The sequence below is a fragment of the Melanostigma gelatinosum genome (assembly GCF_949748355.1).
Source record: "Melanostigma gelatinosum genome assembly, chromosome: 9".
Classification (NCBI taxonomy): domain Eukaryota; kingdom Metazoa; phylum Chordata; class Actinopteri; order Perciformes; family Zoarcidae; genus Melanostigma; species Melanostigma gelatinosum.
The window spans coordinates 17,829,728-17,900,849 of record NC_136642.1 but is presented as its reverse complement, the minus strand read 5'-3'; the positions used below and the strand labels follow the sequence as shown (position 1 = coordinate 17,900,849).

Genomic DNA, 71,122 nt, shown 5'->3' with positions numbered 1-71,122 from the left:
GGACACGTCAATGGTGAGCAAAGTATTATCTGCATCGTGTTCACTCACACCGTAGTATCACTTCAGCATGGAAGCGGCAACAACCCTTCCAATATATGTTGAAGTATCATCATAGTTGTTTGGCATTACTGTCATACCCGTTTATTATCACAAATCTGAAACTGAACTGCACAAAGCTGAATTCTATCAATAAATAACAGCTCTTTGAGAGCTTCGAGCAGCTCTTAGTTGGTGCTTGTTTACTTCAAGCTGAGTTGACATACCGTGTAACTGAACCGGTCTAATTAGGCTTGGAGAGGAAACGGGGCCAGTTAGCCAAATCCCAATGTCAACATCGAGCCCTATATCGGCCCAATTAACCAGGCACAGATACAACATGGCAGGTCTAATTGGAGAGTTCCTCTGTGATAAATGGTGAATTAATAAAGACGTACTTCATTACGTGTCGCAATGCCACCGATTCACGTGACGAGTTTACGAGTATTCAACAGCTGTCACGCACCAGCTGTTCCAGTGCTCTGTCGTAAACGAAAATCAGTCTAAAACTTAGGGGGGGGGGGGGGGGGGGCATAAACGTGGTTCTTAGCATATAGCATATGCACGAGTGATTAACTGACCCAGTTTAGCGTAGTAGAAGGGGAAGTCTCCCAGGTACGTGGAGTACTGAGGCAGGGTGTAAAGCCCTCCGGGCAGACTGTTCCACATGAGGTTACTCCTGGAGTTGTGCTGCAGGACCCGGTCCTGGATGATCTGCAGAAACAGAGGAGGAGGAGATGATCCACATTTACGTCAATGTGGTCAATAGATTGCAATTGGTAAAATATCAATCAAATGTTCACAATACTTCCCGTGTGACATGTAGAAGAAAAAACAAAAGACCACACGGCTGAGATTGAGTATTCGGATGAGTGTTAACAGTGGTAAGATGTTAGTGGTAAGAGCTTACACGTCTGTTTACTTCAAACTAAACAATAATCACATCAGTCTTCTTCGCTGTTTGAAGGCAGACACTGATCCTCTGGCACTTCTCAAGCAAACAAAACAAAAAGCCTGCAGACTACAAATGAGTGGTTTTCATTATGCCGTCATGCCTTCGCATAGACAAAACATAAATTGAAGAATAGAAGTCAGCGGTAACATCATTTCAGCTGTTCCATAAGCCTGATACAAATTTTGAAGTTTATGTGTTTGTTTAGCTCAATATCACATACAATGCGTCGGTTTCCCCCCCTCCACCAGAGCCCTTAGAACGTGAGAGGATACCACGATGAAACACGGAGCGTTCTCTAAAGCACGGGGTAGTTGTTGGTCATAATCCCAAGCCAAGGCACTGACATCTCACCAGCCTCGTACTGCGGCATGTTTTAAGATACAGAGAGTAAACAGATGGAAGATCAGCTTCTTCGTGGGTGTAACTTTATCCCAGCCCTGCCTTCCTACCTCTTGGGACGAGGCCTCTGTAACACTATCTGAAGGACAGCAGCTAATGGGCTAACAACAGAGGTCCAGTGCCGATAGTGGCTGGTGAACTTAGGGATGCCCAGAAGCATGATTCTGCATTACTCACAGCCAGCCTTAACACATCCTCTCTGTGTTTTTCTGCCTTGCTCCCTTCATCCTTTTACATTGCTCCCTGCTCTCATCTGTGGCTGTTTGTAATTCTAGCCCAACAGCAGTGAGATAACCTGCTACTCAGCAGGAGGAAGACAGATAAATGGAATCCGACAGGAACAAACTACTGACATGATTGATAGCCGAGCCGCAGCAAGAAACAGCCTCAAATAAACACTACGGCAGTTTGACGGTGTATATATATCATCCCTATGGTTTTTAAATCTAGTCTGGAGCGGTTTCATTCTGGGCAATATGTCTGCAACGACACGGTCTGCACTTGTAAGATACAAAGTCAGTGCAAAGTCAATAACTGATGAACAGAACCGAGAGACTCGGAAAAATAAATCAACAATGGATTCACGCCGTATTTGTGTGCAATCAAGAGCAGTTGTTTTCCTACAGCTGAAAATAGCAGAATCACAGCAGTAACATCTGACATTTTCCAAATTACTGGATGCAACACAAACACAACAGATGGTACTGTAGTGAAGCGCAAGAACATCTCACACACAAATAAGTAACATTTCATACAAGCAGGCAAATTGTGTGCACTGTCACCTGATTTGAAGGATGTACATGTATCACAATTTCTACAACAATTTTACAAATATGCAATAAAATTGTAGGTGTGTACCTCCAGTGTGGTCAGTACTATCTTCTCCACAGAGTTGAAATAAGCCTCCCAGAGGAACTGGGTCTGGTGCCTCAGGGACAGGATCTTATCCGGGTGGATGGAGCGCACTGTTGACGGGATCTGTGAAAGAAAGAAATACATATTAGCATATTTACCCAGTGCCGAACCAAAACAAAAGACAGACGTCCTGTAGAAATGCACTGGGGATTGTCATTTTACCAACTACCGGTAAATGCAAGGGTCTGCAGAAAAAGTGCAAGTTCTGCCTCAATAACTATCTCAGCTGTCATATACAGGAAATCAGCCTCCAGGAGCTTTGGTCACAAACATTTTTATCCTGAAGAAAACGATGACTTGTGAATCCTCTGATGTAAAAGGACTTTAGTCTCCACCTCTCGGTTTCTACAGCAGCTGTACGTGCACCTACCTGTAGTAGCAGCCTTTCATCTCCAATCACGGCTGCCGTATTCCAGTCGATGATCTCTGAGAAGGGCAGCTCCCAGCCATTACTCAACATCACTGGCACACAGGCTGCCTGCAAGAGACACACACACACACACACACACACACACACACACACACACACACACACACACACACACACACACACACACACACACACACACACACACACACACACACACACACACACACGTTCGTTAATTTGATCAATTGTCTCAGAAAAGCTGTTCTGCGGAAACTGTGATGCTCATGACCAGTATCGTTGGTAAAAATGAAAACACACACCGGCAAGTAATAATGCAGCAATAAATAAATAAACATAGTTTGTATTTCTACTGGCAACAGTATAAAGACATATGAATGGCATATGGCCTGTGCTCCGCCAGCCCATGTCATCACTGTACAGAAAAACATCTCCATTATCAGGACAGCTGCAGAACCTTGATGACTAGGCAGTGCTGCTTCACAAAAACGATCATGATGTTCACTGGAAAAGAATAACATACTTGAACATTTAACCCCCCCCCCCCCCCCTGCGTCTGAAAGATAAATGAAATTGCACCAAAGTGTGTGTGTGTGTCCATGTTTGTGAAGGTCCATGTGCAAACATTTGTGCATGTTTGTGGCCTAAATGTGCAGCGTGGTGCCTGCAGCGCCCGTCCCTATAATCTGTTAAGCGGGGCACCGTTCACCGATTGGCCTCGGTCGCTCACTACACACGTGCACGTCCCGGCACAAGCGGCGCTCGTCTAATCGCCTCGCTGTCATTAGAGAAGGCAGCAATCTGCTGAAACGCTGCCGTGCTTTCGCTACCTAGCCGCTCTCACTGACCAATCGGCTAGAAGCTCCCGTAGCTCAATCCTCTCCCAGCTCATCACATTACACACAGAACAAACATTCATTCGTGCAACTCACTGCTGTGAGCTTCCTACACTGTGCGTAACGAGAGAATCAAAGCGACTCCAGCCTAATGCTCGTCCTAAAGATCTGCATTGCATCACCTGATGCTGCCAGATTAATCATGTGAAGATCTCCACTCCTGACTATTGCACTGCTTCCCATCTGGCCTGCAGGAATACTCACTTGAGCCAATGTAACTAATGCAGCACCCAAATGTGTGCCTGCTGCCCCCCCCCCCCCGCCCCCTTTCAACTACTGCGCTCCAGCATAAGGCTGAGTGAACAGACACAATAACACCTCCAGGCCGTGGTCCAGCCAACCTCTGCATGTTCCCTCAACTGCTTCATCCATCAGTCCGCTGTCCGACCTCGCCTCGGTCCTGCCGGCTCCCCAGCGGTGCAATTATCTCCCCATTCCAGTCGATAAAGAGGCACTGCCCATCTTCTATTGTAAACTCAAATGTCATCATTCTCTCAAAAATAAAAATCTCTCTCTTCCCGGACTATTTCTCTGCTGTTGTCCCAAGACTAGTGCTTACAGCACTTTGCACAAACATGACTCGCAAACATGACTTTGGTCACTGTGCGACGACAAAAAAGGGCATTTACAATGCTTTTCCACTCTTCTTCGCTGGTGTTAACAAGCATTGCCTAGACACCGTTTAAATCTGCCTCCCAAGTGTCCTGCAGCGTCAATGAGAGGATGGACCATTCAACACAACAGAGGTTTATGTTCAGATACCCGCTCTGATCATAAATAGCAAATACTCACTCGCGGTATAGTCATTTACTTAACGTATGTGTTTTATTATCATTTAGCTACCTGCATTGGGATTTACTGACTAATAACACAACTTTTGTTTTGCAGAATCAATATATTTTAAAGGTTTATATGCCACTAAAATGTGGCATGCCTTGCACCTCCATCGCCAGCAAACGGTAATTCAACAAGAGAAGAGAAAATGTTTTTATTTGTATTTTTAAAAACACAACTACATGAAGCTGTTCATTAAACCCATTCTATAGCTATGGTCTGAGCCTAAAGCACCGTCACTAAAGAAGCTTTAACATATCGGTCCACCTTAAGTGAATAGGCCGATTGAGTGACTGAACCAATAAGATAGACGGGCTCAACGCCATCGGGAATCAGGGACACTGGTTGAAGGCGGTGCCGGGATTAAACAGAGTAAGTGTAATGTTAAAGGAGAGGATATGATGACTCGAGGGTGTGGGTGATGAAACTTAAAGAAATGGAAAAAGCAGGACCAGAATTGAAAAGTAGAAAACATCGAGAGAGAGAGAGGAAAAATGTCCGGAGCAGCAGTGAAGACACTGAGTCAGAGGCAGCTGTATCAACACATTCACACAATGACTGGCAGTGGGTGAGAGAGCTAGTAGCGCAGCACATCACTTTTTCCACTTTCAACTGCTGATTAATGGCTTTGTTGTTTGGTCACCACAGCTTCAGGGCTGACGACGACAAGAGTTCAGCTCAACTTGTGTTTGGTCGTGATGCTCAGCTGCCAAAACCACCCTCACTGATATCGACGCATCAAAACTGAAGCACTTTAAGCACAAGGATCTATGTGGGGCCACCTTTGATTTGGAGTTTAATTGGGTCCAAATATTGCAGCGGTTCCTTCAAAATATGACATATTAATATAAGTACCTGTACGGTTGCACCCACTGAAAAAGAAATCCTATTTTTGAGAATCCCAAAACCCCTCAAAGATAGTTTCTTCTTTGTGGTCTTTACTTTATTCGTTCATATAAAGCAACATGAGAGAAAGAGTAGCAGATTGGTGTGCATCTTCTGAGTCGTCATAACGCACCGACCGTAACATATTCTGATTGACTGACAGCTCAGCCCAGCAATAAGGAGCAACGTCTGCATGCGCGTCACCGACCTGCAAAGCCTCCAAGAAGCGGAAGGAACCCAGCCGCCGTCCTCGAGGTACCAGACAGAACGTGGAGTTGTACAGCATCTCTCTGTAGTCATACCTGTAGGACGACAGCAATGAAGAGAAGGCATCAGGAACAGAGAATGTGTACTCACAGTGTACAGTGTACTAAAAGCAGCAGAGGAGAGAACAGAGAAGGCACCCTCGAACCACGGAATACCTGGAAAGCGTACTTTCAGGAAAAAAAAAAACCTTAACTTTGATCTCGACTCCTCTCGTCTTCCCTCCTCCCCACCCTCCCTCTGTGAACCCCTCGCCCTCTCACCTGCACATCTCAACAGCTCTCCCTCTGTCCAATCTAAGCCTCAGTCAGCACTAGCTTGGATTAAGGAGCTGCTTGGAATTCCTTCGGTGTCAATATTACATGTGTGCATGCGAGAGTGGATCTCTGTGTTGCCTGGAGTGGGTTTCATTAGAGAGGACGGAAAGTTTGCACAGTCTATTTCTCAGTTCGTTACTTGACACTTTTCAATGCTATGCCTCATGTGCATTGATCTGAAACACATTCTAATGAAAAATGTATCCCAAAAAGGTGGCTGGCAAGTATACACTTCTGTATAAACGTGGCTGTTTTTAGTTTTTTCCCCCAATTGCCAAGTCATTAATGGAGCAATAAAGAGAAGCTTTGTCTTAACCCTAATATTTTAGGGACTGCTGCAGGCACTCAAGGCAGCAAACTAAATGTATACTAGTATAAAAGGAATATACACAAAGACACGAGACAGAGTTGATTCCCACGTCGCCATTTTTGAGCAATCTTAAAAATTCCAATACATCCAAATACAGACCCGTCGTTCTTCACCACACGCTGTCATGTTCCACATTGAAATCTGCTGGGTTTAGGTTTTGACAATGAGTGTTTACCGAATGTCGAGCAAAGGATTTTTGAATTCTTGAAATGTGACATCTAACGTTTCTCCTGGTGTATAAGCATCTTTTCATTTGCTCTACTTCTCTGCATGGCCTTAAGAGCACATGATGGAATTCTGTTAGGCACAAATCAAACACAAAGTCGTGTTCTCTTGTTCTTCTACAGTTTATGGGGGTCGAAAATGAGTGTAAAAATATCAACTGCAGTGTTAAATCAACGTTTGGTGATTATGCAATATCTATATCTGGATAATCCCGCTTTAGACTACACGTTTACAGTTAACAGCCACCACGGTGAGTTTAGAGAAGCTCAACAGCCATAAAAAAAAAAAAAAGCATAAAAGCAACAATTAAGCTTGATGCCATCTATAGTAATAAACTGTAATGTATCAGAAATCCATTATCCACGAGCACATATTAGCCGGCTAAAGTAAACACTAAAGGCCGGGCCGCCTCCCAGATGCTGCTCTGATCTGTGCGTTCATTACGAAACAACAATGCGATTCACCAGTTTGACTCCATCATAGCTACGTGACAGGCTATTGTTTAGCATAACAAACAAATAATCCAGCCAGAGGCACAGAATAACTGACCCCCTCTTTTTCCAGGCCTATTAAAACTAAAGTATAGGTCCATATCTGGACCCTGGCTGGCCGTAAACCTCCCATCCATCCCATTTCCTGTCAGTGCAAACTGTCAGAACAGACCAGATGTTCCTCTTCCTGCATACCTCCATTCTCCACTTGTCTTCCAGATGGCTGCCTGTGGGGAGGAGCAGCCTCCCCGGTATGCTACCGCATGTCACTGGAGACGTTAAGGATGAGCGTTCAAAAATATCAGCTCCCGTCTCGGGGTGCATTTTTCTGTTGTTTTTTTTGCCCGTACAGGTGCGGTAGATGTTCCACAGACTGGTCTCATTAGCAAAAAGAAGGCTAGATGTCAGTGAGGAGGAGTTAGTCACACCCTGCATGTCACAGCGATGTCAGTGATCAGCTCTACATGATACGAGGTAAATCCATGCTCGTGCCAGATTCTTCCCCCACCCCCCCCCCCCCCAACATGCAGATGGCTGCTGGTGAGCAGAGCAGTCTCACAGCAGCAGATCCCTCATCACTGAGTAATCACACCTCCCTATTGTGATACAGTGCAGAAATAATAGAATAAACGCTGTAAAAGCTTACTAAAATTAATATTATGGATATTATCAATACCGCAGGACGAATATGGAGATACACTATTGTTCAACAACAGGCTCTGCACCATCATTATCTAATGTAGCATCATTATTGCCCTTGAAAAAAATATTTTCGTGCACATTATCATGAAGAAAATGTCACCATATAATGTAAAAAAAACAAAACAGAACAGGTATCCCCCAAGCATACCAAAATCTATTTAAATGAGTTATCTTGATCATCCTAAAGTGAGATTATTTAAATAATTAAAGCAAGCTGTAAAACAGTGTATCCCACTGTAGAGCTGTGCACAGGAGAGGAGTTCACCCCAACCAACTGTTCGGTGTGAGCACACTGTGGGTATGTTTCTTGACCACGCAGTCGCTCCTGGTTAGAAACTACCATCATGTAGAGATGATAGATCTTTTACATGAACACTGAATGTGTTTGTGAGGGAGAGAGAGAAAGAAAGACAGACACGGAGACAAGTAGAGTCGGGTCCACTTCTGGTTTTTGCCGTTCCGGTCCCAGTGTGTAAGCTTAAAGGAATACTTCACCCACCAAATGACCATTTTGTTTTTCAATATCAATCAGTAAAAACGGCCAAAAACTGATGAAATCCTTCGTGAACTTAAGTAAATTGAGGCCAAATTTAACAACAGCAAAATTATAAAGATCTGTTGACTTCACCACCACATCGCGTATCAATAATCAAACTGTCTATTCTGGGACATATATACATTTTAACAGTGAAATAGTAAACATCACCTTTTGTTTTCTCTACATAAACCTATTAATTCAAGGATCATTCAATAATTGTCGCATAAAAAGGAACTCTGTGTGATTCACTGAAAGAGAAAAACAGGATAACAGGAAGAGAGCTGGGTCAAAAAAAAAGATCAACCAGTCTCCTAGCAACAAGAATGGATGGTGTGAAAAATAAATGCATGTCTCAGTCCGTCAAGAGCCCGGAGAGACTCAGAAGAACAGTCCAAGTGTTTGTCTCTCATCATCTGTGTGGACCACACACATTCACAACACAACTCAATCAGAGGAGGCCTTCAGTCATGAACAGCAGGCTCCCCCCGAACCGGCTCCTTCTTCTACATAAGTGAGCTGAACTGTGTATCAAAATATATGGTATCAGATACCATCATCAATAGTTTAACCTCTTGTGCCTTCATCTGTACCACGATGCACAACATGTCCAAAGAGGGGCCTCAGTAGTGTCGTTGAATTAAACACAATGCTTAGAAATGTTCCTTTGAACAATCCAAAATGATTTCCAGACAGAGAATATGCCAAAGCCTGGATTCTTGTAAATCTACTGCCTCCAGTTCATTGTGCAGCCATCAGTCATCTTGGTCACAGGAAGAATCCTCAACGACTGGGAATACCCCAAAGACGAACTTCAGAGGAGGGAAAATGAAGATGGCAACTCTAGTACCATCTCGGCTCTCTCACCCGTAAAGACGTCTCATCTCATTTTCCGCTTCCTCTTCTCTGTCACGTTTCAGCCGAGCTGACGTTGCCAGGACTGTGAGTTGAAGCCAGAGGAATTCCAGCCTGAAAGGCACCGTGTGAAAGTGACTGTCGTCGGATGAGAAAGGAAAAGACGGAGAAAAAAAACAAAACAGCGGTTGACAATCGCCTGCTGTATCTGAGCCCCACACAGCCAGAGCCACACACACATAAAGCCTCAGTTTGATCACGACACACATCAGAGTGACTTGAATAGCTCGGGACGCTGCCGGACCCTGTCAGACCGGCCGGCTTTCTTTCCCCCTGACAGGACGGCGCACCGAGAGGTGGACATGTGCGACAGGCCCAAAGGGGTGACAGGCCCAAAGGAGGGAGAGCTAGCGTGCTTTGTTCACGCACGCAGACGAGCATCAAATGGAAACAAATAAACCTCCCGTTCCGCAAGACTTGCATTAGACCTCGTATGCAAAAATCATAGATAAGTAGTGGTTTGTGGTTTGAGGCCTCAAGTTCTGCATTTTGGCCAGCACCATTATGGGTTTTGGCTGCGGCCAGCTTGTTTTTTTCTTTTTGCAGCCAGTGAACAGAAGAGGCCATATTTGGACTGCGGACGAGTGACGCAGAGACACCGTGGTAGCGACCTGTCAATCACAAGGAGCCCCGCCCTAAAGCATACCCTGCCTTATGGTCAATTTGCCTCTAAATGGGAACATAATCTACTAAATCAACATCATGCTGTATTGAAGAAGACTTGAAAGGACTTTCATAAAATCAGACTTATTTTTTGCAACCAGAGGAGTCGCCCCCTGATGGCCAGTAGAGAGAATGCAAGTTTAAGGCACTTATGCATTTGGCTTCACTTTTGAGAACCGGAGGTTGCCGCCTCGTAACGATCAACACTCACACGCTGTGTTTTCATAATCACATGACTGTTCCGATCTCCATGACGCGATAAAACGGCTGCTGGAGATGTCGGGTTAATGAGCAGCCCGCACACTCGTGTTCCACGGGGTTCATTAGTCATCAAGATGAATATCAGAAAGGAGACAGACTGGTATTAAAAGAGTGCATCGGGCCTCTGAGGATTGTGGGCACATTCGACCTCAGCAGCGGTTTTATGGGATCTGGTACACTCATCAAAAACAAGAAGCCCCCCCCCCAGAGAATATTAGATTTTTCTCTGCGTGAGTGTGTGAATTAAAATGTCACTGTGATACCGCACAGATACCGCACAGAGGGGAGGGGGTCTCGAGCTCGGCCATAGTTCTACATGACCCCAGGTTAATTCACCTAATTACTCGGCTTTGAATCTTCCATCACACTTCTTTTTCTTGTTCCCCCTCTTATGTATTCATCCATCTTAAGCCCTCTCTTAACCAGCAGAACCAGAAAGCAAAAAAAAACAACCTTTCATCTCTACAAAACATCCCTCCCTCAAAATGGAGTCGTACACCCCCCTCGAGTTAGTTCCAGTAAGCGCAGAACATACTGACCAAAACACACAGATTGATCAACATCCATCCAGAGATGTTGCTGCTTGATTCCCCTGAATCCACCAGGAGTTGGGAGGAAGCGGCCCACATCTCTAATCAGCCATTCATCGGCTTGATGAGGCTGATGAGAGGGATGCTTTGAAGTGTTCTCCGGATGCCAAAATACCACAACAAGGGAGTGTTGGAGATAATGAAATGAACCCGTTAATGGAACAGCCATTAGCGCCGAGAACGTCACGGTTGACTTGTAAAGTCAGGCAACATAAAGATGTCAGTCAGGCACTTCGGGATCAAACTAGTTGGCCTTCAGTGGCCAGGGAGAGACTTGTGAATGAATGCGAAGTGTTGTGCATTTACTTTGAACGTATCGTGTATTTCCAACCAGGACATTGCTTTTGTAGCAAACCCTAAAAAAGGGGAAAAGGGAATTGTCGAGAGCTGACAAACTCACAGATTTCTTGGTCAAAAATCAACAACATGGCTCTGGTAAATGGCACACTAAGGATGAATGAAAGTCCCAGTCAATGTGGCTCATTCAGAACCAAAAGGTGAAGGTTGAGCAGAATAATCGGAGCCGTCCCTGAGCTCGAGAGATAGGGCCTCGCTGCTGCTGCTGCCGCCGCACCGGCTGTTCTGCATGAGAGATAAGTCCGGGTCAGGAATGTCTCTGATCTGGGCCAAGCAGCGACGGATGAAGGGAAGAGATACAAGGATGTGAGGAGGCCGATCGTGATGAAGAGGACAGAGGGATTGAATGACACAGAGGTGGAGAGTGAAGCAGAGGGGGAAAACACAAAACGAGTGATGAATGGATTGCGAACCAGCGGCGGGCGAAAGGGCAGAAACACGAGAATACCGGAGGCCAACGAGGACGGAATACAGACGGGGAGGAAATCAGCAAAATGAGGAACAAAGCTGTGGATGAAATAGATGGTTATATATGAATGCATCAGCATGTGGACCGATATATATTTTTGTTTTTACTAGGGTGAAGACTCCTGTCAGCTCCGAGACAGCCTCCTGCCTTTAATGGCAGAGCAATGTGACAACAGCTGTGACGGGGAGAAGAAGGCTTTGTAATGTCTCTCTAAGTTCAGAATACGGGATGCTGTCAACTGAATTTGCCATCAACGCACCATCAAATGGACTTGTGAGCCGTGTCTGATTTGATCCAATCCATCATGCGCAGAGGCAGGGGGGGGGGGGGGGGGGGGGAGAGAGAGAGAGAGAGAGAGAGAGAGAGAGAGAGAGAGCGAGAGCGAGAGATTTAGATTAAAGCCTGCCTGCTGAGGAGAGCATCTGTGTGGACTGAGAGGCCCGTTTTGAAGCATTTTGTGAGATTTGGTATATCGGATAGCGGTCGTGCGGGGGGAGCGTGAGTAATAAGGGGGGGTCCATATGCCAGTTATGACCAAGGACACCACGAGGGATAATATAAAGCCGAATATCCAAAGGGGGTCAGCTGAGGTCAGTGGAGGTGGATCATCGAAACTGTCCCCGCCAAATGTCACACAACCCTCAGAGGCAAGATACAATGTTAAAGTTCCAGCTCACTGGAAACCATCTTAAAGAGCAACATTTCCCTCAGAAAGAGAAAGTAGTTCCAGTGGAAACGAACGTTGAACACACCGGTGATCAGTAGATATCCAAAGAGACAAATACATTGTTTTTGGAAAGATGTTGCTGCCAAATGTTAGAAAATTTAATTATGTTTGTGAAAAGACAGGGGAGGAGGAAGAAATGGATGAACGGATATCTGGAAACTTAAACTAAAGTGGATGTATAGACACCACTAGAGGTAAGTGAGGTCCTCTTATTTGTGGTGAACAAACGCTTAAAATTATTTATTTTTTTAAACACAAGAGAAAGAGAGAAAATGGGAGTTCATCCAACCTGCTGATGACGGAAAGCCTCAAATGCACTGGGAGAAGAATGGCTATAGGCCCAAAGCTACGATGAAGTAATGAAGTGGTGAAAGGAGCGACTTCATTCTGCTGCCGAGAGAGTAAATGAGCGTCTCGCCAAGTCAAGCCGCTAAAAAACCAAGTGTAAACAGTCTTTTCTCTCTCAAGAGGCAGAAGATGATTACCTCACAATTAAGAGACCACAGAGGAGAGAAGCCCCATTGCCTCAGTGACGGAAAGAGAGATTACAGGGTGGCGGCGGTACTAATGATGATGGGGAAGGGATGAAAAAAATTAAAACACTGCAGTTTATCCCAGAGGATACACAAAATTGCAGGAACTATCGGAAATGTGTGACACTTGGCTAAATACAAACGCTTGGCTTGTACGACACGTGAATGGCGTTTACGACCTGGACTGGCATCTCTGGAAGTCGTTCTCACGAAGGCTTGTATTGAATGGAGGGTCTGAGGCAGCCGAGTTCCTCTGCATCCTCTCAGACACAGACCGGTCCAGAGCAACGCTTCACCATCTGGTAATGAATTCCACGGCCAGCAGTGCTCGCTGCTGCGGGCAGGTAATTAGTTTGAACAGCGGGAAAGATCAAAGACAAACACTTCCTGGCCTGCCCTCAGGCTGTGACCTCACAAGGGGAAGTCACAGATTTCACCGTGTGAGAGAGGGAACCAAACTGTGTTGAGCTTAGTCAACACAATGAGAGTCCAAGTCAGTTCAGTTTGAATCAGCAGCAACTTTTCCTTTTGATAAAACAGCTTTGAGTCTCTGGCATGATTCACCTGTTCAGCTATTCTGTTGCTGTTCTCGACTTCATTTGGTGAATTCAACATTAATGTCTAAATGGTCACTTAATCAGTTAAAGACTGCAACAAAGAAGTTGAATAAGGCCCTGATTTCATGGAAGAGTTGAGACTATCACATACTGAGGGTTATCTTCATGCGTGCCGGAGCTTCCCTTCTACTCAAAGAGCAGATTAAAGCCCTTATCTGACAAAGTGGAGTCCAAAGAGGACAGCAAGAGATAGCATATCACACAGTGTGTGTGTGTGTATGTGTGCCACTTTTATCTGATGATCCAAGCCAGTACCCAGCCACGCCCCACAACATGGTGGTTGGTAATTTCTGTGTGGTTACACGAACACAGCCCAACATGGTCCCCGACGGTGACGCAGCTCCAGAGTCCCTTCGAGAAAACTCGAGGACAACCAACTCATCAGAGTCAGCTCCTCTACAGAAATAGGGGCTATGTATTATTGTCCTGTAATCCCTCTCCTCCATTCCAAAAAGTTATACGTGGGCTTGGCAGGTCTGTTCTCCACACTGACTGAGGGATTAACAGCCCATAGGATTTGGATGGCCTTGATTTTAAAGTGCCGCTTAATTTTGCATGTAGCTCTCACAACATACTTAATTGTACATGAGGGATAATTGAAAAAGCACCCCCCCCCCCCACCGTTATGCCGAGCAAACAACTTATCGGAGTGTTTGAAAGCACTGTAAATGTGCCTCGTGTGTCGTCTGCCTCGCCCTCTCTTGTTGTCTTTACCGAGCAAATGACAACGGGTTAAAGACTCCAACACACACCTTTGTCAAGCAGTGCCATTTGTAGTTACTCAGAAAAGTTAGGCAGCTAAATAAACAATATATATACATATATATATACAAATATACATATATATATATACAAATATACATATATATACAAATATACATATATATACAAATATACATATATTGCTCAGTTATCTGCTTTCCTGCGTTTGTTTCCATAGGTATCACTTAACACTAAATGTTATTGCTGGACCCTCGTGTACACGGTCACCGTGTGTTGGTATCTAAAGGTCTTCACTTTCATACAGAAACTGGCCAAACAACACACATGAAACAGTATTTAAAACACTGACCATTCCCAAAATGATCGTGCGGTCGTGTAAATGTCGGCACAGTGCAAACATATAATCTGTGTGGAGAGGTTTGTGGTTCACCAGCCTCTTTCACTGCATCATTCAGGGCCAACGGTTTAGTGGCCGAGCGGAGTTACAAAAGGACAGCGACTGGAGAAGCCTTCCAGAAAAAAGGGGATCTGTTCATAAACTGAAGACACGGAATTAACCACTGCATCGCAGACCTTAAAGAGCCCTGATGCACCGAGCCTGTTGGGCCCCACAGGTGTGTCATTATGGGATTCTGACCAAACAGGGCCTGAAGTTTTAGGAATGTGTACGGTGAGCAAATAAGTAGCGGAGGCAGTCGATGAAAGAGCTTTCTGACTAGCTATTCAGCCTTTTATGAATCAGACATTTCACCCTTTTAGTGCGATCGTATTTCATGTTCTGCCTCGCCCTCTCTTGTTGTCTTCACCGAGCAAATGACAACAGGTTAAAGACTCCAACACACACACACACACCTTTGTCAAGCAGTGCCATTTGCAGTTACTCAGAAAAGTTAGGCAGCTAAATAAACAATATAGGGCATATGAAGAAACTCAGAGATCAACCCCCCCGATTATCATTTTGCCCAAGCTCTGTAAAGCCTGCATCAGGTTGGCCGGCAGCCCTCTGCCAGGGCCTTTGGCCAATACTGAGGATTAAAACCCTGCAAGTCTATAAATACACCTAGCGGACCAGCGGCAGCACCCAGCCAGCTACTGCACTCACCTCGCACTGCTGGGTGGCTGGCATGCCTTTTCCTCCTCTCATGCTTTTTAGTCCGGGAGCCAAAGCCTGATTTTTTGATGAACCTTGTTTTGTCGGATAAAGTTTTTTTTTTTTCTGTTTCTTGTAGCTTAGGGGTACCTCTTCAAAATCCAGGAGGGTGCTCGGTGATATCCCTTGAGCATTTTGAGATATTAACCCTTTCATGGCCAAATCACTAAAATCACACAAAAACCAAGATTCATGACATTTCATGCAATATATTGAAGTAACAAATCAAATTAGCTTTTTCTAGTGTTTATTCATACAAAGGGTGATGTAAAAATGTCTTGCACTACAAATCTATGAATATTAACCCTTTCAGGCCATGCCAGCAAAACCGTTTTGGTAGCAGGAGTTATTTTCAACATTACACAACTTGAATGAAACTTTAGTGACTTCCTTTTTTTTTTACAATGTTTATTTTGATTTTAGAAATTTAAGACATAACAAGACAATAAGGACAAAATACAATACCAATACCAAACAGAATAACACTCAAAAACAACAGCAGTAACTTCCTGGTTAGGACACATCTTGCAGTCTGGTATTAGGATCTTGAGCATCCTACCATGAAACATGCACAGAACATTGTGCATGGCAAACCATGCTCTTTACAGCTGCATTTCTTGGAGTTGCAAGGGGTGTTACTCTTGCAGCCACATCGGATCATCTTTAGAATATAGTCTGGCACAAGTTTGGTGTCCTCTGGTAGGTGGGTTGGAATTAGTGACCTGTTGCATTTGTCTTTCTTCCATCCAAATTCCTCCGGGTTCTGTACTATTGACTGATTCATATTGAGGTTTCGCCACAGGTATGCTTGGAAGTGGGCCCTCTTAACATTTTCAACGAATGCTTCCTTTGTTGGAGGTAGAGCAGCTAGATTAGGTGCAGACATGTGGCCTTTCCCATTCTTTTTTCCCCAGACAAGTAGCCTTGTGTGCGACATGTCTGTGCTCTCTGTTACGCCATAACAGGCTGAGATAAAGGCAGTGGCTTGATTAAGGACTTGCTGGAATGGTGCATCCAAATTGCCAATGGCCGATAGGTCGTAACCAGCTTTCAGGGCTTTGATGACAGAGCCTTTCCCCACCCCGTAGTAAGACGCTACAGTGTCACATCCCGAAATGGCATGGGCTGGTAAAAGATGTTCAACAATTTGTGTCTGCTTGGCCAGTGTTGACTTGATGTCCACTATTACTCTTTCCTTTCGTGGGGATTCCATGATGAGGGGTACATCCAGCCTTGCCTCATGGTAATGGTGAAGGAGTAGGACAAACACATCTGTATCATCTGAAACCACAGTGATTTGATGGGCTTCTCCAGCACACCTCAGGACCTGTTGGACAATGATGGTGTCAGCTTCTTCTTGTTGTTTCTACAAGTAGTGGCCGGCCCTGGGAGTGACCGAAAAGAGAGAAATCTTTGTCGACAGTCAGCATGGTACCGGGCATCTGCAGCATGTAGGTCACTAATTGCCCCCTGAAGACGGTGTTGGACACTTTCCGCAACATCATCATTTCGTTTTCCACAAACTTCTAAGAGAGACTTTTTGGTTTCCACTTCTCTGAATAGGTATGCAGCCCTCCATCTGGAGGGGTTCTTCTTGTCGACATTAAGATTGCAAAACTCACCACAGAAAACACAGTGCTTTTGAAAATCAAAACATTCAGCTGACCCTCCTGACCGTGAGCGCCTGGTCACCTTGCAAGGAACATTTGATTCAGTTTCTCCGGGCCTCTGACGTTTGTGCCGTTCAATGTAAGTCTTTGAGGTGTAACTTGAAACACAACTTTTATGGCATTTCAATGTGGTTTCATTGTTGTTATCTAATGCTTCTTGAAGCTCAAAGTGTTTTTCATCCCCATATATCTTACTACACTGGATAATGTTTGTTATTCTGACTGGTCCTGAAGATATCAATGGTTCCGTCTTCGCTTGGCAGTTGAACTTCCAAGTGAAGTAACACTCCTCAGGCACTGGATCCATAACCAACTCTGTAAATAAAATGTTAAAATTTGTTAATATATAAAAAAGGGTTTATACATTTCCCTGTGTGATTTTCACTAAAATGTTGTCTCGATCAGCAGACTTACTCAATTGAACAGCTTGTTATTCTCTTCGCAGGTGAACCTCCAACAGAACACTTCTGAATCCATAACCAATCTCACTGCCAGCTTTTACAGTGTTTTTACCTTGTTTTTTGATGGCAGCTGTTGTAAGCAGTGACCAGTTGTAAACAAAAAATGGTCTTAAACGAAGCACATGGCTGTCTTGTAATTGGAAAAAAACAAAAATGTGACAATACAGGCATACACAGACACAATGCACTCACTATATGAATTAACTGAGTGTTTTTAGCTTGTAATAATCACTGTAGGCAACAAATTATATGCATTTAAATCAAGTATATTGCATGAAATATCATAAATCTAGTTTTTGCATGATTTTGGGCAAGAAGGGGTTAATATCTGAAAATGCTCAAGGGATATCACCGAGCACCCTCTTGTATTTTGAATACGTATCCCTAAGCTACAAGAAACAGCAAAGAAAAAAACTTTATCCGACAAAACAAGGTTCGACCCCACGGCTCCCGGACTATTTACTTTGTCCCTCCGCCTTGCTACTTGTGTTCCTACCCCCCCTCCCCCTCCCACTCTCAGTTCATCTCCCACTCTTCTGTGTCTCTCTCTCTCATCGCTCACTCTATCCATCTTGTACTCTCTCGCTTGGCAGGGCCTCTTGATTGGCAACAAGCTGTGAGAGGGCTTTCAGTTGGAGGTTTTAAAATTGCATCTGACTGGCCTCCTGCTGGAACTTTTCTTCTCTCCTTTGGCTGCATCACAGACTTGTGTACACACAGCGGCTGAGTGCAGATGTCTGAGGGAGTGTAGTGGAGAGGGAAGCAAAAAAAAAAGTTGACTCTACCTACCGGCTGGAAAAAAAGCAGTGTGACATCCGTTAAAAAAATTCACTCGAGCCGATGTAAAAATCATTAATCACAGGACATTTATTCTTGCAAGAAGGAGACAGAGTTGATTCACATACAGAATATGCATCAAGGCTGCTCCAAGATCTGTCTCCGAGCCTCTGGTATATATACTGAGTAAACAGTGTACTGGCACAGGGTAATATACGTCACAAAGGATAACACACACAAATTGCCTCCATATCACAGGTAAACAAGCCAAAAGGAGACATGATGTAGTTTACTTGCGACACACAAATATGTGAAATATAACGCTCTATCAATCCAGATCACTCCAGCATGAAATGTAAACGACAACAAGGAGCTAGCTAAGAGATATTTTTGAATCATACCTGATACAACCTCTTACAATCCCAGATATGGGACATTTACTGTAGAGGCCTGAGGTAGCTAGAAGATTTATAGCACCAATAAGGGAAACTAAAACAAGCCACAAACAGAGTGTATACTCCTCTCCATTTAAGTGCACAACTTTCTGTAACCATGTTAGTTGAAGTGACGCACTGACTTTGATGAATGTCAGGCCTCTATCAGCACTAGGGGCACGGATCAGCATATTCATTTGATTTAATTGAACAGGAATTCCACAGTGTGGTGGGGATCAAACCCTGGCCTGTTGACTGATAGCGATGTGGCTTACTGAGGATGTACCGACTGAGAACCGCCGAACATACTGGAGCCATGCAACGAAGCTAAGCAGGCGAGGGCTAGCGAGATACCCGAAGCCCGTCTTCTCCCCGTATGCTGCTTAATGACAGGAGGATTAATCCCTCCTCTGGGTTACGACTCTGACGCCACCCATCTCACTGTGTGAAATCACTCCCTGGCAGCGAGCTGGCACAGAGACAGAGAGGATAGCTCATGTCTTAAGAGTGATACTGAGAATGTTATTCTGCTGAGCCAACGAATGAACCTCATAAGCCGATACCTACCCACACAGGCAGGCACAAAGAGGAGAATCCCCAAAGCATCATTGCTGATATTAAAAACACAGCAGAACCAGTTCATAAATTTGGAAACGGAAAGAAAACACCTCAATCTGACTGTAATCCATGTTGCACGCAGGTTTCATATCAGACCCCTTCAACATACATTGAAATCCGTTACCCAAACTGAACAACTGACAACTAGATAAAAGGGTCGACAAGGGGGTCAAGCACAACAGGCCCCCCAAAACAACGGAGGGGTCACGAAGGACACGGGCTGGGGCCGGGGCATTCCTGGCTCATGCGGTTGGGTTGGTCTGGGAAATGACTGAACAAACAGGGGCCCCGAGTGGCTTCCCCTTACTGGCACCAGCGCTTTGTCCCCGCTAATCCACTCCGAAGAGCCACGGTCAAACACCCAGCGCCACACAGCCACCAGTAACAACAGGGCACGACATGATGAATCCCACTGGCCAGAGCGGGGGGGGGGGGGGGGGGGTTCTGGAGGAACGAGGGATTACTGAGGAATGTATAACCTTTCGGCTTGTTAAGAGTTGCAGCAAATTAGACACTATCTGTGCACATTTTTGTTTTGACATTTCCCGCCAGGGAGGACTCGTAATACACCGACTTCAAGAGCAAGAGAAGCAGATTTATCCACCGCTGACCAGCAGGCTGTCGACAGACGGAGATGTCAATTGAATTACATTAATACAGTAATCTACTCAGCTGTGCCTCGTGATGTGTGATTTGGGAAATAAAGTCATATGATATGAGGACTATTTAAAAGCAACAAATCACTCGTGCCCACTGAAGCGTTTTTTAAATGCTGTTGAGAAAAACCAGATGTGCAAAATGAAGATGGGTTAGATGAGGGGAAAGGTGGGACCGAGATAGTCATCAGACAGAGTTGCATTTGTAAATAGTCTCAACATCATGCCTCATCTCTGGGAAGTATAATGACAAAGGGAAACAGACCCATACTGGGACCGGATGGTGTGTATTGAGACACTCTTGCTGGGAAATCAACTGGATAGTACTTACTTGTCATACTCTGCGTTGTCTTTATCACAGCGAGCGTCTTTGTGCTTCTGCCAGTCTTTCCCGTGCTTACAGGTGGTGAGGAGGACCACGTCCTCAGAGTTATGGACATGATATAAAGCGTTCCTGGTGTCTGAACCTATACCGGTTAGGTACCTCTTCCCCTTAAAAACAAGCATGTACTTCCTAAAAGGGGGAATGGTGTTATATTTCAAGTAGCCCCTTTCCCCTCCCGTCCTGGGGTGTTCTTTAGAGAACAGAGGGATGGAAACGTCAAAGCCGGGCCTGAAGTTCTCGGTGCTGATGCTGGCCTTGGCCAGCATGGCGAGGCCGATGTCGAAGCCCAGGTCTTCCGTGTAGTCCGGCCAGGTGCCCGAGTACAAGTTGAAGATGATGTGGTTTTTGCCCCCGTTCCACAGATGAAGGCTCTGGACTTTTACTTTCAGGTTGTGCACATACTGGGGTGAAAGCTGGTCCCGGTCCAGAGTGTCCAAACTCAGGACAAACAGGCACGCCTGTCCCGGGTCAGGCGTGTACAACATGGATCCTTCGATAGAGGACAGTATGTTCTGATAACTCTCCGAGATCTTCTCCCCTTTCTGCTGCGGGTAGACGTACACTTTAAATCCGTTCTTCTGACAGAGGGAGAAATCAAAGCAGGACTCCATTCTGCAGCTTTTCCCGCTGAGAAAGCCGGAGTTGGCGTCCCTCTTCTGTCTGGGAGATATGTGTTCATCGCTCCGGTCTTGCTCCCAGGTGCTGAAGGGCCGCAGGGACCCCGGGAAGTGACGCCACCGCGCCCCCGGACGATAGCCGGTGAGGCTGCGGTCATCGCGCCGGCTGGGACCCCCCCGGGACAGCGGGACTTGTATCCCCCCAAAACAAAACAACAGAATGAGACACGCGCCGGCGGAGAACAGAGTTAAGTACCGTTTTTTGGCCTGCATGTGTCCTCCGATCTGAGATAAGATGTCTGGCGATAAATCCGATAAGTCTGCAAGTTTTTGGTTTCACCACCTCCTGCGGGAGCGCTCCTCCGCCATCTTCCCACGGGCTGCAAGGATCGCGCGCTCACTTCTCCCACCTCCTGCTTCAGATGCCTTTCACAAGTCCGGGACCTGATCCAAAGCATGTGGGCGATTTATAATGTTCACTCAACCTCGCCTCCTCGTCAGTAGTTGTATCGACTAAGTGACATCGGTTCCTCGTGTGCACCAGTGACTCGATCCACTTAGAAATGTGGATCTAACGTTAAAGTGGCACCCCACTCTCCTTTGTATACCATCACTTACACTGTGCTACACAACGCTAATTGTTACCACAGTGTCCATGTTTAGCTAACTATAATCATGTGACAACTGATAACAACACTGCACAGAAAGAGTACGTTACAAACTCCTTGAGTGATGTTGAAGCAGTAGTGTGTACCAGACTTGTTGACTGGGCAGTTAACTATTGTCCCTTCTGGAAATTAGCAACCAAGCGGGCACTGGAGCCCTAAACATCCAACATACCCGGCTCGAGACGTCCCCACAGTTCTTTCACTTAATGTACCGAAAGATAAAAACATATCGTTATTACAGTCTGCTAACTCTCTACAGCAAATCTCTCCATCCGCTTTAGCTAGCTAGCAAACAAGCAGACTAGGCTAATTTCTGAAAACATTCCTAGTTAGCCTGTTAGCTAAGCGGCTGCATCAAAGTAGCGTTGCCGCTGGTTGGAAGTAAAGTCAGGCAGCCACTCTGTCTTCTTCCTCTGAAACAAGGTTTTTTCATTCGTCCACAACGTGTCCTTCGCTCTGCCCACGAAGCCGACAGGCTAATTTGTCCCACGGGCTCCGGTCGTGTGAAGCGTTCAAGTGGTGGCTCACACACACTGAAAAACAAGAGCTACTGTGGAGACTGCAAGCCAAGCAGCAGAGCCCGGACAGCAGTCCCAGCAGAACGGCTGTTGATGATGGTGTGACGACCTTCCACGGCGCACGGTGCGTTTCCATTGGATAGCGTCACACCCGAGGCAGGCGGGGCTTCCTGCGCACCCATTCACATCCAGCGAGGAGAGAGGAAGAATAGTCCCCGCACTGATTTACCAGAGCGGTTTGCGTATTGAACCTTGTTATGTATGCCATATGAGAAATTGAGTGTTCTTGAATTAATTCGATTTTTAAAGTAGTAAATAACTTCAACAGTCAGTAACATACATTAAAATCTCACCTCAAGGTCCATTTATTGGCAGTTTTTGAGCTTTAGAACGTCATGAGCAGATTAAGTTTGCGCACTTCTATGGAGTGGTCTCGTGTGACGTCACAGTTTAGCTGTCGGCCATGTTGGAGTACATGTTGGAGTACACACAGCCACTGGCATGCACGGCTGAGTCGCAGAACCTATCGATCATGGTGAACTTTTGTGCTGTCTTTGGTTGTGGCAGCAGAGCTGATAGAGACAAGAAATCATTATTTGGTTTGCCAGCGGTTATTACACATCAAGGAAATTACACGAAGGAGCTATCCAAGCGACGTCGCCAGAAATGGCTGTCGCGCATCTCTCGAGATATAAAGGAATCGAATTTGGGGTACACTAGAGTATGTGCGGATCACTTTATAAGTGGTCAGTGATTTTATTTACAAATTCGTTTGTGAACAGTATTTAATAAAGGAAATATAAATTAAACTTTGACATGAGAAGTTTACCGAAGCTTCATCGGCCCGTGACAGCAGTCGGTGCCAGAGACGTGTCGAGCGTGTACAACAGGCGAAACACAGAGATGCAGCCGCAGCATTGCTTGATATGAGTTTAACGTCGTATCATGTATATATATATATGTGTATATATATATATATGTGTGGGGGGGGATGAAGTTAGGAGTTAGTTGAAAGTGAATTCCTACACACACGCACACAATGACATGCACGTACAATGTAAACAAACACACGTGTCTGTTTGCGCTGAGTAAACATTGAATATTGCTAAATATCTGACCAGATCTGTATATATTTACTCTTCCAATGACGAGATGAGAATTCTCGACGACCGTTGCTTTGACGTCTCGGACCCATCCACTGACAAACTGATTATAAGCGTCGAGCCCTTTGTAGCACTCCAACTCGTCTTTTGTGTAAGGACTCGGGGTGTTCACGAGATACGCGTAGATGTTGGCGTAGTTTACCGATGGAAGACAAGTAGGATCGGCACTGAAACGATCTGCACTCATCGTATAAGGATCCAAGTTACCAATAACCTTCAATTTGGCAAGGTAGCGAACCTTTGATGCACTATCCAGTGATTCAAAGTATGGTATTTTCGCCGCACTTCCTTGTTTACTCGCCGCCATGGAGGATCTGTATGTACTCCAACATGGCCGACCGACCTGGTAACTAAGGAGATCGTGACGTCAGTGAGACCACTCCATACGTTTTATTTTAGAAATTGAAGGACTTTTCATGCATGTTGGCATTTAAGATGGCTGTCATCGTTTTTAATTAAATAATTAACTCTGAAATAAATAACAACATTATTTTCAGTGTAAATTCAGTTGCTCTTGGATTATTATAAGCACATTCAGCAAATGCCAAGGACACTTTTAGGGTACACTTCGAAGCATTACGGTTGCTTTTTACTGTTGTTCATATAAGGTGTGTGTATTGTAAAAAGAAAAATCTGGGTCTATGGCTATAACCTAATTCAAAACAGCTTCTATTTCCACTTTTTAACATGGAGTTAGGCTGACATAGTGCATAATTAATCGTCGAGCTTAAAATACTGTATTTCTGTATGCTTATTGTTTGTGGTTTTGTTTAACTTTGAAGGCAGATGACTAGGAGTTGCAGCACTCTTTGCTGCACTGTTACCATAAATTATTCCGGCAGAGGCTGGTGGACTGAGACCATGCTTCAAAGAGATTTAGGGTTCAGGTCCCTGTATTAATGAGGGATTCTGCAGCTGAGAGATTGGCTATATCTTTTGAACAAAAGTCCTGTTTCTTCATCAACATGCATTTGTCCTGCTGAGGTGCCCGTGAGCAAAATGCTGGATCCCTGAGTCATACCAGTGCTGCGCTGCAGCTGAATATGACCTCTGACCCTTCCGTTAGCAACAAGAGAAATTAAGAATTTTCTGAATAGAAAAAGACTATAATTAAAAAACCCTGGGTAAGAATGAGTTTGCCCTGCATTGCACCAGTGGATGAGGACCAGCAGGACAATGGCACCACAGTGCATTAGCCAGGTCCTTTCTGGCATGTAGTAAGCCATGATGTGTTTTCACAGCTGCTGTGATCTGAAAGACGAGAAGTGATTTTGCAGAAGTGGGGAAAGAGCAAGGAGGAATGTGAAGCTGCGTTCCTCAGGAGCTGTGGACCAGCTATCTGCACTGCCTCAGTTCCCCATGGACCACTGATCAAAGACATGGAGGCATACGATGGCCACCTCCTCATTCTCTACCTCCTCCTTTTCTCTTTTGTCTCCCCTCTCTCACCCCATTTCTGCCTTTTCGCTCTCTGACATTCTTTCCCCTTCTCACTTTCATCCCCGTAACTAATTTACGATGGGGGTGTGTGTGTGTGTGTGGGGGGGGGGGGGGTGCACTGGTGAGTGATGTGAGTATAGATGGATGTTCCTCAGCTTTTGCCACTAGAATGATCAGATGTGCTTTGTTTATATGTCACTGAATTTGAATTGAAGCTCTTTAAAGTGGTCTATCCATGCGTAATTGTGGCAGTCCTTCACTTTACAGACTGAAATTTATATTGTTGCACTTCCAGTGGGCCTTTTTGGATGCCTCACTTCAAAACCAACAAATGACAGTGTAATGACAAATCAACAACAATGTAGGATCCAAGGGAAAAAAACTAAAAACATCTGTGTGGGTTCTGCTTTTGCCTGGCTATTATCTGCAGCTTAATGGGGCTGTGGAGATGCGGTCTCCCTGCTGTTGCATTGTGTTTGCTGAGCTGAGCACTGGCCAGATTTAGAGCAGCAGGGTGACTTAGCCAGAGCAGCACTCTCACTGTGTAACACACGCAACCATGCCAATATATAATTTGGATGCACCCAGGTCAGCATAGTCTTCCCAGCCAGCCGAGCAACCAAACAGCCAAATGGAGATTTATTCGCCCATTTTGAGGTCATTAACTTTTGTTAATATCTGTAATGCAGTGCAGATTTGAAAAATTCCACCCGCAATACACTTGTGATATTTGCAAGAACCGTGCAGCCATATGCATGAGTACACACAAGCAGGCACACACATGTGTGAATGCTGTGTGTGTGTGTGGCTCTTTCATGTAGAGCGCAGCCTTGGATGTGGTAATTCAATGTCTCCTCCTGAGTCCTGGCTCAGACTGACAGCCTTGGTGAGGAGCCTCATCCATTTTTGTTGATGCTGAAATGCACAAATCAAATCCGAGTGTATCAGGACTAGTGAAATGAAAGGTTCACGTGACAAATGGAATTGCCAGCATCTTGATGTGCAGAGGGCCGGTAGGATCACCCTCAAGGTTCTAATTGGAGATTGGCACCTTTCCTCTGGGAATGAGTCATGGAGATGGATATTTTCTACTGTGGCCACTTTGGTTTATGTTGTCGGCCTACGGATCAAACTAACTAGATTGTTTTGTCCAGTTTGGACAGAGCCAGGCTATTTGTTTCCCTCTGATTCCAGTTGTCGTGTGAAGCTAACCAGCTTCAGCTTCTGGCTGTAGCTTCACATTTAACGGACGACATGAGAGTGGTACGATCAAGCATGCTGACATTTCCGAATCCAAATGTGTTGTCATTGTACAACACGGGGTTGCACACAAGAAAAGAACACGACAAACAACAAAACAACACAAAAAAAACAGAAGCGCATGTGTACATGTCGTGCAGCTTTTGAAGGACGGTAGACAGCAGCAACAAAACAATTCTCTGGGCAACGACAAAAATTCAACATACGGGAAGCACAATGAATTCTTGAGTCAATTGGATTTTGAACGTCTGCTACTGTTCCCAGCAATAATTCCTGTGACATGCCACAGTCATAACGACCTGTCACATAAACTTGAGCGGCAGCACTAAAAAGCTCCCACCCTGTTATGACCCCGTTAAATCCGTCTTGGGAATGAAAAGAAGGCAAAGACATCATTGAGCAGAAAGTGAAACAGAACTTCAGTTAATTTCATTTCTTTCATTTGCATCCAGTAGTTTTGTTAAAATACAGATTCAGGATCACATCTGAAATCAGCTGTTTGCATCATTGACGTGTTATTCATAAACCAAACTGTGTCCAAACAGTCTACAGGAGATTAATGACATGATCATATTCCTCTGTCCTATTGTTCTTCATCTTCTACTTTCTCTGTACTTAAATGGGAAAAAAGCACTTGTCAGTCGGCACATTTGTGCGTACACACAATATGCTCACCACCTTGTGTGCACGGCAACGTGTGTGTGTGTGTGTCTGTGTGTGTGCTGGAACATCTCAATCACAGAGCAGAGCTCTGGTTCAATTACACATGCAATAACTTTTCGGTCTCCATAGGCCCAGGAACCATTTGTATGCTAATAGGTATGGCAGCAGTAATGACCTGCAATAAAAATACATCTGCTGCTTGATCAAATCTGATATCAGAACATTACCACAATCAGTCTTTTCCATTTGTCCTGAAACCACTTGTTGGACTGGAAACTGCTTGTGGGAAGTGTTTTTGGCATCTCGCATCCGGTGGTGTAACAACCCTTTCCCCTGGCCTTTACTGCGTCTCTCCGCAGTGTGACAAAGTGCTGTAGCTGTGTTTTAGCTGTGTGTTCTGGGGTGGAAATTGAAAGTGGACACATTCTTGTAGGGTGTCAAGTCAAGTCGGTATAATTTACATGGGCCAAAATAACAAACTTATCTTAAAGGGCTTTAAAATCTGAACAAGGTGGTGATGTTGGTAGACATTCATGTTTCCCCTCAGGACATTTTTGACCAGACACCTGCAACACTAGTGACATTCTCATCAACCTCTTGCCAATTAGAACATTTTGGCATGCTAACACGCTACACTAGAATGACCCATGGTGCACTTGCTTAACATCAGCATGTTAGCATTGTCATTGTCAGCATGCTGTTGTTAGCTTTTAGCATAATGAGGTCGTAGGCTCTTTGTTAAAAACGAACATTTGTTCCTCTTGAGTTATGCACCGTATAAATGTCAGCACTCTGAGCACGACGTTTATGGAGCGCTGCTTGATATGCACTCGTGCATGCTGTTCAACATAAAAGAGCGTAATTAAATTCATATAACAACATCAAAAGAAACACAACAAAGTTAATCACATAAGCGTTATTAAATACCAGCCGTACATGGCAGCTAATTTTAGCTGGTAATTATATTTGATACACGTCTGTGAAATATTTGCTGAGACAGGCAGGCAGAGAGTGTGTCCCGTCGTATTCCAATGAGAGGAGCACATCTCACTTCCAGGGCCTGAAGAAGATCAATGAGGAATAGCAGAGGGACTGGACTACAAATTGAGCAGCCTTTAATCACCTCACACGGTTCACAGCGGTGTGAAAGTTCCCGCCATGAAAAGCTTTAATCACTGGCAGAGCTGAATGGAGTCAACTTGCTGCTAATAAAGGGCACACGGGGCCTGAGGGTACACATGTACGCAGGCGTGTACGGTTGCTAAAGCACCTATACACACCTTGTGTTATAGATGCACACGCGGCACTTTAATGCATCCAATTACAGCTGCTGAATAATGATCATAACATCCCGTTTATAAACCTCAGTCACTTGAAAATGGTATCTAAAGGGGAGTTTGTTAGCACATTAGGAAGCTCACAGGTAAGAGGCAATCATCATTTGTCAGCCAATTCAAGGGTTTCACTGGCAAACGATAAGTACCCAAGCCAACAGTGAGCGGCCGCCAGGCTCCTCGGGGAGCGAGGACTGAGATCCGTCAATGCTCTTAATGGCTAGAGACATGAGGGTCATTTGGTCGCTCTTTAGTCGATGGCTAAACGAATACAAGGTGCGTTCGGAGTATCGCTCTTTGGGATAAGATTGCACCGTTGCAGTGTGATATGCATTTGATTCATCACAAACAATCTAGCATTTCACAACAGAAGCAATTCTCAAGTGAGATTCGTCAGAGACCAATTGAGATAACAAGTCGAGAAAACCCTTAAGGCACCAGAAGGTCAATCAAGTGAGAGCTCATTAGTGAAAACCTATCATGATGCTTCCCAGGAAGCCCATATAGCTGACCCAGGCGCTGCTGAGAATGTCACCTTGGTGCGATGGTAAACGGGTAATAAATCCAGCGGCCACGGGGACACAGTGTGTAGTTTGTGGACAGTCAGTTCAATGAGGAGGCGAGAATTTAAAGTGCACCTGTCCGTCTTTCTCCCTCCTCCTCGCTATAAAATGCATTGAAATGATGGCGCTCCGGTGGCTTCGGCAAGATAAGAAGCACGTCATTCAGGACGTACAACGCAGCTCACCTTGCCATATGTCACACCCTCGGCCTCCCGGCTCCGTCAATCACCACTCTGCACTCATGAATAAAGTAAAAGTGTTGTGAAGATAATCTGTAAAAAAAATAATAATTTGCATATCAAAGATAAAATGCATTTAAAACAACGCAGCAGTGTTGCATCAAAAGACGTTGACCACATGAACGTTGAATGGGGAGGACAGACAATCAACTGGTTCAGGATTGTGATGGAGGCCCGCTCTGCCACACAGGTCAAACAAACAGCTGCCTCCACATGGCTGTTATTAACCTCTGGCTCACACTGCTTAAAGGAAGTGCCTGCCAGCATGTTAGACGTATTGGCACTAAAACTCCAATTCAATCAGAAGTTGAAGGAAACATGAGGGGCTTTGTGCTTATTCATCCACGTTGACCACGAGTTGGCTGTCAGTGTCTGCGGCTCTGTCAGACACGGCGGGGGCGGTAGACTCCGGTGTTTACAAGCAAGGTTCATTATTCCTCCAGGCAAATTGATTTTCATTGTACAGATGACGATGAATAATGAGGGGCTGGCTTTTTAAGAGGACACTAAAGTCCCTTCGGAGGCCTCCAAGAAAATACTTTTTTTTTAATTTGTGGACTGAAGGCTACAGGATGTTATGTTTCATGGTCTTGGATTTATCTCTAAGGTGTTCCACAGTAGGTTGGTTTAATTTCAGTTCAGGCTTATTCTCAGTCCTCGACCCCTATAAATCACTACATATCCCCATGGAGCCAGAAATCTGCACTCACAGTACACTACACTCAGTGCGGCAGCAGTGAGAGAGAGAAAGGGATGCCATAGCAGTGGATCTCTGTCGCCATCTAGAGAAACATCTTCCCCTAGCTGAGTTTCATGACTTGGGTGCACAGTGAAGGGATACCCACTTAACTCAGCAGACCCATGTTGTCTTTAAGGAATGGAATTTATAGTTTTTAGATTCAGCTGATGTAAATATCTTTGATTTACATTGGCGTGTGGCATCACCGCAAGGCATTTCAAACAGTTTATCAGGTTGTGATCGTTTTAAAAAAGCAAATGAAGATGGAGAGCAAAACTGATTTCTAAAATAAGCACATTTACTGTTGGTGGTGGAAGTCATACACCCCGCTCTCCTCCGGCGCGCTGAGGGGAGAGAATCAAACACACCCACCGGCAGAGTCATGTGGTTGGTCATGAGGAAGTAAACAGGGAAGAGAAGATCTAAAGAGGCGAGTGCTTTTGCAACAGTCTGTGGCTTTTAAAATGTTCGGCTATTTAAATTAAATCACTTAGCTGTAAAAAAAAAAGAAGAAAAAAGAAAAGACAAAAAGGTTCTGTTTACCACGGTATGTTTGCATCTTTTCACGTCGGGTCGTCGGCAGCATTGGAGGCGAATCAAAGTAGCTAGCAGGCTATGCTAACGTTAGCATGGCCATATATTAACTACACACTCCTCAAATTCTTCCATTTAATCAAACAAACACATTAACAGCGAAACGAGTATTCTCAATGTGTGTCGATGTGTCTTCAAGGAACCTGGGACGAACACAGACATTACAGGATTAACGTTAAAACCTGTCAAAATGAGTGTAACTGTAATGCATTAAAGTCATTTAAATGCTTGTCGCGGTATATTCCTAGTGAGAAAACCTCCATTTTCATGCAAATTACTGTGTTAATACTAAACATTTGCTAAGTAAAGGTAATACTAATGTAATAAGCTATTACCTGAACCTCTTTTTTTGAACTACCTGCTGTTTTCAAACATCCTGCCTTTCTTTCTTCTTTCTTTTCCCAGCAGGAGTATTCGAGCAGTCAGTCTGCTGCCAAACACAGGGTCACGGTGTGGCTGTTTCGTGCATCGTCCTCCTCCTCTTCCTCCAGACGCTATGGTGGACTTCCTGGCGGAGAACAACCTGTGCGGCCAAGCCGTCCTCAGGATAGTCTCCAGAGGAAATGCCATCATTGCCGAGCTCCTGCGCCTCTCTGACTTTATCCCGACAGTTTTCAGGCTCAAGGACAAGAGCGACCAGCAGAAATATGGAGACATTATTTGTGACTTCAGCTACTTTAAGGTATGGATTTGATCAGGGCAGGCATTTTTGGGGCCTTGGACAATTAGTTATAGTCTCTAAAGCTCAATGTACGAGTGCTGAAGTGACAACCTAACTCCATGTGCATTTGGTAGACTAAAAGGAGGTGAATATATATAATTGTAAAGTTAAAATAACCGTATACCCATCAGCATGTATCGTTTGAGTTTCTTGTTTCAAGATGTTTCTTCTCCGCCAGGGTCCAGAGTATTACGAGGGGAAGCTGGAGGCCAAACCTGAGCTTCAAGACCTGGATGAAGAGTTCAGAGAGAACAACATTGAGATTCTGTCGAGGTTCTATCTGGCTTTCGAGAGTGTCCACAAATACATAGTGGATCTTAACAGGTAAGACAATACCAGGCTGTTTCGGTTTGTTTTTTCAGGTCACATTCAGTTCAGTCAATTGAAGAGTAATTATGTTTTGAGCTGTTCTATTGAAAGAAACAACAAAAACACAGTCCCTGATTCAAAGCCCCTCCCCCTTCCTCTTCCTTTTTAAACCACAAAACACGATGAGGACTATATTACAAGATGTTATTGTTACATTTTCTCCTCTCTTCAGATATTTGGATGACCTACATGAGGGTGTTTATATTCAGCAGACTCTGGAGACTGTGCTTCTAAATGAGGATGGAAAACAGCTTTTAGTAAGTACCACAAATGCAAATTCGTTTTTCATTTTTCTAACATTACACGAACAAGCTAGCGTATTCCAAGTATCTGTGATGAGGTCATATCAGAATGAATTGGCTTTTTCGCCGCTTTGATGATTGTCTTCCATCCGAAACGCATTTAAACGAACCGACAAAGACGCATAGGAAGCTGATTGTGTATGTTTTCTTTCTCCCCCCCAGTGTGAGGCTCTCTACCTCTATGGAGTCATGTTGCTGGTTATTGACCAAAAGATTGAAGGGGAGGTCAGAGAGAGGATGCTTGTTTCCTACTATAGATACAGGTGCGCTTGTGACCCACACACCCACACACACACACACATTCACGACATTGTCTCGCTGACTCACGTGCTCGATGGACTCAATCCACTTGTTTGCCGGTGAGCCTCGCTCACAGCAAAGTTGAGTCACTTTGCGTGACTCACATGTGGATTTGCTTAAAACATTTTCGTTGGTGTACCTGATCTCTGTTTGTCCCTCTCTTTCTGCCTCTCAATATCAACTCTTTATGTCTTTGAAATGGGATATTTTTCATTTTTCAGACATTATCTTACGTCAAAATATGTGTTTCTTTATAATTATAATGTTCATACTTGATTGATGTGAAATTTTCATCCCCGTAATGCCGGGATACACACAGAATTGACCTGAATTGGTCATTTTAGTCCATTATGGCAAATTATTCAATCATCACATTATGCTTTACCAGTTTTATTATGCTTTTTTAAAATTGTTTCACATTTCCTTTAGCGCTGCCCGCTCATCGGCCGACTCCAACCTGGATGACATCTGCAAGCTCCTGCGCAGCACCGGCTACTCCAGTCAGCCTGGAGCCAAGCGGCCGGCCAACTACCCGGAGAGCTACTTCCAACGAGTTCCCATCAGTTCCACTTTCATTAGCATGGTCATTGGGAGGCTGCGCTCGGACGACATATACAACCAAGTGAGAAACAACATTTGACAAAAAATAATGTTAAAACTTTAAATTAGAGTTAAGTTTATTTCATATTTGAGTTCACTTTTTTTGTGAAAATGTCCTGTTGTAGGTTTTTAGGAGACAGTTTGAAATGTTTGGGACCTAAAAAAAAGCACTTTTCCCTTCCTGTCCCATCAGGTGTCTGCGTACCCTCTACCAGAGCATCGTAGCACAGCGCTGGCTAACCAGGCCGCCATGCTCTATGTCTGCCTCTACTTCAGCCCCGCCATACTGCACACCCAGCAGGCCAAGATGAGGGAGATAGTGGACAAGTACTTCCCTGACAACTGGGTAAGACATTTGGTGCACGGTAGGACTCTGCACCTAATGTCATGTCAGTATACGAGAGCTGAATGTAAACAACTCAATAAGAATGTTGTGCCGTGTACTGGGGTGGGTTTTGGCTTTTCTAACTGAAGTGTATGTGCTGTGTGTCCTCAGGTTATCAGTATCTACATGGGGATCACAGTGAACCTGGTGGAGGCCTGGGAACCGTACAAAGCGGCCAAGATCGCGCTCAACTACACCCTTGACTCTGCCAACATCAAAGAGCAGGTATTAAAAAATGTCGCTCAGCCTTCAGCTTTGCCAAGTCACAGTCCTTCAGTGTGACACACTGTTGTCTGCAGGTACTGATAACTGCGTCTACAGAATTTGCAAGTCATCCAGTGCGACGGCAGAATTTAAATTGGAACACAAGGGTATTCATCTAATCAGTGACTTTAGAAAAGACATTTTTAAACTTGTCTTGAAAAGTCGGCGAATGTAGATGTGTTTAAATTGAAGCACGGGCTCGAACAAAGATGCATCGTAGTCATGAAGAACTCTGCACCCATAGCAGGAGGAGGGAGCCAAGTAATCCTTGTTTAGTGAGTCATCTGCACACATTGCCATGCTTCCGAGAGGCCTCTTGTGGGAGTGAGTGAATGACTTTTAACCATATGTCTCCACCATCGCTGTGTGTTTAGGCCTCTCGATATGCAGCGAGCATGGAGAGCCTGAGGCCTCAAGTGCAGCAGCTGCTAAAAGAAGGTTTCCTCAGGGAGGAGATCATCCTGGACAACATTCCCAAACTACTCAACTGTCTGAGGGACTGCAACGTCGCTATCCGCTGGCTGATGCTGCACTTAGCAGAGTCAGGTGAGAACGTCGGGCAGATTTTTCCTTTAGGGCCACAAATGTAGCTCGGAGTAGAATATATTGTTAGAAATTGATGTTTTATTTTGTTTACGCAGCAAATTTCACTTTTGTCCTTTTCTAGTTGGTTGCGAGCTGGAAAGTTCATAGAGGACTTTGTTGCAGACTTCCAAATTTGTGACTTTTATCTTATGTTTCTAAGAAACAGGTCTTTCATTTACAATAATTTTCTTACAGCCTATGATCTAAACAACAAGCGACTGCGTCAGATCAAAGACCAAGTTCTCAACGACTCCAAGTACAACGCCAAGATCCTGTTCCAGCTGCTGCTGGACACCGCTCAGTTTGAGTTCACGCTCAAAGAGGTGAGCGAATGACGACAGGGAAAACATGGAAATATAAGGAGTTGAGAGCAAATTATCATTAATATTATGGAAGATGTTCAACGAAGGAGGATAGACACGGTGTTGTTTAAGACACAATGAGTAGGATTTTCCTTAAAAAAACAATGTAACCGCTGTCAACCTCCATATCGCATCCAAGAGGAAGCTACGGAAAAAGGTGGACACAGCGCAACAAAAACCCCAAAACACCAAGGCGACAGAGCTCGTTTCATAAATGAGAGAATCTGGGGTTGACTTTCACAAACTGGCGAGCACAGCGACCCTCGTTGAGCCGAGGAGGAGGGGCCAACTTTGAATGTTGTGTTTCCAAACCGCAACCACAAATCCTGCTCATCGTGCCTTCAAGCTGCTGTCAAACATACCGAGCGCTCCTCTTTTTTCCAGCCAGAGTGAAAGTGTGAAATTAATACCAGAATAATTCCTCTGATCCAGCCAACTGCGTTTCTCGTTCGGTGCGTCCCCGCTCTGTCGTCTATTAGCATAGACAACATATGGCTAGCCAGTCCATCATTAGGAGAGGACACAAATTTAATGTTCTCATTACACATCTCGTCTGACTAATCCCTCCACATCGACTGAGCGTCTGTGCCCGTCCCTCTTCCAGATGTTCAAGCAGATGCTGTCAGAGAAGCAGATCAAATGGGAGAGCTTTCAGAAGGAGGGGTCAGAGAGGATGACTGAGCTGGCCGAAGTCTTCTCTGGCGTCAAGCCTCTTACCAGGGTGGAGAAAAACGGTGAGTTGCACTGTTGGGTTACACACACACAGCGAATAAGTGGTACCGACTAAAAGAACCTCAGCCATGCTGTGTTTCATGCTCTGAATGCGGCGGATTATCTCAGTGTTGGAACACAGAATGCTTAAATGAGTTTAAGCTTCGAGCTGTTCAAAGACAAATGTTGAGGCAGGGACACATAGTGGGAGAAATGCATCACGGACATGCATGCAGGGAGAGGCGGATTACATTTACATCAGTCAAACTTCTGTTGTTGCGACTCTAGCTCTAGTAAAGAGCCTTTTTTTGAACGAGCACTTGTGAGAAATACTGATAACACTCTTTCTCCACTCGCACCACACACCTGTATGACTCCTCGCAGAAAACCTGCAGGCCTGGTTTAGAGAAATCTCAAAGCAGATCGAGTCTCTGAACTACGAGGACTCCACAGCCGCTGGGAGGAAGACGGTGCAGCTCATACAGGCTCTCGTCGAGGTGAGCGAGATGAAGACATTTCACCGCAGCTTTACACTTTCACATAAGACTGACAGTGCTGAGCGTCAAGATTTGATTTGCTAAAATTTCATTGAAACCATCTGACCGTATAATTTGAATTTGATAACATTATTTGAATAATTTGGTACTATATTGCAGAGTTAGTCTGATAGCCTTGACTTCCTGCAATGTAATAAGTGGATCCAATAACAATGTATGCAAACGGCAGCAGATGAAAGAGACAAAATGAACTGCTGTGAAATGCATATAAATAGAGACATACATAATAGATTTGTATTGTTGTCACGGTGGATTGTCGTGCTCTCATTTTCTCCTTGTAAAATAAGAAATGGAAGAAATATGATTTACACAAAAACACTGGGTTATGTTTATTTGTACGGCTATTGAAAACTGCTTACACAATAAGCTCGTCCTTCTTCTTAGCCAGCACCAAAATGTACTCAGAAATTGAATACAGGCCGATGGAGACATGGAGAGAATAAGACTGCCAGGCGAGTGGATACAGATGTGTGACTGCAGTGCTGGTTGTTTGGTCTTCAGGTCCAGGAGTTCCACCAGTTGGAGTCAAACCTGCAGATCTGTCAGTTCCTGGCTGACACCAGGAAGTTTCTGCACCAAATGATCCGCACCATCAATATCAAAGAAGAAGTGCTCATCACCATGCAGATAGTTGGAGACCTGTCCTACGCATGGCAGATAATTGACAGGTATGTACATACTGATAAACAGTAAAGCCAGACCAAAAAATCCTGGTAAGAAGAAGATGGCGATGCAAACCTGAATAAGCAGGAAATGAAGCTTTGAGAACACACGGTTCAGTTAGAAGCTCCTCAACAACATAAAGATCGTGACATGTGTCTTTCACATTGTCACTCAAAGACAATGAGACAGTGTGCTTATCTTTTCATATGAACCGCCAAGAAGAACACAGTGTTGCAGTTGTCTCTCCAGAGGAATTCACCTGTTTTTGTTTTATTCTGCAGCTTCACATTGATTATGCAGGAGAGCATTCGAGTCAACCCGTCCATGGTCACCAAACTCAGAGCTACATTTCTGAAGGTCAGGATCATGTGCGCACGCTCGCACAAAGACAAAAGAATAACAACTTGAATTATTCCCAAAAGCTACCTGTGATGTTAAAATAATGATTGTGTGTGTGTGTGTGTGTGTGTGTGTGCGTGTGCGTGTGCGTGTGTGTGTGTGTGCGTGTGTGTGAGAGACCAGCTGGCATCTGCATTGGACCTTCCATTGCTGCGGATCAACCAGGCCAACAGCGCTGACCTGCTGAGTGTTTCACAGTTCTACTCCGGAGAGTTGGTGGCTTATGTCCGAAAGGTACAGTGAAATAAAGTCATGTTGCCACCTATGAGCTTACAAAGGTAGCACTCGAATCTCAAGGTTTATAGCAGAGAGGACGTCAGTCTTTGACATGTCCTGTGGCAATCACAAATGAACACTGTTTCAAAACGACTTTAACAAATGAGCTCCGCATGCTGTAAATTATTGTGGCGGCTGCAGAAACACCTGCGGTCATGATTAATGTTTCTACAACCATCTGTTTTGCAAATCTATCCACATCCTATGTTACTTTATGCTGGAGGACTGGCTCCTACTGGCTGAACACAAGATTTTTCATCTCCAGCACCGTCCACCATCTGCTTTTGAAGACTTATCTCGACTCTTCTGTCTTAACAACAAACTCTTCAAAAGGCACAAGGTGTTGGATTCATGTTGGTGCTCAGTTTTGGGGCGTTTTATCGTCTTGTTTCCAGGTGCTGCAGATCATCCCAGAGAGCATGTTCACCTCTCTGGCCAAGATCATCAAGCTTCAGATCCACGACATCATGGAGGTGCCCACACGGCTAGACAAGGACAAGCTGAAGGACTACTCCCAGCTCGGGGCTCGCTATGAAGTAAAACAACCGTTCACTTCACAATGTGCACGTAGCTCCCGGAGTGTGCTTCACAATGTCATGGAAGTCGTCAGAAAACATCCTCAGATATTAGATCGAAAGAAGTTGTTCTGTTTAGACGGCGACTTGTGTGCCGTAGTAATCATACTAGCTGGCGTTTCTGAAATTCTCTCTTTATACAAAGTGATGTAGAACATTCTTAGCTTATCCTAATACTTTGACTGACTGGACTGATTTAATCGAAGCGTATTTGTGTGCCTAAACATCCCTCTGCTTCTTGTGATGACAGGTGGCTAAACTGACTCATGACATCTCCATTTTCACGGAGGGGATCCTGATGATGAAGACAACTCTGGTTGGGATCATTAAGGTAGACCATGTGACACAGTTATTTGGACTTGGTTTCCTACTTGTAGCATTCCGATGGAATATTAAAAGAGGTTTAGTTGTTGTTACAACATGCAGGCAGGGATACGGTGTCAACATCAGCCTCGGTGCAGTTGAAGAAGAAGTAACTGGATTCCACTTTTCCAACACACTGTGATGCTTTAGGTGGATCCCAAGCAGCTTCTGGAGGATGGCATCAGGAAGGAGCTGGTGAAGAGGGTAGCTTACGCTCTCCACAAAGGATTGATCTTCAACCTCAGGGCTAAGGTCAGACTTCAGATCTGTTGATCGCTGAATACGTTTATAACGGCAGTGAAAAATGAAAGCGATGGGACCAAACAGCAATCTTCCTCTCTCGCAGCCTAGTGAGCTGATGCCCAAGTTGAAGGACATGGCGGCCACTATGGATGGGTTCTACAGGTCGTTTGAGTACATCCAGGACTACGTCAGCATTTACGGCCTTAAAATCTGGCAGGAGGAGGTGTCCCGTATCATCAACTACAATGTGGAACAGGAATGCAACAGCTTCCTCAGGACCAAGGTCAGCACAGCTCGACACAGTAGCGCGCTTGTTGCGGGTTTCTGGTCACATCCCTGACCGGTGCACCAGCGATCAATAAGAAAACGCTCTGGTCGTTTGTGTATTCGTCAGTAACGGGGAGTTGATTCGTCGGTTTCTTTCCTTGCTTCCAATCAGATCCAGGACTGGCAGAGTGTGCACCAGTCCACCCACATCCCCATCCCAAAGTTTCCGTCCGTGGATGAGTCTGCCACCTTCATCGGCCGTCTCTGCAGAGAGATCCTCCGCATCACGGATCCCAAGTATGTCTCCTCAAATATGAGAGGAATAACTGTACATGTATGTGCTAGCTTGTAAAAAAAAGTCTTGTTGGCAAGTTATTTGACCACGTCCGCTGTTCACAGATGTATTTATTTGTGACGCCTCACAAAAGAGATGAAGGAGAACCCGTGTACGTGTGGACATGGCCTGAAATAAAAGAGTTATTGAAATCCTAGGAAGTGAATTTCTTTCTCAGAACAACTGAGCTTTAGATGAAGAAACAAGCTTTTGTCATGTCCGTAGATACTGAATGTTGCAGTCTTCCTCAGCTCCCTGACAAACATTGGTCCTTTCTACAGGGTAACATGCTACATCGACCAGTTGAACACCTGGTACGACCTGAGGAGCCACCATGAGGTCACCAACAACAGGCTGTTCTCTGAGATCCAGAACACTCTGGGTACATTTGGCCTCAATGGACTAGACCGCCTCCTCTGCTTCATGATTGTCAAGGAACTTCAGGTAATGCGCATACAAAGAAGCTTTCAGGCTGTGCAACAAAGCGACCCGCAGGCTCCTGAATCCTGGTCTGTAAGGGCTTTCTTCAATGCATACACTATGCATACCTGAATATATTTGCACCGTGTTTCTCCCATCAGAACTTCCTGATATGGATTCAGAGGACAATCCTGAAGGACAAAGCTACGGTGGATGTTTTCAAAGCCATGCTGTGTGCTGCCAACCCGATCCAGGGTATCGTGGGTAGGTATTCATTCTCGGAAATCCTTCAACCTGGCAGCGTCTTTTTATTCCTGAAGGGGAATTCATTTGTTTTTTTTCCTGCGCAACAGGTAATGCCAGCAAAGTGTACGCTACGGCTGTGGGCAAAACCCAGAAGATCTGGGGTGCATACCTGGAGGCCATCATGAAGGTACTGGTCCATGATGTTCCCTCATGGTGTGAATAGAAAATGTTTATTGGTTACTTTAGTTTAGATATTCATCCTGTTTTGTCCTGCCACTCCATCTGTTTGTTGTAGGTTGGTCAGATGCAGATTCTCAGACAGCAGATCGCGAATGAGCTCAACTACTCCTGCAAGTTTGACTCCAAACACCTGGCTGCTGCCCTGGAAAACCTCAACAAGTCAGTCAAGTCTCACCACTTTATTATTGTTACCATTTATTTTGCCAAGTACTAGTCGTATCTCAATGACTGTTTGATTTAAGAAAAAAAAAACGTGTGATGTGACTTTTCCTGATTGAAATTTAAAATTGAAATCAACTCTTACTGTGCCCTTGGCAGGTCTCTGCTGGCCGACATTGAAGCTCACTACCAGGATCCATCGCTGCCCTACCCTAAAGAGGACAACACTCTTCTGTATGATATCACTGCCCACCTGGAGGCCGCCGGCATTCACAACCCACTCAACAAGGTCTGGCGATAATGAGCATTGCTTGACAACTAATAATTGTTTTTCAGAAACCACCACAAGCTGAAGCATGTCTGTCGTGTCTGTTTTCTGTGGTTATTTATTGCTGAACGCTCTTGACCATTTTTCTTCTATTTGTGTCTCTCACAGATCTACATCACCACAAAGCGCCTTCCGTACTTCCCCATCATCAACTTCCTGTTTATTATCGCTCAGCTGCCTAAACTTCAGTACAACAAAAACCAAGGCATGTTTTACTATATTGCAGCTTTTATCGCACCGTGGTTGACGAGTTATTAAGTTGTACAGTCGTGAGTGCAACAGGTCAAACCAGTGTGCCCACATGGTATAATTACAGTTTAAATGTAGTTTTTAATCATTGTGAGCCCACCAGATTCTTGTTATAATAGTGATGAATGATGTGGTGGATTTTACAGTCAGTGTGCCGGACTTGGTACCTAAGGCTGCGTCAAACTTGTAAATGGTCGCTCGACTTTTCCCAGGAATGACCTGCAAGAAAGCCACAGATCCAGTTGACTGGCTTCCGCTAGTGCTCGGCGTGCTCACCCTGCTCAAGCAGTTTCACTCAAGATACACACAGCAGTTCTTGTCTCTCATTGGTCAGTTCATCCGCTCGATCATGGAGCAGTGCACAAGGTAACAAGACAGACTTGACTACATTTGTTTTGTGCGTGTGTGGTTTAAAATATCGTTTCTGTTTGCTTGATCTGAATACTTTTATGAAGTCTATCCTTTTATGGCTTTATGGACTCACGTTTGAGTTTGCATTTGACCCCATCATAGTCAGAAGATCCCTGACATGCCTTCTGATGTGGTGGGAGCGCTGATGTTCCTGGAAGACTATGTGAAGTACACAAAACTGTCACGCAAGGTAGGCCAACTTTGACCTTAGCATTGCTGCTAGCAAGGTTGTCAAAATGTGGTAAATTATAACAATTGACATAAACTGGGGGTAGCTTTGATACCCTTATATGTTGAGCAGCTGTATTTTTAGTTAGTGAGATGTAATACCTTTCAGCTGTGAGAAAGTTTATCATAAAGCACCATGCCCTGAATAAGACTATAGACATGTTTTGAGCACTTTGTCTTGCATTTTTACATACTGTGGGATAGTAACGTGTATTTCTCCTTTTTCCCTTTTTCCCTGTATTCTTAAGGTGGCCGAAGCCCATGTGCCCAGTTTCATTTTTGATGAGTTCAGAACAATACTGTGAAGATCTGGAGGAAGCATTTTCGTCATGCACCACTATGCTTTTGTTGCCATACGTTTTACATTTTGACTTGTCACATTAGGAAAAGCATAGGTGTGTAAAAACTAAACTGAAGCAGCAAAATGAAAAACAAATCAGTCTTCAATCATTTTATTATTTACAGACTGTGCTTCAATGTCTACCATGAAAAAGCTCGTTTTACTTACACATTTCATTGACCATTAATGTCTTAATGCACTAATAATAGATTGTACATAGATATCAAATTTAAATAGCCTATTTGCCTACTTTATGTATGATCACTTTGTGCCATTTCCAAATAATATTTAGTAATAAATACGATTGTTCATAATATATTGTGTTGTTTCTCTTCAGTTGATAAGTGGATCTTTTGGTCAAGACTTTTATTTTGAAAAGAACAAACAAACCTGGCAGTATCTTAGCTGTAGTAACGTTAGCTACTGTTATAGTTTTTCGCGGGTGATTTGCGTGTTTTCTTGTAATGCATTTCACAGTTGCGTATCTTCTTAATATCATTAGTACAACAAACTGACACAGATAAAGACACTGCTACTTCACACTCATACAGGAAGTAGCTCGTCAATTAACGCTAGCTAGCTAGCTAGGCTAACTACACCAGAAGCTAGGACGTAGACGTTAGCAAGCTAAGCTAACGTAGCTCAACTTTGGGTCGCTGTCAGTTAGTCCGTGGTCTCGGTAGATATTGGATCGTGATGTCTCTGAGCGCCGTTCACGGAACACTGTCGAGTCTGAAGTCTTGTCAGGCGGACATCGGGACAGGAATGGACATAGTGACCGGTGTGGCGATGGACCTGGCGGAAACACAGGGTAAAGATTACACTTTTATTCGCCTGTTTGTGTCTAGCTACCTTAACGCTAACGTTACATAGTCACCAGGGATATTCACCAAAGTACCTGGCTATGATAGTTACGTTATTTTTGATTGAACAAGTGTATTTCCAGTTGTGGAAATGAAAAGTACATGACGTTACAGTACTTGGAGTAACGTTACAATTTTGAGGAAAGTTACTTACTATTCCATTTAATGCTAACGTTACTCCACAACATTTCAGAGGGAGTTATTGTACTTTTTAACCCACTACATTTATGTGGCATCTATAGCTTTGTGTACTTAAAAAATATATAATTTACAAACACAATCCATCATAGGGTTATAAAATGTGATGCATTAGTATAGATTAAACCACCCAACAGTAATAAGTAGTGTAAATTAGCTCCACCGTGACCAGCTAAATACTGCGGACATGTTCATTTTTTTAAACAAAGATTTTCAATGCAAGACTTTTACACACAATGTAGTATGTTCATAGTGTGGTATTACTACTTTTACTCGAGTAAATGATCTGAATACGTCCATCACTGTGTGTGTGTGTGTGTGTGTGTGTGTGTGTGTGTGTGTGTGCGGTTATGTTACAGATGAAGGGGACAATCCAGGCATCAAGGAGATGGAGGCCATGATTCTGGAGTGTGCTAAGCTGGACAGAGAAATCAACCACTTTGTTGACATTGTGCAACAAGTCACATCAGAGGTGAGAGCAACCCGGTGCAGTCTAATCACATGAAAACATTTCCCCTTATACTAAAGGATCGCGTCAGCTTCAAGATGCATTACCGGGATAAGGGCTTGGATGTACAAAAAGTGCGTAGAGACGAGTGCTTCTGTGGAAGGTCATCGAGCTCTCACTTCGCTGCGTCCACACCGACTTTCTTTTTTGTGAGTGGCAAGTCTTAATGTCAAGGTGTTGGTTTTAAATGTCAGGGAAAACACTGAAGTTGACGAATTGTAAATGTCAAGGAAACAGTCTAATCTACTTCCGTTTGTGTAGGTTAACACACAGCAGCCCGAGGCCATGTTCAGCCTATCGGACAAAGTGAAGGAGCAGTTCACGGAGAGAATAGCCAGACTCTCTGACGCCGAGCTGCAGAGTCACCCGAAAGTAGTCGCCTTCATGGACAGCATGAAGAACTCTCTCAACCAAGGTAAGGCCTGGAGAGATGGGAGAAATAATCCAAATGCATGCACTGCTTGACTCGACGCAATGGTTTCAGGACTTTTAATAAACTTTGATCATAGCTGTGCTTGCAGGAGGGCTGCTCAGCCGAGCAGAGAGAAATCTTGGGAGGGGTCCTTTTTAGAATAATTTGCTGAATTTTGAAAAGCACAACTCCCTTTGTTTACTGTTGATTAATTAACTTTGCCTGTCACCCTGTAGCTGTTATTTTCGGCTTTTGAATTATTGTCCTTATTATACCCCTTATTAAAAACGTAGCCACGCTTGGGCAAGGCCATATGTTGAGCTTCTCTGTACCAATGTTATTTCCCCAGTCTGACTCATTCCCAATAATTGCATTGTGGGAAAAAAAAGAAAACATACTTTGCGGTGTCTGATTATATGAGATAATTTAATGTACAGTCAACATAATGTATTCTGTGAAGCCTTAACCCATCAACCATCATTCTTCTTCACTGCAAGAGTGCCAAATCACCTAATCTTTCCCACGGAGGGATACTTTATGAAGCTTACATTTTGCTCTCTTAATGTCTAAAAATTAGAAGATGTAACCTTATTGGCTTGGCCATTGCATCATCGCCCGGAAGAGCACACTGTTTAAAGTGAACTTTATTCATGTTTAAAAAGAGGAGAGATTGCTTAATGTGTGGGTGGGTGTGTTGGATGCCTGTGTGAGCAGGTGGGATTTGTGTGTGCATGTCTTACATGCATGCATTTGTTGGTGTAATGTCTTGTGACACTGTAAAAGTATACGGCTGTGTGTCTTACATCATTACAGCATTCTATTGCATGCTGAATTAGCTCTGAATTTATTACCATGTTTCTATAATCCATAAATATCCGTCTGCATGTTGTGATTTCAGCCAACCAAGAGTCTGTGGAGAACACGGAGGAGCTCGATGAAGACATCGCTGTTACACAGAGCCAAGTCAACTTCACCTGCCCACTCACACAGGTAGACTGCTGCAGCCTGTTAATGTGTTATTTCTACCAGTTTACATATTCCAGTTGAATGCTTCTTCTTTTTTTCTTTTTTTCCTTTTTTTTTTCTTTTTTTTTTCTTATTTCAAAACATTTGCATCTTATTACAACTCTACCTGATTTCTGACAACACATTAGTTTCAGTGTCAGCAAAAACATAGGAAACCACCTTGATTTGATGTTTTAGCAGCTGTGTTTTGGGTCTGTGTGCATTTCATTTGATAACGCCGCCGTGAATCTGTATTCAAGGTGGAAATGGTGAACCCGATGAAGAATAAGAAGTGCAACCACCACTATGATGAAGCTGCCATACTGGGCCTGATCAAAGCAAAACAAGGCCAGAAAAAGAAATGCCGGTAAGACACACTCTCCTTTGGAGGACTGTTTTGCAGCAAGTAAACAACTTGGCGCGCTGCCGTGAGACCAGCTGTCGGCCTTAATTCACATTTTCTTTATTATTCAATGCTTTATTATTCAATTTCAATGCGGCTGCTCCTAAAGGAACTCTGATGAAAGCCCAACGCGGCTTATGTTGTCGTCAAAGACACCGTCTTATCGTCTTGAGTCCTGACTGTGGTCACACGCACGCACACGCCTTCCATGCACAATTATAGCAGCAATGCGCAAAGGGGCCATCATTTGTGATTAGGTGTATGACTGATGAAATGCTGTTGCACTTGTAACTGCACTTCATCCTCCCCGAAGTGCCTGTCAGTATCAATGCAGAGATGTTTTTAACTCGCGCTTGCTCACATTGGAGCAAATTAGCATGTTGTATTTGTGCGTTTAGACGGCCTGTTAAGCGATCTTTGTCTGCCCTCTAGCTGTCCTGTGGTGGGCTGTGGGAACACCGACGTGAGACAGTCGGATCTGATTCCTGACCAGATGCTGAGGAGAAAGATCCAAAAGAGACACAGCAGCCGCACGTAGTCCTGTTTTACATTTCTAGTAGCAGAATCTTTAACAATATAGCCCGTGACAAGGGAATTCATTGTATTTTAAGGAGTATGTTGTTGGCAGTATTTTTGAGCCACTTGTTTTCATCAGTCGTCGGTTGACACTCGTTATTAAATTCATAATTTTTCTATTCAGAGATTTGTACCTGAGGAAAACTCTGTCATCTGGCAAATTCGATTTTAATAAGTGTTTGTATTTCAACTGGAGCCTTTTTGTTTTTGTATTCTTGTTACAAATGTATGTAAATGTAAATGTAAATTTTATGTAAATAAAAGCTGCAGACCTTTTGATAAATGAACACTGCCAAAGTTGCATCTGTGACCGGGAAGACTGTTTGTATTATCGTAACAGTGCAGTACGTCGACAGAACCACAAGAGAGCAGTGTCTGCATGAGCGCACAGGATCTATGTGAAAGAAATACATTTTTCATCTCTGGATTATAAATTCTCAACTCCAGGTGTGATGAAGGATTATTATAGCGTTGTGACCCCTACTGGCAACTGTGAATCCAGGAAGTGCTCATCATCGAGCATATATAAGTGTATATGCACTTTACATATTTAAAGATGTTGAAATCTAAATGTGACTTGTGATGATCCTCATTAAAATAACAGTTTATTCTAACTGAAGTAAAAGCTAAAACAGGATTCTGGAGATACTAAATTAATTTCCTTAAAAAAAACAACCTGTTATTTGAATGAGCCATTAATGAACCGTTGTCAAACATCTGCAGGAATGCACTTTGCACTTATGTGATTAAATCTCTCCATCCAGCCTGCTCCCGCTCCTTGTAAAGGGTCTTTGTTCCAAAAGAGAAACAAACAAAAGGCTGTGTTGAGATGAAACTAGGTGAAGCTAATCTTTTAATAACCTTGCATCACGCATTTTCAAAAATCTCTAATTGCTCTTGCCCTCCAAAGAGTACGTCACGCAGCACTAAGAGCATTCAGACCATGAAGATATTAACCGGCAACAAATTATCTTCATTCATTTCGCCACTCTACTTTGTTTTGAATTAGCATTCTGGCAAAGCTAATCGTGTTTACTGCACATGTGAAGTTGCAGGTCAATTAGTGGAGAGTGCACGCAAACAAGCATCCGCATTGCATTCGCCGTATCACCGGCAGAGACGTTTCTTTGGAGGGAGGCAGAGCTGTAAATATCCTCAGAAATTCAATCACAATATTGTACAGACATGCACCACTGAGGGGAAAAAAACCCCAATCAATTCCCCATAGATGTTTTCTTTCTTCTGGTTATGTTTGATCAGGAATTCACATTCATCTGTTCAAAAGCTCCAAGAAGTATGTGTGTAATGGCTGCCTGAGACACTGTAGCAATAGCTGGCTTGTCCAAGGAGGGTTTTACCTTTTTGGCAGGAAGTGAACATAGTCTCACGTTGTGGCACAGAGGGTGGATGGAGAAGGGGGAGAACGGCGTGACTCAGATCAGACTGGTGGTCCAAAATTCTGGTTTGATTTGAGGCATCATGCTTTTCTCCCCACTGCTTTCTGGGGCTAAATCCAAACAAGAGTCTGGTTCATTGTACTGCTGACACACTCATGACTTCCCCCTCTGGAGTGAATACAACAAGTTCCTTTACACCACAGTTAAGGTTGCAAGAGGGAAAGTACTGTCAATTGTGCACAAACACAAAACAATGTTCAACACTACCTGATGTAACTACTACTTTCATGATTAATCCTGCATTCAGAGTACCAGTACTGTGAATTGCAAACTTGGAAGAGACTCCTGCCATGTTGTCGTGTCGCTGCGTTAAATGCTCAGGTGTAAATAATAAAGTGAATGAGTGCTGCATTTCACTTAGCTGTCTTGGTTTTCAGGGTGCATGTTGACTTACTGGGACATTAAGTGTGACAGAGATAGAAAGGACAGAGACATTGTTCATGGTAATTAGCAACACCTGGGCTGTTGCTACAATGACGAGTCAAAATGTCTGCTGGAAAGAAAAAACTTTCCACTGTGAAGTTCAATGTAGGCAGAGTGAATCTCAGAGATATTTAACATTTCTGTTGCGATATCCCCGCTGGCATCAGTGATGTGTAGATCATTATAGCTCAAGAGGTTTGGAGGAAAAATGTCCAAATCAAGTGCAAAGTTAAATAGAAAGCATAATTGAACTCTTTAAAGTCAGTCTGTGTTTGATTGTATATCTGGGTTGTTTTTGTTAATGATGCAAATTCAAGGGAGCATTGTTACTGAATACATTTGTTGTTTTTTTATTTCCCTAGGCCTAGGCTATAAACGGTTTTCTTTGGGGGGGGGGGGGCTTACATCTTTTTTGTTGAATTGCATGAAAACATCTTTTGTTAATTACAAGATATTGATTTATAATATGATGACATACTGTATGCTCCATGCTGTATGTTTTGGACCATTTGGGATTATTCTCCCCCTTTAAAAAAATCACTGTATTGATCACACGTGTGTGTGTGTGTGTTGTAATGAGAACTGTTTCTTTTTTTAAATTGTGTATCTCTATAACATCCCACATCTCCACATTATGGGTTACAATGAAAACAAACTTGTTTTATTTGCATCCAATAATACACATGTATTAAACTATATTGATGAAATGAATTCATTAAAAAAATGTAGTCTGATGAACTCCTTTCAATAGCCTCATAATTCTCTCACCTAGGTAGTAGATTTGTTTCTATTGTAAAGTAAAGTAAAGTGAAGACTGAAGATGTAAAACAGGAGAGCGAACAAAAGGCGTACTGCCGCTTTAAATGACAACACCTCCCAGCAGTCGCTGGGTCCTGGGTGAGTTTCGCTGCAACACTGTGGTTCATACTAAAAACAGACAGCACAGCAGAGCAAACCACACACCAGCCTCCTCAGCGCACAGGAAGGAGCGCCCGCCAGGAGCGCGTGAGAAAGCTGCTGCCAGGAGCCGAACTGCAGGTGAGTCCGTCTGCTCTCCTGAGACTTTACTGTGGACTGACCTGCAGAAGATGAACCGGACTGATGGTGGGGTATACCGCTGAGACAGACTTAACATGACGGCAGAAGTGATGTGAAACAGTACTGAGGCGGTGTAAGAAGTAGACGCAGCAGTAGTTATATCCGGTGAGTATGTGGACAAACTGTGAGCCAACAGGTGTGTCAGGTCACACCGGTTGGGATTATAGAAACAGCGCAGAGTAGTTCGACTTTCAGATCGGCTTGTGCTGCGAGTTCTTTGTTAACGCGTCTGTCTTGTTTATGTGTGTACAGGTCGGCGCAGTTGGCGTTCGTTTGGAGGACGTACCCAGCCGGACATGGATTATTGGTGCCCGTCTTTACTGTTTTGGATTTAGTTGAGACTCTGCACAACGCTGCGCCTTAACCCCTCCGTCTCTCCTCCCCTGGTTGAAGAAAGAACAGGTGGACCCTGTTTCTGTGTTAGTCTTAATCCACCTCCCAGCATCCACCTGTCACCTTTATGGGGAACCAGGTGGAGAAACTAACGCATTTGAATTACGCAGAGGTGCCAACGTCTGAGCCAAATGGGTTCGACCCGGAAGACGACGACGGACCGCGCATCGGCGTCTCGTACATTTTCTCCAACGACGACGACGAGCAGGAGGACAATTTGGACCGCCACGCGGTGAACCACGAGGAGAAGCCCTTCGACCCCCGTGACGAGCTGGCGTGCGCGATTTACTACCGAGAGGAGTGCGTCTACGAGACGAACGCAGGAGCCGCGACTCACACTGCGGAAAGTCTCCTGAACAAGTGCAGACCGGGAGACCTGCTGGAGTTCGTGGCCACCGGACAGTATCCCCACTGGGCCGTGTACGTGGGGGACTTCCAGGTGGTGCACATGCACAGGGCCGAGATAAAGAACAACTTTCTCACCGATGTGAGCCAGGGCAAAAAAGGCAGGATAGTGAACGGCCTCTACAGGTACCGCGCGCTCCCGCCGGAGGTGATCGTGCGCAACGCCGTGGACCACGTTGGGTCGAGGGACCGAGAGCTGTACTGGAGAAACTCAGAGTGCTTTGCCGCTTGGTGCCGCTTTGGCAAACGGGAGTTTAAAATCGGAGGGGAGATACGGATAGGGAAGCAGCCGTACAGGTTGAAATTGCTCTTTTCGGAGAAGAAGACTCACGTCCTGGAGTTTCAAAGCCTGGAGGACGTGATCATGGAGAAGAGGAGGAACGATCAGATCGGCAAAGATGCTGTGACGCAAGAGCTGGCCAACCACTTGAACACAACACATGAAAACAAGGAGGAGCGCTTTGTCAACTGACAGCGGATGCTCTACCTGGTGCTGGTTGGAGCTTTAGCTTATAGGAGGTGTTCAATGGGGGAACAATGCACACTTTTCATGCTGAAAAACAAAACCTGTGTTGTTTGAGGGAGCAAATAAGAGTTCGTTTTTTTCGTGTCCTTTGGTGCACCGTGCCACGCTGCAAACCAATCATAACAGGGAGTTACAATTTTAACATTTGCTTCCTCCAAAATGAGAGGAAAGGCCCTGACGTCTGGGGTGACACTTGTTTCAATCTCAAGAGCGCTAGCAAAGCACATCACGAGGGTTGAAGACAAAATCCGGACAAGTTGATTTACTGCGGAAATAAGTGGAAATTGGAAGTGGCAAATGTCCCCCCCCCCCCCCCCCCCCCCCCCTAAGAAAAATGTGATTTTTACACACTCAACCCCCAAGATTAAGTGACTTGCTATGATGGATACATTTGCATCAGAGCTGCACCACCAGTCTAATCATTTGGGGATGAAGTCAGAATTGCCCATAATTATCTTTCTAATCCAATGAATCTTTGCACAGAGGAGCAAAACCTCTCCAGTGTACTTGTACCTGACGAGAGTGCTGAAAGCCCTCGCTCCTGTCCGACTCAGGTGATGGCGATCAATACGGATTGGACGAGAGACGAATGCTTGCTTTTTGTTATTGTGTGCCAACCTTGAGGGTGCCCTTCCTGTTGCTTTCTATCCAATCATCACCCAGCTTTATCCACTCTGACCACTTTGTGGACACAGCTACGACTGCACTTTGACTGAGTCACCCGTGTCAACAGTTTTATTTTTTTGGAGAAAAAAAAAGATGTTTGTATGAAGGAATATGGAAATAAATATATATTTGAACAGTTAAGTTTTTCTTTTCTTTTTTTTTTGGGAAAAGGATTGCAACTTTAACATTTTAAATGATTTCTGGTTCAATGCTAATAAATAATGTCAAACTCTAAATCTCAGGAAAAGTAGGAGAGGCTTTTATATAATCTAACTGCATCCTAAACACCAGCATTGTGTTTCACTACACCGACTATTCCACTTCACACCCCAGAGGAGCCACGGCTCTACCTGTTCAACCAGTAAGATCCCAGCTTTCTGTCCGTTTATTGGGGTGGAGAGCGTTGGCTGTCTGACAGTTAAAGCGGTTAATGCTGCCAGTTTTTTTTATCTAAATATTTGCCTCAGGGCAAGCAGCTCCCCAAACTACGTACACATCAAGTTTGTGAGCTTGTGTTAAGTTGTGTTCCAGCCGTGCTGGACATGTTGCTTTGTTTACGCCTCTGCCGACTGAAGATAGTCTTTTTTTTTTTTTTTTTTTTGAAAGTTTAGCCGCAGGCTAATAATGTTCCTCAACGCTATTTGGCTTTCTCGCCTTCTGCTGGAATTACATTACATTTTGGTCAAATGGGCTTAATTTTAACTCTGCCAAATCACATCCCCATTTAGTTTCTATACACTGTGTAAAAAATGATATGTGTGTATATATACCCGATGTTATAAAATTCCAGTTAAAATAACTTGATGGGATTGAAATTGTGATGAGAAACAGGCCAGGAATGTAAATTATCTATCAGCTCGCAACAGATGCAAAATTGAGATATCGTTGACATTTTAAATGCCAACGTGTGTGGCAGGTGGATCCTGCCAACGTGTAGTGGCAAACAATGAAAGCCGGTGAAACACTTAACAGTACTTTCACATACAGAGGCTGCAACGGAAATTACAACAGGCTCTGAGGTCAGCAGGCTCTGAGGTTGTTTTGAACCACGAGACATCTTGTTTCCCCCCCCCTGCTCTGTTTCAGAGGAAGCTGATGACTCGCTCATAGCCAGCCATGAGTTACTCAGCCTGTTTGTTTTCCTCTGTTAATATTTGCATGGAGATTATACTGTAGTCATTTTGCTGCAGGTAAGGTCCCACTGGACCCAAAGCAGGATCATCATCAGCGCTAGTACCGAACAGGAAAGCTGCCGGACATATTAGCATTTCTTCAATCCTCTACGGTCTACCCCAGTGATGAAATCTAAATTGTGTGTGTGTGTGTGTGTGTGTGTGTGTGTGTGTGTGGGAGGCATATATATGATAATCAGTCACATTGTTTTTCTTTTTAGCAGCAACAGAATCCGAGCAGCATTTGTCACAGCACACGATGTTAAAGCAGCTTCCAGTCGAGTACTGTAATAATGAATATTAACTCCCATTTTTCATCATGTGAGACAAAAGCATTATTCAATTTGGTTCTTTCTCCACAAATTTGTGTGCTTTCTATGATTTCCCGAGCTATCAAAAAAAAACTGGTACATGACTCAGCGACGAAAAAGGCACCAAGCTGTGAGCTGAATTAATAATAATGGGAGTATGGTTTTATTGTGCCGCTTGTCTGTTAGTCAACTCTTAAAGCTGCCCTGTGGAGTTTCCTGTACACAAAGCTTCTGTTTACTTTAAGTGTTGCTCACCAAAATACAAAGTGTGTGTCTTTGAGGCCTTTCTTCCTCATAAAACATTTGCAGTCATCTCCTACGGCGCCTTTGTGGACGCGACGTGATAACAGCTGTTACTACATCAACTGTTGAGCGGCAGAACAGCGTGAAACCAGCCAAACAAAACAGGGACCCGATCATGAAAACTCCATCTTTTATTTAGCTCGTCTCTCATTCAGCCCAGTAGCCCAAGAAAGCCGAGCCAGTGCATTCCTGATTAAACTCTAATGACTCCAGAAAAAGGCCACCAGCGTGATCTGCAGCCAAACTCGATTAGATGCGACTTGTGAGAGACATATTTTTTACCGCAACACAAACACGTGTGAAACCAGGGGACGCTTTGGGTTTGACATATTGGCTCATTCATATCAGCCTTTTGGCCAGCGAGTCTGTCATGTTTCCCGCGGAGGATTGGAGGAAAGCCCACACCCTTCAGGCACAACTGGCAACATTACAGAAGTTGGGGACGAGCCAGAGCTCAAATCAAACCCACCCTGTGTTTACAGAATGTCATAATCTAACAACTTCTTCCCACACGCAAACATGTCTGAACTTTAGAGGAGTGTGCTTGTGAGGAGATTCTATCTGACAGGCCGACAGGAAGTGGGTGTATTTTGGACGGGGCTTCAAGCCACTGTGAGGTTATATCCATGTGGGACAAAAACACCGTGGAGCTGAAAGATGGATAGTGCGAGGACATTTGACAACCTCAGGTTATGTGCTCGACTATTTAGAATATGAATCTCACCTGAGGGATTTTAATAGATTCCCAGTTGTATTTGCTACTCAAACAGCATGAGCTGCTCAGGTTTTTGCCGATAGGATTCCTCTTTAAGCAGCAAAGCGTAGGATTTATGAATGGCTGTTGGGAGAGAGAGAGTGCACTTGTAAGATAAGATCGGAACACAGATTGCCCTTAGATTGAACCATTATTTTCTGAATCCAAATTGTGCCAGCGCTGACGAACAACAGAGTCTGATACTCGCCACTTTCCAGTCATGTCAACGGTTAACTTAAAAAAAAATATGAATTTGTTTTCTCAGATTAAAAACATCCGCTTTAGACAGAAGCAGAGTGCTGCAGGGTTTTTTGTTTGTCAGGCCAATTTAACTGCCCACTCACCTGGATCATGTTTGTGCTTGTGTTTGGAGAGACAGTTCCATTTCTTGTGAATTAGAGCGAGTGTAATGAAACTCCAAAATGAACTGCACTGCATTCATTAGCAACTATTGATCCACAGTGCTGCAACTCATGCAACTTTTTTTTTCTCTTCTTCTTCCACATTTCACTGTAAACTTTACTTCTTGCACCATCCACTTGCATTTGGTCAATCGTTCGTGTGGGACTCAGCGTTTGACTTGGACTGAGCTGTGTTCACTGTTTCGTTTCAGACTGTGATTCCTGCTTGCCCCGGCGTGGGACGACCGTTTGTTTTTTCAGCTGCACAAAGGCAAAGTCCATTCCTTCCCAGCTCCATGGAGTTGTAGCGTTGCTCTCCTTTTTCAAAGCAACACTCCCATAACCTAGTTTTGCACTGTTTGTGCTGCACTTGCTACTTTTCAACTGCACAACAATTGAATTTAGTTTGTATGCTCCACGCAGACAGACAGGAACCAATGTTCCCTTCCTTCCTTTGTGGTTTCTTTCACTTTCCTTGACACATGTGGTTTGGTAGGACTGAGCAGAATGTGAAGGTAAAGCCTCTGTTAACAGCTACGACTGGGGGAATTGCTGAGCTTAGAATGATCAGTTTACGCTACAAGACATCATGTGTAAGGATAGCTTTGTAAGGCAATCTAAGAATATCTTTGATTTGATCATTGTGACGAGAGGAAGAGCGTAGAATTTGAGCTCGTCAGAATGGAGTCAGGCCCCCTTTCAGTTTGAGCTGTCGTGTTCGGTCAGCCAGGCCTGTCTGGTTTATATAAGCAGAGCCAGACAGCAAGAAAGAGCCCGTGGGAAGCTTCAATAAACTGACCCTGTTCCTTTGGATGGTGATGGATGAATGAACGAATAAAAGAACCAAAGAGAGGGATGGGAGGCTTGAGTTAAGACCTGGGAGAGAGAAAGGCAACAGAGACCACAGTGGTTGTTCAACCCTCATACTTGAACCGAGATGTGACTGAGATTGAGATCAATGGAAAGACTATATATATATAGATATATATATATATATATATAATCATACAGTGCATTGCTAGTATTTTAGACTCACGAAAACATTCGCAAAGTAGTCCCACAGTTTTGTAAAAGTGTCAGTTTTGTGATTGGAGTGTGCTGCGCCTGGCAGCAAGAGTCATATTCCCCCGACAGTGATTTTAGCAATTAATAGAGCCTACCGTCGTGGCAGTCTTTACAAAACTTCCTCCCAGATCCCAGGGACTCAAATGAATGCTTATCGCAGTTCTTGCTCTTCTTTCATTTCAATTCCACGCTGCTGCTCCTGTGCAGTGAGTTTAATTGTCAGGGTCAGAGCTGGAGTTTCATGTCCATGTTCAGACTGTGACCGCTGATGCTATGATCATACATATTGAAAATAATTTCCGATTCTATTTCCAGCTGAGGAGCATCCCATCATCCTTTGTGGGTGTCTGCTTTGAAAGCAGGTGTGCTCAGTAGCAAACTGAAACGTCCCGCTGGCTTAATCAAAGACATGGAAATGGAATTATTACAGGGTGTGAGCGTGAGGGGCAACGAGAACATCTCCGTATGTGTGTGCCCGTGCATACCTGTGAGTCTGTGCATGTGTGTGTAAGTGTGTGTGTGTGTGTGTGTGTGTGTGTGTGTGTGTGTGTGATGGGTGGCAGAGCAGCAGAGGTCCGGCCCTGCAGGCTTGATGTTAGCTGCTGATAATGAGGCCCTGTTGAGGTGAATGGAGGCAAAGCCAATTGAGACTCACTCAGTGGCCGTGTGATATCGCCACATCGACCAGATTGACGAGAGCTCGAAGACGAGCTGTTGTGCATCTGCATTTCAGGGATTGCAGTCTAGACAGCCTTTGGGAAGAAAAATAAATGTTCAGAAAGAGAGCGAGAGAGAGAGGTGGCAACAGGACTGGAATTCAAAATCAAATCAGGCGGATGTTTTATGGGGGAATAATATGGTTCTACAAGGCCAAACGCTCCGTGCAGACCCTTTGCTTTGACACATTTATACTTCCCTCACGCATTTGTAAACACAAACCTGAACTAAGCCTGTGTTGTGCATGTTGTTTCAGACGGAAAGGTGCAGAGCTCTACTTTGCTTCTGGAGATTTGTCACAGCAACACATCTTCGCAGGGTAATTGTGCTATCCCAGAGATGGATCAGTCTCCCATGTGTACTGCAGTTTATTGCCTTATAATTATGAGACTAATTATGAAGATGTATTACAACCCCCCCCTTGTGTGCCCGGATATATGTGTGTACACACAATTCACACACACACACATCAATCACAAATACTGTTGCAGTGATTAAAATCTCAATGTGAAATTGGGAGGTGGTAATGACTACACCACTGCCTCCCCGAGTCCGAGTGTCTGCTGTGAAGCAATACGCATGCTTCACTTTATACACTTTATACACTTTATACACTTTAATACGCATGCTTCACTTTAAGGTCTGACTTTGAGGTTTATCGTCAACAAAGCTCCTGATTACATTTCTAACGAAGTGTGTTGACAACAAAAGGAGCAATGAAGCTGCGTTCAAATTCCCACACCTTGTTAATATGGCTTTCGAATCAAAACTTTTTAGGAAAAAAATTGCCTACACTATCATCAGTGCAATTACAGACAACTATGTTATCGGTATTGCAATGGAGTTTCTTTTTTTTTTAATGTCTCTATTTTCTCCTATGCCGGTGCCGCCACAGCAAGAGTACAGAACAACAATAATTGCAACACGGCTCTTCTGTGTAACATCAATCATACAAGAGTACAGATTAAAACAACTTCATACAGAGCTTTATATGCTTTGTTCCTCAGGCATATTACAACAGGTTATTCACTATATGTTGATTCAGAGGGCAGAAGAAGAAGGGGCCGACACAAACACACACACACACACACACACACACACACACACACACCCTTCTCAGGGGATCTGTAAGGACAATGGTAGGATACCGCACACAAGGACATGGTGTGGCTCCTCTGATGCAGCAGGACTCAGGATGCAGTTTGTGTGTGTACCCACAGTGGGAGGCAGGGACTCCCGCGCACCAAAGGATTCATTTCCAAAACAACTTGGATGTGAGTCGCCTGGGCAAACTGAGCGCCAAGTCCACGCTGCAAAGAAGACAATAATCATAAAAGGCTCCTTGTGGGATCGTTTTGTTTTATCCCCAGACGTGACAAAGTCCACGACCCTGTATATCTATTTCTGGTGGATTGACAAACACAAGCAGACAAACAGAGCTCTGGCTGTATTTTACACAGATTCCTTCCATCCACAAACACCCACCCTGTACCCACAGACTGAGATACTGCGGAGCAAGCCAAGGCCTTATGATGGACGCAGATTTACTTTCATTAAACTTTGACTGAAGTTCATCAAAGAGCGTTCCGCCCCTTCCGCAAATCCAGTGCTCTTGATCTGCGGCAGCGAACCGCTGATAAGTAGTTCGCTCTGTCACGATAAAGACTCCATTAGAGCTACACGCAGATCTCCGGCGACGAGGGGGAAGATGATAACGCCATGTTCCTAAACAACGGGCCGACTTATCTCCCCATGCCTTCCTGTCCAGGATATCCCATTTGGCTCAGAGGCAATGACATTATCATGGAAGAGGCTGCACGTGGGTATTTTTAAGTTCACAGATCGTGATGATATTCTGCAAACTTTCACTTCTGCATGGCTTTTTCCAATATCACATTATGCTAACGCCACGAGTTTGCATTTGGAGTGTTGTGAGTAACTGGAACAAAGGTTATCTCGGTGTGAAATCCCTGCAGCGGTTGTGCAGAGGGGCTGAGCCTGTCCAAAGGCATGGTCGGCTTATGAGAGAAAACTAAGCAATTCCCTTTTTATGAAACAAGACACAGACCCTCAAATCACCCCATACCCGGCATCTGAATGCAGAATTTGATGCCTGCGCGTATCCCGGCAGCACACACGCGCACACCACAGTGAACGCTATCTTGTTGTTCCAGTGTACTCGCACAATAAAGCGTATATCAAATAAATGTTCGGCATTTTCACCACGACTTTCAGATGAATAATTCAGGTCTGATCTTCAGAGGGTGGCATGAACTGAACGCGCGCGCCATCTCTGTCTGCTGCGCTGCGTGTTATGTTGAGTGATCAACACACCGGCAGTTTGCCTCTTTAGCCAGCCGCTCATTGCCTTTTAATGTATGCACATGGAATGTATGATCATTCAAAATCACAGTGGCAAGGTAGGGGGGGTCAGACTGAATAAAAGCAAAAAGACTTCTCCCTGTCTCTCTCTCTGTCCATTCATTAATGATATCTATAGCCCTTAAGCCTTTCATGAGTGTTGGTGGAGTGTCGGGAAGCTCTCTAATCCCCGCGTTGCTCTTTATTCTGCCCATGACGCTCATCCCCTCTGTGTCAGATCCTGAAACCCCGCTAATCCCCTGGTGGCATTGCGCGTGGCCCCAGCTGTCGGCTCCCATGCTGCGCCGCTTCTCGCCCGGCTAATTTGTGCCCCTGCTTGGGATGCTATTGATGTCACCTTGCCCAATCTATTCCAATAACTATCGTTTTCTTTTCTTTTTTTTGCTCTCTTGTTCTTTCACACTGCTTCCTCTCTCTCTCTCTCTCTCTCTCTCTCTCTCTCTCTCTCTCTCTCTCTCTCTCTCTCTCCTCGCTCTCTCTCTCTCTCTCTCTCTCTCTCTCTCTCTCTCTCTCGCTCTCTCTCTCTCTCTCCTGGCTGATGATGAAACTCCCAGCTGGCACCAAGTGAGCGCTTTTGTTCCCTCTGTTGTATAAAGACTCAATGCCCTTTTCCTCCATGCCCGCACACTAAAAATCTGACACAGAGCCCTTCCTCCAAAAGCTGAATGAACGGGCAGTGGAGGAGGTGGCGATGAATGCAGGACAGAAGGCCGAAGCAGCTGAGAGCACACAGACGAAGCAATTGAAAGATAGCACATTAAGAATCCTCAAGTTCAATTAAGAGTGCTTAACAATGCATCAGTATGCCGGCTAGCTCTCTCTGACTTATTTTAATGAGAGGAAGGAGGTGGGAAGGGGCAGAGGAAAGGGAAGGGCTGTGGGTGTGGGTGATGATTAGCTCTGTTTTCTTACTTGCTAAGCTCCTCTGTGCAGCTCAATGGAGCAGTGGGCCGCAAAGAGAATTTGGACACCTTGGCGTCGCCCACCCAGACTAATGCCACCCGTCTGGCACTCTGTGGAAATGAGTGTACTTACAGAGAGACAACACAGGTGTAGACTATCACCAGTAGCGTGAGAGACGTTTTAGTAAAAGCAGAAATAACATAATATAGGGAACACTGTGTTACAAGTAAAGAGCCTTCGTTTTAAACAAATGTAAAGATGCTAAGAGGAACTTTCATTTTGTGTTGATTTTGGCGGTCCCTGTGGGCAAAAGCAATAGTGTTTCCGACCACCAGATTCCCTTTAGAAAACCTCTAATTTTGCACGTCCAATGCCTGTAATAAGCCTGTCCATGAATGGCCTACCCTGCCTTTCAACCCACATGTCTGTGTACCTGCGCGCACTATATGCCAGTGCACTCATTGGGCGTGACCGCAGTCTTTCACAAGACTTCCCAACAATAGCCAGGTTCCCGTTTAACATTCATTATGATAACGTTAGGTGTTTTCTTGCATTTGAATGAGGCACGCCGTAGTTGAATACAGTTAGCAGTGACAAAGGTACGCTGCGCTCCTGTCCTTAACACTCTCTTGTGGACACCTCCTCTATGTGTTTTGTGGAGTGGCTTTGGGTTTGATACAACACTAGTTTACTCTCCAAACTTCCCTACACCAGCTTTATTAAAGGGGCCGCGTTTTAAACCATGGCTTCACTTCCTTAACTTGAAAAAGTATAGAGTCCAGAACGGAGTAGTGAATTGTAAGGAGTTTGGAGAGACCGAGAGTGAATAGTGTCCATTGTAGAAAGAGTAGAGGAAAGGAAAGTCACAGTGAAACAGAGAAAAGATTCGGGTAAAAGGAAAAGCCGAATACAGAGACAGAGGAGGACCAAACAACTGATAGCAGTGAAATTGGACGAAGAGCCCCGAGCAGAGTTGCTGGAGACGGAATGTGGAGATGACCCCCGTTCCCAACTTCCCTTGGCGTGGCCTCACCGATGTGACATGCATTACCATTACAGCTCTTGTCACAGGCCCCGCCGTCCCTTTCCTTCACTGTTGTCTCTCTACTGCCACTCATGATCACAGCCTCTCGCTTTAACACACAGGGCCAACACACCACACCGCTCTCTCCTCTCTCTCTCTCCTCTCTCTCTCTCTCTCTCTCTCGCTCTCTCTCTCTCTCTTCTCTCTCTCTCTCTCTCTCTCTCTCTCTCTCTCTCTCTCTCTCTCTCTTCTCTCTCTCTCTCTCTCTCTCTCTCTCTCTGTCATCCCCTTCTCTGGACCCACTGTCACAAAGATAAATAAGAAAAAGAAGAAGTCAGTGTGAACTGACAGTGCCACTCTCTCGCCAGCGGATTTCTCGACACTGTTTCTCCACTCCTCAGCGAGGCTGCAGGGATTATCTCGGAGGGCTGTCGGGCTATTCGAGGTCAGGATGAGTTACCGTTGGGACCGATCATAAAAAGCTATAATGTGTCCTATCACTTATATGCAGACGACATCCAACTTCATCTGTCATTCAAAACCCGCGAGGCATTCACATTAACTAGGCTCCTGGACTGTGTCAATGCCATCAGAGACTGGACGGCAGAAAACTGCTTACAACTCAATGACTCTAAGACGGAGGTCCTAGTTATTGCTCCAGAGGAGTTTGTCCCCATGATCAGGCAGATTATTAGTCCTCTCTCCTCTGCTTCCCATTGCAACCTGCGCAATCTTGGGATTTTCTTTGATCGCTCCATGTCATTTGACCCTCATGTTAAGCAGCTGTCCAGGTCATGTTTCTTCCATCTAAGAAATATCAGTAAACTGAGATCTGTAGTATCAACACCTGAATTAGAGATGATCATACACACATTTATCTCCTCTCGCATTGACTACTGCAACTCACTTTTCACATCACTCAGTGTATCTGCTCTTAACCGTCTGCAGGTCATCCAAAATGCTGCCGCCAGATTACTCACCAGGACAAACCGACGGTCTCACATCACCCCCGTACTCCGATCTCTCCACTGGCTTCCTGTAGCATCTCGGATACACTTCAAAATTCTCACCATCACTTACAGAGCACTTCACGGTCAGGCTCCGGCTTATGTAGCTGATCTACTTCGCCCCTATTCACCCCCCCCGCACTCTCAGGTCAAATGCTCTAGGTCTTCTGTCAGTCCCACGCACACGATTTAAGACCCGTGGTGACCGAGCCTTTGAGGCAGTGGCACCGAGGCTCTGGAATGCTCTGCCTGCAACTCTCCGCCTCGCAGATACTGTGGATACTTTTAAAAGCCAGCTCAAAACCCACCTGTTTAGGCTGGCGTTTGTGTAAAAGTAAACCCATGTCCTAGACCTGCTCTTAACATTTGTTTTACATTTTTATTTTATTTTTATTTTATTCTTTAACATTTTTTATTCACTCTGTGTATGTAATTTATTGACCCTAGGGTCACATTGTGTTTTTTATGCTTTTAAATGTCTGCTCTGTTAAGCACTTTGTGATAGTACTGTCTGTGAAAAGCGCTATATAAATAAAATTCATTCATTCATTCATTCATATATATATCTATATATCTATATATATATATATAGATATATAGAAGTCCCTTTTCAGCTTGAGTCGAGTGTGCAAAGAGTGAGAACTCTGGTACAGTACAGGTGTCATATCACATTCTGCTGAATAGACCACAGCGGGAGAGGAGACGGAGAGGGAGCTGAACTCATCAAGTTCCTTTCAGAGTGACATTAAGTGCATCCACAGTCCTGTAATGTTTAAGCTATTTAAATGACACGAGTACAGAGAAGAGGTCCTGAAGGCTTTTGGTAATTTGTGTGTACTGTGGGCGGTTCAGACACTCCATCAAACTCCAAATGTTTGCTCTCTCTGTTTGTACAAGTGATACACAAGCACAGCAATATATTCCTGTGCACGAACAGATAAAACCACTCACGATGCCCGTCTGAGGAACCAGCTCATTGAAAAAGAAATTGCCAAATTATGTCTCCACTTTTATTTAAACCACAAGACATGTAATTTCAGTCATTACTCTATGACAGATTTATTTTTTTCATTCATGCCATTTTGTTGGAGGAAAAATATACTAAATGGAACATAGTGTTGGTTGACAAGAGTTTATCATTTCTGTGCATCTGTTTTTGTTTGATGACCAATAGCAGCAGTCTATATTATCACAGTCAGAGAGGATTCAGAGTCAGGAAATTAAGACAGAGAGACAGACAGATGGTTATGTTGATGATTATGTTGATATGATGTTGTTCCACATACCATTGACTCCTGAATGAAGGTATTATGTCCACATCAGTTCACACGAAGTTTGCAGGAGAGATTACGGAGGAGCCAGAGCGCTGCAGTGCACAAGGCTATGAGCTAATTCCTCAACAACAGTGAGCCCGATGGGTGCTATTGATGGCGTACAAGAAAGCAGACAAGATGTGTATTTGCCCTGACACACGATTGCGTCCTCCTCCTGTGCTCTCTGTGTATCATTTCAGCATCTGATACATGAATATCATGAATATGTTGGCTTTAGAAACAGTTACAATGTGTCTTGTAAGGCATTGATTTGTGGATGGAGCACCGGAATAAAATTCCTGTTTTGATAAAATATTCATTTGACAAAGCAACAACAAAAAAAGCAAAACATACATGATACATGACTGTAAACACACATCTAAGATCTAAGTGAAACAAATATCAGGTATTACTTTAATTTAGTTATGTGCAAGGCAGAGATCTTTCATGCCAGAGCGATAATAACACACAAAGGTGTTGCACCTTCGTTGGGAGAAAAACCTCGGGGCAGGCTTACGCCCAGGATCTCTATGGAGAGCTCCAGTGGGGTGCAATAGGTGATTTGCATCGCCCCCTCCCGGCACTTTCATCCTGACCCGGCAACACTGTGCACGTGGGGGAACGGGAGCCAGTGCTGTTGCCCGGACAACTGATCACAGGATTACAGGTTGGGAGAAGGGAGAGAGAGAGAGAGACGTCAGCGAGGGAGAGTCAGTTAGTGTTTGTATCACTGGTCTTTAATGCCGGTCCTGCTGTTTTTTTCATTTTGGCCAGCTAATGACGGACTGCTTCAGGCCTGGGACACAAAGACAATGCAATTAACTGGCTGGCTGGAAACAAATGCTCCATGGAGCACTGATGTGGGTTGAAATTTGGAACCAGTTGTATAAATAGGTTTTCAGTGAGGTGGTTTTCTTATTGAGCATCTGTGTAGAATTCAGTGTTGTCAAATGAAGCTGTTTTCTGCCCGGTCAAACTTATTTTTTACTGAAGTGCGCAGTTAAATGAGTTTTTTGTTTTCATTTAGTCTGTTTTCATGCTCTCCTCTTGCATCTTTACTTCTTGCCTTGGTTTGTTTCCTGCCTGTGTGATTGTCGGCCCCGCCCTTATGAGATTCACCTGTTGCTCGTTAGCCCTGCTGTCACCTGTCCCTCGTTATCTCCCTCCTGTCCTTGGGTATTTCGTTTATTCCTGTTGGCCAGTTACCTGCCTGATTCTACCTACCTGCCTGTCTTTGGACTTATTGGCTGTGAGCCTTTTATGTAATACATCTTTAAACTGCACCAGTCTACCTGTCGTCTCAGCTTTTGGGTCCACCTGCCTGCTTCAAACCTGACAATACCCCCCCCCCCCCCCCCTCTTCCGAGTAGTATGATTGAGATTGACAGGGCAATGAGTTCTGCATGCTCAGCTCGACACGCAACAGCTGATAGCCGTCTAACCCAAAACCTCATTTCAGTTATAACTAGATTTCAACGTTTGTTTTCCTCTTTAGGTTATAATTCGGTCAAAGTTAATCATTTAAGACTTGTAAAATGTTTAATGAATATCAAATATTATTGTTGTTTTTGGTTCACCCTAACTTATCCAAATTAAGCAGGAGACTGGAAGTGTGTCCCAAGACCCAATGTTTTTTTGTTTTACTTATTATATGGACAAAAAGGGCTTTCATGACGAACAGTCGAGCCCAAGGCTCTGATTGGGCTACTTGCAACATTATCCGTGGTTGCTCTCCGACTAAAGGTTTGCCATTGTTAAGTCAAATCCTATAGTTTTGAGTTTGGACACGACGGCACACATTTGCATTAAAACCTGTGCAGTTAACAGCAGAAGCGTCGCTGAAAACACGTGTGAAGACAGCAGAAGATGTTGGAATAAAGACACAAACTGTGGAGCATACCGGTCTGCACAACCTTCCCTCATATCCAGTGACAAGCCTCTTCTCATCTCTGTTGGACTGTTGCCATGTAGACCAGGCCATTGAACAACGGGATAAGGCACACTCAAATCTAATGCCTTCAGGGGGGAAGAAAAGTTCCTACTGCTGCTGCATATTAAAGCATAGCTATTTTCTGTGAGTGTGGCACGTCTTTATTCAATATCAGGGGCTCCACAGAGACACATCCAGCTTCAGGCTGGCAGCAGTGCGGCGAGAGTGTGAGAGTTGCAATCCGACTGACTGATCGTTTTTAATAATGCTCGACGCCCCGGTACTCACATTTATTCACATTTAACTGGGGAGATGTTAGAGTGGACCGGTGTTGCTCTGTTTTTCTATTAACCTTAAAGACAGACAATGGTCATAATTTGTGGCAACGAGGGGGAGGCCTTCCTCTTTCACTGACCACTGGCACAACTGGTGGTTCGCCCACGCAGGAAGGAGAGCCCCACTGTACCGGAGCATGTAGTATCGTAGAGAAGGTTCATTTTTCGACCTTCTAACTTTTCTCTTAAGAATAAAAGGAGTAAAGATGGTTCAATGTTTGCCCTCAGTAACAAATAGGCAAATAATTGTGTCATTGTATTCGAGTTTAAACCAGAAAATCTCAACCTGTAAGCCTCTTATCGGTGACGCTGAACAACCCATTTAAACAATGTTCCTTCTGTTTGCAATGCACATGCAAAGTAGAGATCACGTCGAGTGGCTAAAAAGAACTTAACGGCAACGCAAACATGTGAAAACCGTACCTGTCAACAAGAGGCCTCTTTCCCACAGGGGGTCGAGGTCACGGCTAGCTCAACGTGTTTGATGGAAAAATAAAAGCGTGTTTTTTGAAAAATCTCATTCAGCTCAGCGCAAACAATGTCACTCAGATATTCTAACAAAAATTAGGTTGACAAATAGCAATTATCTGTGCTGTTGCCCTTAGTAACTTACCTTTAACGACATTCAGCCAATTCCAGAAAGAAGATACGCGTGTACAAAATAGATTTAGGGCTGCAGAGTACTTTCTCAAGAAGGAGGCATGCTTCATTCATTGGAATGTTTTTTTCTAAATAGCCTTATCAGCGTTTCGGTGATTAGCCCCTGATGTTCCTTTTAAGTGAATCCATACACAGGCACCGAATGGATCTGGCTTGACAAAAAAACACCATCTTAGACAAGGTCAGAGCAGTCATCATCCCCACGCTGAATTATCTGCTACTCAAGTACATTCCATTAACATGGACTGTGTTTAGAAATGTGTGGGTGCGCGATGAGGTGGGAGGAAAGAGTGGGGAGCGCGAGAGGAATGAGGGAGGAGAGGAGCAGTGCAACAGGTTCCCAGGAGGACATGGGGAGGCATAGAAGGAGCCGAGGGTGCTGGGCAATGACGCTAACGTGGTAAAGCCAAGAGGAACCTGAAGGAAACGATGGATGATGTCATGCAGATGAGGAGAACTTCAGCATAATGAGAGAAGCTCAATAAGATCATAAATGGTAGGCCTGAGCTGAGAGCTTGGCATTAAGAGGTTTTTTCTTTCAACAAAAATGAAGCTGGACATTAGAAAGTAATGCTTCCCCTCACCGAGGGGCCCTTGAGCGAGTCCCTCAATCCATCAACAGTTCAGTGACCAACAGGTCAGATTGTGCTTGCACTGGGCAGCTTCCAGGTGTGAATGTGCACGTTGTGAGTGTGGACTGCAGCTTTAAAAAATCTTCCCCAGATAAGTAAAGGTTAAACCACAATCGTTTTTATCACCTCACACAGTTGAAACAACAAATGGAATGGAAAACAGTTGGGCAGACACATTTGGAGTCCCGTCAAATATACACTCTCCTTTCAGCTCCTTTTAGTTTTTGGTCACCACCAACTCCTGTGGAAGATATCTGTCTCTTTAGCTGCTGAGTGCTCCCGATGTTTACTTGCTAGTTGCTAACTTTGTCTGTCAGCTTTATGTGGTGCAAGAGAAATAGTTTTTTAAAGCTCTTTTGCTGACATCAACTGCCTGAATTGGAAAAGTAAGGTTGGGGGCTTTACAGTTTTTCTCAATTGCTAAGACACATTTCTTGAAACGGTCGCCCATTCTCTCAAAACTGTAAACACAAAACCTCATCTTCAAGCACTATTTACAAAACCTCTGAATCCTCTTGCAAAATGAAACTTTCGCCTCAAAACAGCTTTACCTGTGCTCGAAATCAAACACTGCTCTCAAATCATAAACAAAGTGATCAAAATAATATACACCATCAAGCAGTCAGTAAACAATACACCAATAAATAGAAAGCACATTGTTCAAAACATATAGTTCTCAGGGAGAAGTCGATTTTTAATGTCAAAACTAATTTCATATGAACGAAAACATGTTCTATTACAGTCGCTCAAAATTGATCAGAAATGACTACTGTGCTTTGCTCTTTGCAATTTCTTTTGTTCTTCCTCCTCCTTGTACCCCTAGTTTTACAGTACTGTACCCTGCATCTCACAAACGTGTCCTTTGTCTCTGTGATACTGTAATTCTTGTTCTTTGTTGATATGAACCTGCAACCAGTCAACATCTATTGAGCAGTCAGTGCTGTTACTGTAACAAATAGAAAGCACCATGTTCAAGGCCATACAATTTGTTTATTGTACATTATACAGCCTACAATGCACTGTAGGCCTACTACAGTATACAATACTACAGTGAAAGGGACAAAAATCAAAGGAGTCAACATGTCATCAATGTGCTTCTTCTTGTCTTTGGGCTGGGTCAGGCCAGAGCACTTCGTCGACATCACCTTCAACCACCTGTTTGCTCTCTGAACTGGCTTATATTGGTTGTGTCACATCATTTGATACAAGTGAAATCAATTTTGAGTGATTGTGTTGAATCAATGACATGTGCTCTCTCTTTGTATTTGATTGTTGCCACTTGTGTTTACCAGTATGGATGACATGTGCATTAGAGTGCAGAATGTGTTTTGAGACTGAGAATGTGTTTAGAGTTTTGCTGAAAAGTCGAAGTGAGATCTGAAAATTGTGTTTTACCATGTGAAATAGTTTAAGGTATTGACAACAGACTGCACAATTAGCTAAATGAGTTCAGGCAACTGAGAACTTTGCTCAGCCAATGGGTTTTAGTGTTTTAGCAATTGAGAAAAACTGTAAAACCAAAGCAATGGACTTAAATACACTAAAACCACTGAGGGGAACTGCAGAGTCAGGTGATGATTCTTTAACCTGTTTGGCATTCCACATAGTAATTTGATCAACTGGCAACATATCATCATTTATTGGAGAAGCTTGGAACAAAGTAGTCCTGGTCATACCTGAAACAGTGATGAGGAAGGAAATCCTTCTCCTCCAGAAGAAGCTTCTTACCACCTTTGTAGAGAGGTGTGCTATTTGTCTGTGCTCTACAAACGCCTTTTATTTACCTTTCAAAAATGATATACAACTGAAATGATTGTGTTTGGCTGCTGTTTGAATAAAAAAAAAATAAAAAAACACCATAAAGTAGGCTGTAAAGTATAGAGTCACAATCAAAACTCGAGCAGCCGCTTTGATTGGTGGTCGGTTTAATGGCGAACCACGCTTTGAATTATTCTTTTGTTTGATGACTGACCCTGGCTGAACCTGAAAACCACTAATTTGTTCCGTTTTGAAACCTGACATTTTGACTGTCTGTCCCTGCATCCACCGCTCCCCTTGTGTCCATCTGTGTCTCTGTCTGACTGCCCGATGGCCACAATACAGAGGGTACAGGCAGCCATAGAGGCCTTCAAAGACATGCGAGTAATTTCACCTCCAGAAACCCAGCAAAAGCGTTCTTTCTCTTCATCCCCTCTCTATATATTTTTTTTTCTCCCTTCCTCTCTGTAGCACTCCTCTCTCTGTCGGCCTCCTCTGCTTTTGTATTTCTGCTGTCTTTCATGACCTCTCTCTTCTCCCCTCTCGCTCCGTTGTTCGCTTTACTCCCTTTCGTCGATCGCCCTCTCTCTTCTGAACCTCGGGTACACCTGGCTGGCTGCTGAGGGCTGACACTTTAAAGACATTGGCTTCAGCTTCTGCTGCTAGCGGAATATCAATATCTGCTGTACACACTCACACACACACACACACACACACACACACACACACACACACACACACACACACACACACACACGCTCACATCGCCTCCCTCCCACACATGTAGCAACATATAGCACACATAAAGGCACACGCATTATCCACAAAGGTCCCCCTCCATTCGCACACCACCCACTAACCCCCGCAGTATATAGACGGCATAAAGGGAGGCTGTCAGTTTGCACAGCAGCAACGACTGAATGACCACCACACCAACAAGAGAGGAACCTTGGGAGAGCTATAGTGGAGGGCAGGATGAGTAAACACAAAGCATTTCCCTCTCCACCTCCACATTTTTTGTTGCTACAAAGCACTTTTTTTTCCTTCTCTGAATAACATGTCCTGCATGTGTTGGTTACATCAGAAGAATTTTAAGCAGCTAACTGTAAGCCCTTTAAGACCCCATCCCTGCTTGGGCATGTGTGAACGTACAGAACCCAACTCTCTCTCTCTTTCTTTGTCTCTGTGGGCTACTCCTCTCAAACCTCCCTCACCCCGCCCTCCCCTCGCTCTTTGTTGATTTACAACGTGGACGTCTCTCCATCAAAGGCAGATTGCTGCTCTCCGTCTTGCCTGGCATGGATCTCTTTGCACTTGGGAGTAACACCCCACAGCTCAAGGATCAAGAGGTTATCACATGATTCTCCCTGTCTGTTTCAATTGTTTTGGCTATCTGCGCCTGAGTAAATGGCCATTATAAATGTCACACCTCAAGTGCATTGTTTGCAGCAATAAACAAAACAACTGATGGAATAATAGCTTCATTTTTCTGTCGGTGTATTTTTAGAAGGTATTCTGTCGTGCTGGCCTAAAAATAGCTAAAATAATATATAACCAGTTCATGCATCTGTTGTGTTTACAGACTGACTGAGTTTAGCCTTGATAGCTTCCTCCTGGAAGTCACAGGGGACAACCTTTCACTCCTTAAATTTACATAACGTTGGCCTGACACCTAGTGGATACAATAATGTAAATTGGTCTGAAAGGAGTATCAGCGAGACACTTAAATTCAGGTTGAATTTCTCATCTATATTTTTTCTTTCTTTCTTCAAGTCACATAACGATCCCACACATGATTCAGTTACATCATGGCCATGCCAAGAGTTTTCTTGAAGAGATGTCTGTGCAATACTCCTACAAATTAAGTACAATATAATAGTCGATCCACACCAGTCAGTCGGTGCCTGACTTGAACTGATGTTTATTTTACAAATGGGATATACAAGTTTAGTCAAATTAAGACCAACCGTCAGGTCATTTAACACTTTAGGACTTTAGGATGTCAGCTTTGTGATTCAGCAACTCACAGTCACCATGCACCTACACATAAAATAAACATCTTTAAACAGCAAAAATGTAACTGTACAGGATAACAGGATATTTCATCTTAAAGTTATAATCCTTCAGATGTTCATCATATCAAACTACTTTTTGACGGCTGCTATATACATTTACCCTCCTCAGTTGACTTTTTTGCATTGTCAGTGGCGCGGTCCGCCAGTTGGATTCAACTGGTGCGAAAAACAAAGAGATTTACAGGAAATGATGCATGCGCACATTGCCTATATTTTGTGTACATGTTTCGCGTAATGACATAATCTGGAAGAGCAGAACAGTCAGTTCCCGTCATTTTGTAGAGAAACATATTTGCGTAGAGTAAAACTACTGCGAAACACAAGTTACGAGTGTTGCACGTCTTCCTCTGTTGTCGCTGTTTCTGACGTAAAAGCTCTTTAAACCGACTTCCTGGTGGTGAATAAACTCTCTGCGTTATTTTATTACGACATTGTTAGCATCACCAACAGCAACCACAGGTGTCACCAAATCAACCAGAACCGAAATTGTAAGGATTGCACCTTTAATGGCCTTACTAGAACCTGACCTAATGGAAGCAGGTCTTTATGAAGCTTTATACTGACCGTGTGCGGCTCGGATAACAATTCATTTACGCTGACATCGTTAGAATCAACAACATTTTTTCATGTAATAGTCATAAAAATCCCAAATCCTGGTGAGTCTTCTTGGACTCTGCTGTAGAAGCGAAGCTTGTTTGGGCTCTAAGTCTCAGCATGCTTGGTCAAGCGGAGAATCGAAGCCCCGGGGCCAAGGCACGTTATCTCAACAGATATGACAAAGTGACAAACTACTATACTTCAGACCAAGCCTCAGATTTATCATAGAACAACGAGAAAGAGATTCAATCTGGAGGAAACTCACAACTGGATTAAACGATGGCGAGCACTAGAATCTAAAAAACATGGCAGTCTACATGAAACCTTTTTGGAATTTGTTTAACTCTTCCCTGCTGGGCTGTGGAATAGCACTGATCAGCACTGATACGAAGCGTTTCATTCACTTTCACATTGATTTAATAAAAATATAAAAAGGTCTTCATTGAGCAAACTGAGATGAAAAGGAAATCATTATCTGGGACCTTTCTCCTATTTAATGCCAATGCTCTGAGCTTATTTTAGCGCATGTATCATGGAACATTTAAAATGATTTCAATACTACTCAAATGTAAGTGGTTAAAAAAAAGGGCTCCATATGCAAAACAACCTGCAGCCCTGTAGTGAGTGAGTGCAATCAAATGAAGTCAAGTCAGAGAAACTGCACTCCCTGTCCATGTTGCTTTCAAATAGTCTTGTATTTGACCAAGGAGAGCTGTCTGCCCTTCACACACACACACACACACACACACACACACACACACATATATATATATATATATATATATATATATATATATATATATATATATATATATATATATATATATATATATATATATATATATATATATATATATATATATATATATATATATCAATCAGCAATATCTAAATCCCCAGGGTATAGGCTCTGTGCTTATGAGAAGATAATCATTTGGTGATATGAAGAAACAGCACCGGGCGGTGGGTGGCATCAGTTATGCTGCTGCATGAAAATGCTCTGCTGCACACTGTGCGCCACAGCTTTCACTTTGAATAAGTTGTTGCCTAAAGGCAGACATTAATGAGTCCTTTCTGTCAAGGTGAAGGAACAGAGATAGCAGACAATGTGCTTAACTTTAAAGAATGCAATCACAGCTTTGAATATGAGTGTGTGAGTTATAAAATGACACCGCTGTCCTCTGGGCAAACAAGTTAAGCTTTTGCCCTTGACTATACAGATCGATGAGATAGTTTTAATGCCAATATCACGGTAGAAGGGCAGATATTAATTAGTGACATTTTGTTGCATGGTAAAAAAAAACGTATTACCTTACAATTTAGCTGACCTGTTAATTGTGTATTTGACTTGGAAACAAACCCATGACTACACTCTAAAAGGCTTAAAATGCCAGACAGTTAATTGGAAAAGGAACCCATTTTTCACAAGATGCCAAACTGTCATTTTATAGACACAAACACTAGATGGAGCTGTTTAGTTTTGACTGCTGCCTACATGACGGCTGGTTTCATCGCGTCACATGTGGGAACTTTGTGCCTGGATATACACTTCATTTCTTGTCAGATTTGTGCTCCACATACATGTCATTTGGCAGTTTCATAGTTAAATTGCATGTATTTGCTGCAGTGTAGCCCACAAACAACAACATGACAAACTGTCCGCATAGAAGGCTGGCATGGCACAAGCAGTGTGTGGGTTAACCTCGTGTTTTTGTTGCGCAATCCACATTGAACTGCAGTCGTGGTCGTCGAAGCTCAAGCAGCTATTTATGTCTGATTCGCAGAGCTCTGTAAACAAGCCCGAGTACAAGAAAAACATGTCACATCATGACGACTGAAAATGCACTCTAATTTCGTTGTTTTTATGTGGCAACATTTATGAAACAGACCAGCCAGCATTGATTCTCCAGCTTTTACGAAACCTGAACCTTGTGGGA

At 44.1% G+C, this 71,122-nt stretch overlaps 4 protein-coding genes across 7 annotated transcripts in view; 3 read left to right on the top strand and 1 right to left on the bottom strand.

Annotated features, from left to right (window-relative positions):
• The window catches only part of LOC306782242 (exostosin-1a-like), a 28,268-nt gene extending 6,267 nt beyond the window's left edge, over positions 1-22,001 (bottom strand). The window contains exons 1-5 of the mRNA XM_079275511.1: positions 20,165-22,001; positions 5,517-5,610; positions 2,676-2,783; positions 2,249-2,368; positions 618-750 (exon numbers count right to left, since the gene is read on the bottom strand). Coding sequence (XP_079131637.1) covers positions 618-750; positions 2,249-2,368; positions 2,676-2,783; positions 5,517-5,610; positions 20,165-21,108 — 1,399 coding nt within the window. The 5' untranslated portion in view covers positions 21,109-22,001. The remainder of the gene's footprint in view (positions 1-617; positions 751-2,248; positions 2,369-2,675; positions 2,784-5,516; positions 5,611-20,164) is intronic.
• A 7,837-nt stretch (positions 22,002-29,838) lies between these two features.
• Positions 29,839-41,210, top strand: washc5 (WASH complex subunit 5). Of its 2 annotated transcripts, none has more exons than XM_079275804.1 (29): positions 29,839-29,969; positions 30,425-30,698; positions 30,916-31,061; positions 31,279-31,363; positions 31,571-31,671; positions 32,138-32,330; positions 32,502-32,654; positions 32,805-32,918; positions 33,332-33,503; positions 33,738-33,865; positions 34,509-34,638; positions 35,000-35,112; positions 35,674-35,840; positions 36,117-36,192; positions 36,358-36,468; positions 36,906-37,046; positions 37,336-37,416; positions 37,599-37,700; positions 37,795-37,974; positions 38,131-38,255; positions 38,574-38,736; positions 38,874-38,976; positions 39,066-39,145; positions 39,254-39,357; positions 39,517-39,646; positions 39,794-39,890; positions 40,147-40,300; positions 40,448-40,535; positions 40,822-41,210. In XM_079275804.1, the coding sequence occupies exons 2-29, from the start codon at positions 30,513-30,515 to the stop codon at positions 40,876-40,878; spliced, it is 3,480 nt and encodes a 1,159-aa protein (XP_079131930.1). In that variant the 5' UTR covers positions 29,839-29,969; positions 30,425-30,512; the 3' UTR covers positions 40,879-41,210. The 2 variants fall into 2 exon arrangements, with proteins under 2 accessions (XP_079131930.1, XP_079131929.1); XM_079275803.1 differs by having other exon boundaries at positions 30,422-30,698.
• Positions 41,211-41,342: 132 nt separating this feature from the next.
• On the top strand, positions 41,343-45,165 carry nsmce2 (NSE2 (MMS21) homolog, SMC5-SMC6 complex SUMO ligase). 2 transcript variants are annotated; one of them, XM_079275090.1, is made up of 6 exons: positions 41,343-41,724; positions 42,334-42,446; positions 42,744-42,897; positions 43,793-43,884; positions 44,160-44,266; positions 44,735-45,165. In XM_079275090.1, exons 1-6 carry the CDS (start codon positions 41,610-41,612, stop codon positions 44,838-44,840), a joined length of 687 nt encoding a protein of 228 aa, XP_079131216.1. In that variant the 5' UTR covers positions 41,343-41,609; the 3' UTR covers positions 44,841-45,165. The 2 variants fall into 2 exon arrangements, with proteins under 2 accessions (XP_079131216.1, XP_079131217.1); XM_079275091.1 differs by lacking the exons at positions 41,343-41,724; positions 42,334-42,446 and adding an exon at positions 42,510-42,631.
• A 2,537-nt stretch (positions 45,166-47,702) lies between these two features.
• Positions 47,703-49,947, top strand: lratd2b (LRAT domain containing 2b). Of its 2 annotated transcripts, none has more exons than XM_079276216.1 (2): positions 47,703-47,796; positions 48,109-49,947. In XM_079276216.1, the coding sequence occupies exon 2, from the start codon at positions 48,317-48,319 to the stop codon at positions 49,124-49,126; it is 810 nt and encodes a 269-aa protein (XP_079132342.1). In that variant the 5' UTR covers positions 47,703-47,796; positions 48,109-48,316; the 3' UTR covers positions 49,127-49,947. The 2 variants fall into 2 exon arrangements, with proteins under 2 accessions (XP_079132342.1, XP_079132341.1); XM_079276215.1 differs by having other exon boundaries at positions 47,739-47,961.
• Positions 49,948-71,122: the final 21,175 nt, after the last annotated feature.

Excerpts from the sequence above, each read along its gene's own strand:
- washc5 (XM_079275804.1), top strand. The coding sequence starts at position 30,513 with ATGGTGGACTTCCTGGCGGAGAACAACCTGTGCGGCCAAGCCGTCCTC. Across the intron at positions 33,504-33,737 it reads GCTGCACTTAGCAGAGTCAG|CCTATGATCTAAACAACAAG; the intron begins GTGAGAACGTCG and ends ATTTTCTTACAG. Across the intron at positions 37,975-38,130 it reads ACAGCTTCCTCAGGACCAAG|ATCCAGGACTGGCAGAGTGT; the intron begins GTCAGCACAGCT and ends GCTTCCAATCAG.
- nsmce2 (XM_079275090.1), top strand. The coding sequence starts at position 41,610 with ATGTCTCTGAGCGCCGTTCACGGAACACTGTCGAGTCTGAAGTCTTGT. Across the intron at positions 41,725-42,333 it reads GGACCTGGCGGAAACACAGG|ATGAAGGGGACAATCCAGGC; the intron begins GTAAAGATTACA and ends GTTATGTTACAG. Across the intron at positions 44,267-44,734 it reads GGCCAGAAAAAGAAATGCCG|CTGTCCTGTGGTGGGCTGTG; the intron begins GTAAGACACACT and ends TCTGCCCTCTAG.
- lratd2b (XM_079276216.1), top strand. The coding sequence starts at position 48,317 with ATGGGGAACCAGGTGGAGAAACTAACGCATTTGAATTACGCAGAGGTG.